This window comes from Arvicola amphibius, chromosome 13 (genome assembly GCF_903992535.2).
Source record: "Arvicola amphibius chromosome 13, mArvAmp1.2, whole genome shotgun sequence".
NCBI classification, from domain to species: domain Eukaryota; kingdom Metazoa; phylum Chordata; class Mammalia; order Rodentia; family Cricetidae; genus Arvicola; species Arvicola amphibius.
In genome coordinates, this window is record NC_052059.1 from 52,892,736 (window position 1) to 52,964,824 (window position 72,089).

A 72,089-nucleotide genomic window follows, 5' to 3' on the forward strand; every position below is an offset into this window, starting at 1 on the left:
GAATCTGTTCTCTGTGCGTGGATTTTACACAGAAGCCAGCAGGTGACTTTGGGGAAGCAGAGAGTCTGTGCTAAGTGCAAAAGTCCAAGGGGGTTGGTTGCTTTGGGGTCTTGGAAAGAAACCAGAGCACTGTCATCTCAGGCTCAACATCGTCTCCCAGTCATGTTCTGTTCCTTCTGAAGTTTGATGTTTATGTATTCGCAGGCCCCAATAAGAAGATGCTGATTTTAAAATCCTATTGGATAGACATCCTGGTTACAAACATTAGTGTGATCTCAGTTTATCAGAGAAACAACCACTCCTCAAGTGATATCGCTAGGTAGATTCCATAGTGCACCGGGCCCAGAGTCCTGTCTTGATGTTCCTAAAAGGAGATAAACCTGTGTGTTTCTGACAGACTGAGAGGATGATCCCTGCTGTAATGAAAATCTCAGCAATACTGCGCACTGTTACTCTAAAGAGGCACACTCATGCTGAAGTCGTGAGATGGGAGCGTTTACCAAGATGCGCAGCCAGGCTTGGGAGTTTCCTTTTTACAACAATATACCTACCTCTAAATCAGTGGTTCTCAACCTGTGGGTTTAGACTTCTTTAGGAGGTTGAATGACCTTTTCACAGGGGTCACCTAAGACCATTGGAGAACACAGATTATTTATATTACGATTCATAACAGTAACAGAATTAAACTTATGAAGTAGAAAGGTTAATAATTTAGCTTGGGGCTCATCACAACATAAGAGGTCGCATCATTAGGAAAGTTGGGAATCTCTGCTCTAAATGGTGTGACTGGCTGAGACACACGCCTTCCACAGGTGTGAGATCACTTGTGAACTTTGAAAATCCCACAGCTGATTGCAGGCATTTTGAACTCCCTGAACATGCATTTCCTGTTACTTTTAATGACTGTGCTGCAGAATAAGACATCAGACTCAATGGTTAGCAGATGCCACACACAAATTCTAACCCGTGTGGCACACGCTTACACACACAGAGGGGGTTCTGACAAACTATTGTCATCTATGAGATCAATGCTCTCCTCAGGAAAAAAAAAAAAAGCTCACCATGGTGTTCCACTGGGCAAAGGCCCAGAACTCCACAGCTGACTCCGGGAGAGAGAAGCAAACTCTTGTGTTTACCAAAAGCTTTGCCTCCATAAAACTATCAAAATACCGCTCAGAGAGCAAGAGGGTAGTAAATTCATTCTTTTCAAAGAAACACCTAGATAATTATGGTGAGAAGAACATTTAAAACCACTTAGTTCTCACATGTTTGCAGACTATGCACACAAACACAATTTAAATCAGCAGCATTTTGTTACCTTGGGAATTTCTCTAATTTACCAGAGCACCATTTAAATAGCAACCGTGTCAGGCTGTCCCACAGGGGTTGCTGTCCTGCCCTGTAGTTAAGCGCAACAGATATGGTTTCAAGGAAATGAAAAAGGTAAACACAATTCTGTTGCTTTTTCTGGAATTGTATTGATAGCACGTGACCTGTATAGACAGGGTAATGTTGGCACAGAGATCTCAACAGTCTGCAGTCTGAAGGTGGGAGCAAAGGCTGTGTCCCAGAAATCCCATCTCCCTGTAGCTGAATTGATGGGATGTGAACCCAACAGACGGGTGCTGGCGATGGTACAGAGCATGATTTCTCTTCCAGGATCAGTTTGATGTATTCCCAAATGTTACTTTTCTGGACCTGACAGTGAAATTAGGAAATGAAATTACTGTATTCCAGCTTCTGGTTTTTCAAGTCTTTTTGTACATGAGGGAAATAGTCCACTGAAATAGGAGATGGGGGAGGGGAAGGAATATAAACTCAATGCTTCTTCATTACTTAAGGCTACTTAAAGGAACAGATAGTTCTTCTATCTTCCCCCATTAAATAGCGTGGCCCTAATACTTAATTTGGAAACACCGTACCTGGCTAATCCCTTTTTCTAATTTAATTATTCATTTGCAGTAATCAGTGTCCCGAGAAAAGAGAAAGCAGCAAATATGAAACCACGCCCGTCCCTACGCTGGGGTTTAAATTGGTGTGTCTCAGTCCTCAACAGCCCTGCCGGGAACTGAACCTAAATTAAACATCAGCCTAATTGAAACCGGCTGAAAGCAGCGCAGCGAGCTTCCCCTCCTCCTGCTGGACCAGACTCTCCTGCCCAGCGGCAGGCACACTTAAGTTCCTTCCTCGGGGGTGCCCGTGAGACTTCCTGACTCAGTTTCTTTTAAAGTAGTTATTATGATGCACGTGTGACACGCATGTGGCGAAGGGGAGTGTGCCCGCGCAGGTGCCTGTGTGGAAGTTAGAGACAACTTTCAGCAGGCAGTTCTCGAGTTCACCTTTGCTTCCGGTTTGGGATCAACTTCAGGTAGTCAGGCTTGTACCGCACGCACTTACAGACGGAGCTATCCCACGGGCCCCTTGACTCTCTACTCTTTCTTTACAAACCACCCTCGGTTCAAATGATCCAATCTAAATATTCAATCCGTTTCCAGATGACTTCTCTCGTGTTGGGGGGAAGCTTCGTGCCTTCTCGTCTATGTGCCCCACGCTCCCTAAAAGCAGATGCTATGTAGATCACATTGCCCCAGCTTCTCCGTGAAGCCATTTCATCCTCCTGCGCCTGCACCTGATGGGGAACCTCCTTCAGCCAATGGCCTTTGAGAGGCTGGACTAGGTTGGGCGTGGCTTTGGGTACCAAAAGGCCCGCCCTCTCGCTCCCCCCTCGCCACACCTGGCTGGATATTGCATTCCTTTCCTGTTTCCTCCTTGTGATCTGTGAGTTTTCTTTTTAATAAAGAACCCCTTTACATACCATATTAGGAGCTTAGCTCCAAAACTTAGCTTTGGAGCCCAGCATCATACAAAGGAAGCTGTATCAGAGCCTCTGGGCAGTTTCAGAGCTGGTACCCAAACATCCTTCCTGTTAGGGTACAGCATCCTAGACAACTGCCATTCTTCCTGTGAGTGCAGACCGCCACACATGAGTGCTACTAACCCATCTAATCAAGAGGAAGGAAGGCCTCGCGTTCAGGTGCACAGTAAGGTAGACGGGGTGGCTCTGTGCAGAAAGGGCTTGCAGCCAATTCAATGGCCAGTGTTTGACCCCTGGGATCCCCATAGTAGAGGGAAGGAACTTACTTCTGCAAGTTGTCCTCCCACCCCCACACACCCGCCATGAGAAGAATGTAAACACACACATACACACTCACTGAATAAATAATAAGTATAATGTCAAGAAATGTTAGCATGTCAAGCATAATGAGTAGAAACCAATAACCTAAGATCCCTCTGAGCAGAGCTGGGCATGATGGCACAATTCTGCGATCCTAGCACTGGGGAGGTGGAGAAAGGACTATTTGGAGTGCATTGACCAGCTCATCTTTCCAAATCAGTGAGCCTCGGGTTAGTGAGAGACCCTGCCTCAAAAATCAGGTTGAGAGTGATTGGGGTAAATATCTGAGGTTGACCTCTGGTTTCCAGACACACATGTGCACATGTGCATACACACCCAAACACAAGTATGCAGACATATTACATAAAATGCATATGCCACACACACAAATTTTAAATACAGTACATGTAATTTATAAAAATTAAAATCAACACAAAGAGAGAGATGCTATTCTTTTTTGGAAATAGAATATTTTTAAAGAATCATCTGTGTGAATTTTTATGTACTATGCTGTATTAGATCATCCTTCAATTTTATAATCAAAAATTGCACTATAACTCAAAAAGAAGGAAGTTATAGATGTGCATAATTTCACATGTGTATTTCAAATGTGTCATTCATATTGTTCTATCAGTAACCATAGTCATTTGCACAGATATTATAATTTTATCGCTGCTTCACTAGTTAAACGAAGTGGGCAGAGAGGTCCTTAAGAAGAATAAACAGAATTATGTACATGAGCTAGAAGTAAGGTGAAAATATGAAAATAGTTCATAAATTGTGCTTCTCGTGATTGGTGAAAGATTTTTCAATTTCTCTAAACTCAATTTTCTTAGTTTCAAAGTAAGATGGGTTGAATGCTTTCCTCTGCTGCCTAAATTTAAAACTCTTAACTGCATATCTAAGGAGTAATGTTATATTTTTCTACCTATTAAATAGTCTGTATTTTTCAAACTCTGGATTCTGGTTATTTGCAGCCCCGCCCCCATTTAAGTAGAATAAGCATCCCAGACTAAGGAGAACCTCTGCACATAAAATCATTAAGACTATTTCCGGGGCTGGAGAGATGGCTCAGCGGTTAAGAGCACTGCCTGCTCTTCCAAAGGTCCTGAGTTCAATTCCCAGCAACCACATGGTGGCTCACAACCATCTGTAATGAGATCTGGTGCCCTCTTCTGGCGTGAAGGCATACGTGCAGACAGAAAACTGAGAATACTGTACACATAATAAATAAATAAATCTTAAATCTTAAAAAAAAGACTATTTCCATGGAGAAAAATGCTTTCCAGTAGTTAACTACTTTTGTCTTTGCTTTTGCATTTTAGATAGGGTCTCATCATGAAGTCCAGGCTGGCTCTCAAATTTATAGCAGTCTTCCTGCCTCTGCCCCCCCCCCCCACGTACAGGTATGGACCATCTAAATGTTTGTATAAGATGTAGAAAGTGAGCCTGAGGTGGAGGTGACATCCTGTTGCTTACTGGATGGAGGTAGGAAATGTTTACTGTGTGCATTATGAAGAGCCAGACTCAGTGTCTGGTCAGAATCTAAAGTTTGATAGATAAGGTGTTTCACCAACCTTGAGTTAAAGAAGTAATATTAAACTGTAAAGGCTGAGCACAATAAAAACAATTTCCTTGCTATAATTATTTGACACAATTTCTACTGTGTTTCTGAGATACACCTCACGTTTGCTAATTCCAGCATCTATCAAACAAACAGAAAAGCCCCCATTTCACTATCATTATATGAATTGCATATCCATGTTCTTAAGGCTTCTGGCCATAACATCAAGCTGCCCGCTCCCATCTCCACCCAACAGTTCAGCCAAATCTACACCCTGTCTGTCCACAAGGGACAGTGCCATCATTTCTTCCTCATCTTCCCTGCTCTGGGTGAAAAATGCTGCTGTTCCTTCCATCGTTGCTCACTCAGACACAGGGATAATATCGTGTCTATAAACATCAGTCCTGGGCTACAGTCTGGACCTTGACTGTTCCTCAAAGACCCGAGTGTTCAGGGTTTGATCGTAGAGGCAATGGGAGGTGGGAACCGGTAGGAGGTGGTTCTAGCGGGAGGAAGTTAGGCTGTTGAGGACACACCCTTAGAGGATACTGAGACCCCAGAGCACATTATCTGTATGAATTAGTTCAGGGCTAGGTGTATAGATGAGAACCTCATAAAAGAAAGACATACTGGGAGCAATGGTCTCTAGACAAGTGAGTATCTTATTGAAGATGGAAAACAGAAAGATTGAATATCCCTTATCTGCAGGGATTGGGACCAGGATTGTTTCTGGTTCTTCTTAGGAGGTACAATCCGAATATTGCGTACACACAGAGATGTCTTGAGGATGAGACCCAAGCCTAGATGTGAGAATCATTTCCATTTCATTCACATAGCCACAGCCTGCAGGTAACTTCATAAAATACTTTAAATTACTTTGTGCATGAAACCGTGTGTGTGTGTGTGTGTGTGTGTGTGTGTGTGTGCTGTGTTACTCAACTGTGCATCACTACTGTAACAAAATATTTGAGATAGCTTATGTAAGGTGCAGCAGGCTTTCTTGGGTTGCCAGCCCCCAAATCATGACAGGGAGACTTATTAATTATGAAGATGCTTGGCTAGCTTGTTTCCAGTTAGCTTTTTCTCCATTTAACTTAAATTAACCCATTTCTAGTAATCTATGTGCTGCCCAAGACTTATTTACCTCCTCTGAGTACTGTCCATCCTTCTTTCCTGCTTCCTCTCCACCTGATTGGCTGCCTCCCGAAGGCTAGCTGGCTCCCCTTTTCTCTCTGCCTCCTATTCCTTCCTATTCTTCCTCTGCCTAGCTATTGGCCATTTAGATTTTTATTAGACCAAACAAGTGCCTTAGACAGGCAAGTTAAGAACAGCAACGCACATTTACACAGTTAAACAAATGCAGCATCAACAAATGCAACACATCTTTACATACTTAAACACATACTCTATTCCACAACAATAAAGAAAGGTTTATTTGGCTCACAATTTCAAAGCATGTTCTAGCAAGGAGTATGTGACAGGAAGTTGCTCAGTTTGTGGTGGCTCAGAAGCAAAAGGGGAGGAAGTGGTTGGGGTTCCAATATTTCTATCATGGGTATGCTAAGAATGACCTAACTACCCCCATTAGCTTCTGTCCCCTAGAAGATCTGCCATTTCTGCACAGCATCAAGCTAAGAACCAAGCTTGTAAATTGTGGGTCCCAGGGGACACTCAAGATGCAGACTATAGCATGCTTGAGATCCAGGAAGCACCAGACTTGTGGCGTTATATTGACTCTAAAACGTTTTGGATTTTGGAGCATTACAGATTTCAGATGGTTGGATTATGGATGCTCAACCTTCATCAACTCAACAAAGGACAACTTATGTTAGTTTGTTTGGGACCATTTTGATGTATATGCATTTAAAATAATAGTCAACGTATTTTCAGATAATATTGAAACATTTCTGCAAGAACACTTTAAGCCAAGTTTTGAAAATGAAAGGGCATAAACAAAGTAATATCACGCCATTTTCCACAAACCAGTTAGTGAGCAAATAGCAAGTGCCTGTAGTTTCTGAAAAATGCCAAGATGGAGAACAGCATCAAACTGGGATTGTTGATAAATGTTGAGTTTTTAAAGCAAAAAAGACTTTTCTAAAGCATACCTTTCAATAACAGGGAGAATTTTAATTATGACATACTTGGAATTTTATTCTTCCTAGTGTATAGTTTGGATCCCAATAACTGACTGTGTTCTAAAAGTTTGTTGGGGAGTCTGAAAACATTTCCTCCAAAATCAGCCACAGTTTGTTATGTTCTCAGGATGTTTTGAAACAGTTTAACCATAATGTAGCTGAGTAACCATTTATGCTCTGGTGTTCCAAAGAACACACATTGTCCACAATATCATTCCTTTCCTTAATGTCAAGAATATGTAAAACATGTCATGCTCATATTGGCATTGAAGCCAAGGCATGTATTCCCCAAATGCATGTGTTGAAACCCCACACCTTCTATCATGTAATAGTACAGCTGGGTGGCTGGACCTTTAGCTGGTACTTAGGCCATAAGGACAGACGCCTCTCCAATATGGGTGCCCTGATTACAGGGACCAGATGGAGTCCCTTTGACCTTTTGCTCTGTCTCAAGAAGCAACGAGAACCTTTCTAACCCAGACCTGTCCATGTTGACTTCTTTTTCTCAGGACCACAAGAAAGGTTGTTGATAGATTACCCGGCCTCAGGCTTTTAACTACGTGGGAAAACAAAAAAAAAAAAAAAAAAAAAAAAAAAAAACAAAAAACAAAACCAAAAACAAATGGAATCCCGCCAGTAAGAAGGATCCAGAAAAGAACACAAAAGATAACTGTAACAAACAAATACGTGGTGACCCCGAATATCCCTGTGACAAAACATGGGAGGGCAGATTTCAAGCAAGGACCCATGGTGTGAAATTATTTACACACTGACTTCCCATTCAAATCAATAGGAGAAACAAATGCAAAATGGACACATACTGTCCAAGGAGAGTCGAAGGTCCCGCTGCAGGTTGCAAAGATGGCAACTGACGCCCTTCACAGGGAAAGGGCACGTCCTGCCCAGTGTGGAGTCTGAGTAGCTTCTTGTGACACAGAACTGAGCGTGAGACTTAAGAGCCGACAGCTACAGGCCAAGGAGGTGGCAGATGAGGAACCACACTGAGAATCCATCTGTCTGAAGGGCACTCTGGCTGCAGCAGGTAAACACCCGCCAAAGACGAAGGGAAACAGCCCACAGAGAAGTGAAGGTTGTGGCAAATGCAAAAAGTCAGTCATGAAGAAAATGCCGGTCGACTCATAGCATATTCTCCCCTGGCATAAAATGAAAACTAGTTCATGGCAGGGAGCCACTGGCGAGGAAAGCGAGCCCAGGGAGAGATGAACGGTTTTCCCTGACAGAGGTAGTCCCTTTGCTTTGTTACCTCAGGCGCCTCTGGGACAAAGCCTGCTCTTTCTCATGGACAGCAATGTCTCACGGCAGTGGCTGATGACCCTGGCTGACCCTTAGAACAAATAGAAGACTTTAAAGAACAAGGATTGCATCGATAGGACACAGCAGAAGGTCTGGTGTAAATACAGGCCACTCTGTTGCTTCCTCTCTGCTTCCCATTGCCATCCACTGCTGCTCTCCTTGCCCCATGTCAGAGCATCCTTAGATGGCCATCCTATTTGAGGCACCACACTTCTATGGCCACGATACCTCTAGTACCCAAGTTTAGTAGTAAAAGATCTTTTGAGCAAAAAAAAAATCTGAAGACTGTTAAGGGGATGGCATGAGGGGCACTTAGGAGGTGACGTAAGTGGGGCACTCTTATTCACAATGGGCTGCCCGGGAATCCTAGCACCTCTTAGAAGGAGACAATGGCTGTTGGGTTGAAACGACCATGAACTAATGGACAGATCATGTCTACAGTTAGGACTGACACACAGCAACAAATGGTCTTTTAAAGGTGGGGGCTGGAGAGAAGACAGCTAAGGGTTAAGAGCACTGACCGCTCTTGCAGAGGACCCATGTTCCATGTATCCAAATGGTGGCTCACCCTCTGTGACTCCGATTCCAGGGGATCTGACACCCTCTTCTGGCCTCCATGGGCACTGTGGGCATGTGGTACACACATATTCACACAGACAAAATACTCATGTGCATAAAGAAACAAATGAAGTTTTCTTTAAGGGTCTTTTAAAGGTTAGAGTTAAGCAGTAACGGGAGAGCTAAGTCAGCTCAGAGAGGGGAGAGGAAGTGGGCAGGCAGAGGAGAAAAAGGAAGTGGGCAGGCAGAGAAGGAAGAGGAAGTGGGCAGGCAGAGGAGAAAGAGAAAGTGGGCAGGCAGAGGAGGAAGAGGAAGTGGGCAGGCAGAGGAGGAAGAGGAAGTGGGCAGGCAGAGGAGGAAGAGGAAGTGGGCCAGCAGAAGAGGAGGCACCAAGCATTTTAGATGCCTGATTTTTTAGGAACCACTCTGATCAATTTTTTCCTTAACCTGTTATGTGCATTTGTCTTGATGGTTATGCTCCATGCTGTCCCTGAGATCCTGACTGCCAACCAGACATAAGAACTGCTACCCACCAAGTCACTTAATAGAGCGCTAACATCTGTTCCCTATGAATGATGCCAAGGCACGCGTTCACAGCCTAATTCAGAATATCTTAACTCTTTCAAGGTCAGGGAGGAAGCTTTGACATTTCAGGAGGCATCCTATTTTCTCTTCTGAAATCAAAGTCTGCTTTTTCTTTTAGTCTTTCTTATACCTCTTATATCATCAGCATCCTGAAGATTCCTCATTTTATTCCAAGTGTGTTTATGCTCTGTCTTCCCTGACAGTACTAAATTAGGCTTTTACCCTAAACCTTATTCCCCAACTTACTCTGGCATGATAAATATAAAATATATACATTTAGTAATCTAATAATCAATCTAATTTTTATTGATATGTCAGTTCTGACTGGAATATGAATTCTGAGCTGGGGAGGTAGCTCACGTGGCAGAGATGTTGCTTAGCATGGACAAAAATCCTTGAGTTCGATCCTTAACCCTCCATAAGCTAGGCATGGTTGTTTAGAATAGTGATTCCAGCACTCAAAGTGGAGGAAGAGGCTCAGAAGCTCAAAGTCATCCTGGGGATCATGACACTCTGTCCCCCCCCCCCCAAAAAAAAACAAGTTAGAAAGACTGAAAAAGAATCAGCCAGGATCTTGCTGTGTAACCTAGGTAATCTTCAAACTTGTAGCCATCTTGACACAAAGGTCTCTGGCCATTTTCTACTCTTACATATTGATAATGTTTTCTTCCATAATGGTCTCTGGGATGGTTGGCTTCAGTTGTCTATTTGACTTAACCAAGAATGGCTTAGGAAGAGAGTCTCAATAAGGAGTTGTCCATAGTGTGTTGACCTGGGAGACTGTAATAATTAATTGACTGTGAAGACCCATCCCACTATGGTGGGACTATTCTCTAGGCAGGGAGTCTTGAACCTGATTAGAGTAGAGAAATTTAGCTGAGCCCAAGAAAGTGAGTATGTATTTAGTTCCCTTTGCCCTTGACTGTAGCTATACTGTGACTACCTGCTTCAGGCCCCTGTTGCTTTAACTGCTCCACAATAATGGACAGAAAACAGAAATTGTGAGCTAAAATAAACCCTTTTTCACTTAAGTTTCTTTTTGTCAGGATGTCTTATCAGAGCAATAGAAACGAAACACAAACACCCCCTTGGGTCATTGTCCATTCTCACCCTGGACACTGCCCCAGGTCATGGCTCCACTTGTCTTCCACATTGCGCTCTAAGAATCATGTGATTGGATTTAACAGAGATCACATGGTTTAGTGAACTGGGAACATGTCAGCATGGGATCCAGGTAACATCAGGGAATGCGTGTGTCTCAGAAAACTGGTCCCACATCTTAAAGACTCTCTGAGAGCTGAAATAAGTGATGTGGGATGGCTTGCTGGTTCCGTGAGAAACCCTGTCACAGCTCCAGTGGCAGTGGGATCTGGGAGATGGAGCTGATAAATGAGGTGGACTAAAGTCTCATGCAGTAGTCAGCTTTAGTCAGAGCATCAGTTTATACTCTGAGGCTGAAGAAGAATCATGCCAGTAAAGGCCACAACCACAAGAACAAACCATGTAGCAAAACCAACCTTTTCCACAGAGGCATAGACATTTAATTGAGTTATACCAGTAAGCAATAATTAATAATCTGAAGTAAACTCACTCCTATCCAGTACATCTGGGAGGAACACAAAAACACATTCCAAGAACAATTCTGTGTTTGAAGAAACTGAAGCAAAAAGACTCTTAAGTTTTTCTCACCAGCATTCAGAATTCTCCCCACGTGGTTTTGTTCCTAGATGATTTCTGACAAATCCCTATCTGAGAGATAGAGAGATAGACAGAGACAGAGACAGACACACACATACACACACACACACACACACACACACACACACAGAGAGAGAGAGAGAGAGAGAGAGAGAGAGAGAGAGAGAGAGAGAGAGAGAGAGAGAGATAACTACTAAGAAAGACTCCTAAGGTCAACCTCTGGCTTCCACATGCATCTGCATATATGTGCATGCACATCAATCAGCACACATGTATATACACAGGATTATGTACTTACTGTATACACACAACACACAAAAATACATTGCAGGGTGTGATACTTTCAGAATATGTCAGGTGGCCCATCCACAATGGGGTAGATTCGCATCTCCACTTCAGTCTACTGCAAAATTAGGCTGCAGGGCCAGAGTTGAGCTGTAGACTTGTGTTGGGCTGTTGAGGAGAAAGGGCAGGACTGGATCCAGGTGAACTAATGAATGGGTGGGTGGGTGAACAACAGGTTAGACAGGCAACCAGGTAGACAGAGAACAATTTAAGTATGCTAACATCATTGGTGGGAACGAAACCCAGATGACCTAGAACACTTGGGGGTTCTCTGTGTGTTGGTCATTAGTGCGCACACTTAGTGTGCAATGACAGGTCGTTGGGCTGTCACAAAGGTGATGCCAGATATTGTCTTCTTTATGGAGCCAGAATGAAAGTGTTGGACCCTTTCCTCATCCTGGTGTGTCTAATAAGTCCTCAGACCTGGCTTTTTCTGATATGATTTTAATATGCCATCTGTGCCTATAGTCTCAATTCTCCCTGGTAACTCAATGGGTGGTATCCTCTTTACTTCCAGAATGAGTCATTCATCAGTCTATGCTTTATGGGTGTGCCAGAAAGATGGTGTTGTTCAAGTGTCCATCCAGCTGGGCACCATCCTCTATCCTCAAAACAGACCCAAAGCTTCTCCTGGGGCCTGAACCTTGCAGGACAAGTCACGGTCTAAAAACAACCCATCATTTTATACAACATGGAATAACTTAGGGCCGGGCACAGCCTTCTCTCAATACCACCTCCAATTCCATTTGTCCAAACTGTAAGACAGACAGATGGACAGACAGAAGACAGATTAAAGATAGATGTCATTTTCCTAAAAGTCAAAAGATAGTACCTTTTGTTTAGCAATGCAGATTGGAGCTGTGTATGTCATGCCCTGTATACATAGCAAGACAAACTGGGATTGAGTGTGTACTTGGGCATAACAAAATCAAATCAGGAAACCAGGCCCAAGAACGTGTTGAACACAATAGACTGAGAAAAGATTACAATGCCTTTTCCTGGGCCCCACAAGAGGAGGGTCCCTAACGCTGTGATGGTGATGGACCCAGTGACCTGTCACCTGACCGCATGGTGTGTGCATCAAGTGACCAACTGGCAGAGAACTTCCCACTGTCCCAAGGACTCCAGCTCAGCTGAGTGCCTGCTGTTGAGCTGTTGACACAGCCTACTTGATGGTCATTTGTCTGTCACTCCATCTGTTCATCTGGTCCTAGACCTGTCCACGGCCTCTTCGGCACACACACACACACACACACACACACACACACACACACACACACACCTTACTTCTGCTTGCTGTGACCAACTCTCGAGTCTGGGTTCAATTCTCACCAGTTGCCTCAGTGTCTCTAGCAGACCTCGGGTAGAGCGAGTTACCTGACCGCTGGGGTGCCTTCTTCCCCACCTCTATTGGCTCCCCTGATGTCTCCCAGTCCTCTTGGGAGATCCTTGAACTCTGCTGTGGCCTTTTAAACAATTTGTAGCCATTCTGTAGTGTGTGTGTGTGTGTGTGTGTGTGTGTGTGTGTGTGAGAGAGAGAGAGAGAGAGAGAGAGAGAGAGAGAGAGAGAGAGAGAGAGAGAGAGAATAGGGGTGTTTTTGCTGTGTGGTGTGCTGTGGTTTGAGAATTAACATAACATTACTAGTTAAGACAGGAAAAAAGAAACTGTGTTTGCCTCAGCTGGGTGTCAAGGAAATTGAGATTATATGGTAAATTGATGCCAATGAAATGGCCTTATATAATTTATTGCTAGTCAATAAATTCTGATATTGTGGAAGGACACAGACATGTCATGACATACGTCCATTTTCATGGGTCAATTTGTGCCTTGGTGAGTGTTTGGATCAAACTCCTCACAGTGACATCACTACTAAAATTTCCAATTTCACTAGGGTTGTCCACACGGAGAAAACTAGAAAGAAAGGTACCAGGATGGAGGCTGTAGTCCTCTACGCACCACAGCATAGGGCAAGAATGGGGAAAATGAGAGGACAGCAGGTTGGATCCCAGAAGGGTAATGACCGTGCACGGAAGACATGGTGTACTGTATAGGTATGGAAGCCCAGAACTCTTTCTAGTCCTTTCTACTCATGTCTCATCAGCCGTGGAACTTTGAACACATTAATTGGCCTTAGACTAGAGTTACTTTAAGGTCTCCTCTATATTTAAAATGTTATAATTCCATTGAAAACATATCACATGTGAGTTTCAGACTTAAGGTAGACCGACATTAGAAACATAACATTCTTGTTACAATAATTTCAATTACTCTGTAACAGACCCACCTCTGAGTCATTCTCACCTGGAGTCCTGGATGTAGACATTGATAACGTGAAATTATGGTAAGTGTGAGTGGAAAACACACAAGATACTGGACATGAAAGTCATTCCCAATGTCAAGGGCATGATTACAAACCCAACTTGCTGACCGATGAAAGGGACGATGGTGACCTTCAACTGTCACGGTCAATCAGAATGCAGAGTTAGGGCTTCAGACTTGAGTTTTCCCATACGTGTCTGTCTGAAAGGTGAAGGTGGCATCCTTGGCAAATAGGTTAAATATTTTGACTAAGAATTGATTGCTGTGCTCTGGTTTTCAGTCTGAATTGTCATAGCAGACAATTGTGTGTGGAGGATCCATGAAAGAGCTCCGAGTGCCCTAGAAATAGAAGATTAGTTGATACTCTCCTGGTTTAATTTAAGGCCTGCAGCTGTTCCTGTAGGGAAGCATCGAGTTTCAAACAGTTCTGAAGACACAACGAAAATAAATAGAAAGGGAGTCTCTGGAGGACAAAGTAGAAATTACCCACGTGTCCGTGTGGCCCTGCCCTTCTATGCCATGTTTGCTGCTAAGACATCGATCTCAAAGCATGTAATTTAGTCTGCCTTAATTCATGCTGCTCGGCAGCATACCAATAACTCAAAATAAAGGATTAGGATGATTCAAAAGTTGATATATGTGTACCTGATAAAAATTAAATGAACTAATTATTTTTTAAATGAAGACAATTTAGCACCAGATGGTTACATCCACATAATTTGTTAAACGGTTGCATTATCTTCCTTGAAAAGCATCATTTTAATATGTAAAGTTTGTTTAAAATCTGTTTCTTATGGTAAGCATGATGTAAATTTCTTCTCAAATAATAAAGTTTTCACTGACAATGGGACTTAAGGAAAGTGTTTCTCAAAGACAGACTGTTTGTTATTGGATAGATTCCCATCTCTGGGTAAGAAAAGGGAACGCATAAAGCAGGGAAGCCCAAGTTCTGAGCGCTGCCAGCTTCTCCGCAGTGGCTGAGGTGAGGGTCGGCATCAGAGCTCACCAAAGAAGCCCACTTACTCTTCTTCCTCAAGACAAAGATGCTTTTCAGAAAGTGGGGCAGGGTTTACCTGTCGGGGTGCTGGCTTTGCAGGAATGGTTGGAATTCTGTGTGGCTCTGGCTTGGGTTCGGCACACGCGAGGGTGCAGGCTGGAACTGGTTCCCCGTTTTAAGAGTCCGAGCGATTGAGGTCACAGGGTAAAATTAGATTCGCCTGTTGCTACAGGAGGGGCAGAAACCTGAGCCAAGAGAATCCTTTCTCTGGGCAGAGCCAGAAGTCCCCTCACCCTACACAAATGGGAGTTTAATTCTTTCCGTTCCCGCAGAGCTCGGGCCCTCATCTGGAACCAGTTCATCGGTGTGGTTTTGAGTCACTAAGGTAAGTAGTTTCCGCTTGGATTTTATATGATTAATGTGTAACTTTTAAATCAAATAGGTACAAGGTTTCTAACTTTTTTCTCCCCCAGTGGCATAATGGTTAACAATCTAAAATAAAGCTGAATAAATTCTCTCAATTTTATTTTCATTATTAACAAAATCCAGTACCCCTCTCACTTCGCCTGTGTTAGTCCCAGCAACTTCAGGGACGACCTATGCTATGCCCTTAGGGTGGCCGCGTTGCTGACATTTGCAGACTTGTCAAACAATATGGCTGTGTCACGGGATGTTGACTCTGACAGCTAAACAGAGAAGTATGCTCTTTAAAGTCACCTTTAACCTCACCCAAGCCTTTCTGGTAAACTGAGTCTGATGCTTCAGACCTTCTGGGTGCTTTTCTTAGAGACACTAATAGGTGAAAATGGGAAAAAAAGTCAAGGTGTTTTATAAACAGAATCAACAGCACAAGAGCCTAGTGTCAAGCCAGCTCTGGAATTGTTCTTGGACTGTTTCCTCCACAAGATTTGGTGGGGGGGTGAAGAAAGTGATATGCAGAGACAAAAGCCATCATGTGGGGTGACTCTAAAGGGGACCAGTGCTTTCGGCTGCTCAGATTAGGGTTGTTTCTATGTTACTAAGTTACTATGTGGAGGTTGGAAACTATGAGTTACTTTTAAATGAACGAAGAAGATCAAGGAAAGAACAACAGGACTGGGAGAAAGATCAGCCCCGTGAAGGGGTGAGTCTGGGTTCACAGGAACTACAAAAGCCTGGCCTGTTTGCGTTTTGCTCTTTTCTTGGAACTATCTAGATACAAGGAGATCCACTTTGGGAATTTCAAAACTGGTGGTTCAAGAAGAGTTAATTTTGTGGGTTCTAAAATGGGTTGAGATTTTCTTTCAAAGCCAAAGGGACAGCAATATCTCAGGCTGGCCAGGTCTGTGATTCTGAAGATGGTCACGTCCAAGTTCCCAAGTGACCTTGACAACGATGGTAGTTAAATACTGAAAATAACACCCTTACATTTTGTCCTATTAAAAATATATTTCCTGGGGCTTGAGATACAGAGCTTTCCTGACATGTGAAGTCCTGGGTTCACAACCAGGTAGATGATGATGATAGATTGATCGATAGATAGACAGATAGATGATAGATAGATAGATAGATAGATAGATAGATAGATAGATAGATAGATATAGGGAGACACCTGGTCTTCCAGCCATTAAGCCAAACTGTTATTTTTTTTTAAAAAGGACAGAACCCTGAGGCTAATTCTGCCTCTTCCCCATTCCTTCAGGTCATGCTTTCTTTCTTTCTACCTTCTTCCTCTTCTCCCTGTCAGTATCTGTGTAGCTCGATGACAAAGCCCTACAGTTCAGTTCTTAGGTATGGGTTCCACTCTATCAGTCCCATCAGCATCTCCAGCAGAGGAGCTGGTCACCTGACCACTGAGGAGCTTCTTTCCCACCGTATCAGCTCCCATGCTGCCTCCCAGTCCTCTTGGGAGATCCGTGAGCTCTGCAGTGGCTTTTTTTTTTTAACACGTTGTAGACAATCTGTGTATGTGTGTGTGTGTGTGTATGTGTGTGTGTGTTTACTGTGTGATGCAATAGGTATGGCTTGAGATTTATCATAAGTAATTAAGACTGCAGAAAAAGAAACCATGTTTCTGGCTGTGAAGGAAACAGACTATTGGCAAAAATGAAGCCAATGAAACTGCCTTACCTTTCGCTCTGTGGCCTTGTGACAGCTGTAAAACCTTTGCCACACTTTGTCATTTCTTCCCCTTCAGAGGCCTTTTAATTTTTGTCATGGTGTCATGTAGGGAATTTTCTGGAGAAGATCATATAAGAGTCTTTTATATGTTGTTCGGAATAAGTAAAGTCCCGAGTGGATATGTATTGCTTGATAATACCCAGCCATATCAAGGAGCCTAATGCCTTAGACCCACAGTAAAAGGCAAGGCCTTTCTGGGCAAGGCTCAGAGGAATGGCAAAGCCTTGCCCCAGTGGTCTCTGCGTGGGCATTGATGCTGTATGAAGAAAATGTCCACCATAGCTTTCTCTGCCTGCCTTTGGCTATCCCTACTCAGGGACTCCTTTTTCACTGTGTATAACAGCTCCTTGTTTATCTGTGTGTAAAACCCTGCCCCGCCTCACTGTCCAGCTGCATGCAATAACCTCACCTCTGTCCAACTGCATATCACAAACACACTCTCTCGTGTGAGAGATGCCTTCATGAAGAGGAGGGTGACCATAAGCCAGGGACAGTTCAAGCCCAGGTGCCTCTTTCTAGGGAGACATGCCTGTGAAGGTGGTGACCCTATGGAGCCGCCACGTCACCTATATACATACAAATGAGACAACTCAGACCCCTCACGTTTTATTGTTCTGTATCCAGTTACAATTTAAATAAAACGTTCTAGGGGTTTGTGTATCTAATATATTCGGCTTATTCGGTAAGTATTTACTGAGTTCATACAATAATAGCACATGCTGTTCAGGTGCTGGGGCACAACAGAGTGGCCAAACAGTTCGGAACCCTACCTTCTTGGGACTCATATGTGGTGACAGAATCAAGTACAGAAAAATACCCAGATAAAATACACAGCATCGCCTGTAGAACTGAGTGGTGTAGGGCAAACTTCAGCAGGAAGGAGCATAGTGCTATGTCAGCTGGGGCTGCAGGGAGGTGCTGTTACCTGGGAGACCTTCTGAGCCGAGGACAGCAGCTGCCAAGGCAGAAGTCACACTTAGGGTACACATTCACTAAAACCTGTGGGGCTGGAACAATAGGGGTCAGGGAGAAGGCAGGGGGAATCCTGTTGGCGGCAGTGAAGGCATGGTGGTGTACTCCCAGACAGAGTACTATAAGAGACAGCAAAGAGACAGAAAGTTGTGAAAGGCCATCTAAGGGCTGGGGCAATGGCCATGTATGCACGTTGACTGGAGTTCAGATCTTGAGAATCACAAATGCTTTGGTGAATGTTGTTTTTTTTTTTAACGTTTATATTTAGTGTGGGCCAGAGTTTATGTCTGTGTATGTGCATCAGGTCCCCTGGAACTAGCATTACAGGGAACTGTGAGTCACACAATGTAGGTTTGGGGGATCAAGCCCAGGTCCTCAGCAAGGGCTCTAAACTGCTGAGTCCCTCTCAGTTTTATACCCTGAGCTTTGTCGTACTTTATGATAGACAGATTAATAACCTCCAAAGATGTCTATACCTAACATTCCAAACCTGGGAATTGCAGGCAGAGACTGTTCATTCATTTCCCAGCTGATAAAACCTGAATAATCACACAGAAACTATATTAATTATAACACTGTTTGGCCAATGACTCAGGCATATTTCTAGCTAGCTCTTCTTTCTTGAATTAACCCATTTCTATTAATCTGTGTATTACCAAGGGGCTGTGGCTTACCAAGTAAGGTTCTGGCTGGTGTCTTTCTTCTTTGGCAGCTACATGGCATCTCTTTGACTCTGCCTACTCTCTCTATATATTTCTGTTTGGATATCCTGCCTAGCTTTGCTCTGCTAAGCCTTTGGCCGAAACAGCTTTATTTATTAACCAGTGGTAATAAAACATATTCATAGCATTCAGAAGGGAATCCCACATCATTTCTCCTTTTCTGTCTAATTAAAAAGGAAGGTTATAACTTTAACATAGTAAAATTACATATGACAAAATAGCTATCAAGCAAGAATTACTAAGTTTCAATATTTAGTCATTTATCCTATCTTTGTGAATCTAAAGTTTTATAACTAATTTATTTATTATCATAACTAAGGAAAACTGTAATTAAAACTATCTAGTCTTCAACTCCATCAAAGACCCAAGAGGGATATAATATTACCTAAGTTAACAGGAAGTGCGTTGTAAGCAACTTCCAAAACTCTGGAATTGGCAGAGACATCTCACTGCCTTGGACAGTCACCCAAAGTTCTTCTGTAATGTTGGACATCCATCTTCAGCCTACAGGCCCATAGTATCTGGAAGACCTGTCCATGAAGCAGGAAATTTGAAAGACTGTTTCAGCTATACTGGCAGTTTGTCAGTCACTTTCTTCTGTGTCCTGCAGAATGTCTGGCAGACTCTGTCATGAAGCAGGAACCCTGAAGGATTGTCGCACCTTCTTTAGGCAATTCAACAGTCATTTTTCTGTGGGTCCCGCATGTCCATTTTAAACAGCATGCCATCAAGCAACCCAGGCAAAGGCAATTTCTTGCCTAGCTGGCTAGCAAACTCCATAAGGAGACTCTCAATGCCCATCTTCCTCTTGAAGTAATTGATGCTGCCAGGAGCAGAAATGTCTCACTGTTGAGAAGACTCTAAGTTCTTAAAACATTTTAAATGCCATTTTCTGTAGGTCTTTGAAGTGATGAAAATTACCTGACTGAAATACATCTCTGTATATCTAGAAAACCTAACTAATATGACTATAAGTTTGACTATTATAAATGACTACCTATTAATCTGTAATTTTTAATTATATATTACAATTTAAATGAGCTGTGTAAACATAATACTTTAAACAAGAGTAGAAATATATATACACAGTGTAACCAAATTGACCTGAAATTTGTATCAATAAACCAAGGTCCATACTAATGCTAAGTATTTATCTCTATGTAATATCCCCCATTAAATAAAAATAAACATTTGCAAACAATCATTTTGGGAATTTGTGCATTGTTTTCTCCAAACTGCTCCCTGCTGTTTGTTGAGTGAAGTATTTTTAGGATTCACACAGATCTTTTGGGGGGCTCTTGTTCCATCAAACCACATTAGCCTGGATGGAATCCACAGTTTCTCATCTTCTGTGAAGACAAAAGCAGAGCCTCTTTTCCAAAGCATCATGTCCTTAGTCTCAAATTTTGAAGTCAAGATACCTTTAAAAACATATGTGTTGGGCTGGAGAGATGGCTCAAAGGTTAAGAGCACTGACTGCTCTCCCAAAGGTCCTGAGTTCAATTCCCAGCAACCACATGGTGGCTCACAACCATCTATAATGAGATCTGGTGCCCTCTTCTGGCATGCAAGCATACAGGGAAGGAATGTTGTATACATAATAAATAAATAAATCTTTAAAAAAAAAACATATGTGTTGTTTTAGTTTAGCAGCCCCCAGAATCAAATGTCTCTCTTTGGTCAAAAAATTCAAAGAAAACATAATAAGATGTATAACCCAGACTCTGTGGATTTTCCATCTTTATGTGGCATATTTTTCTTTACTTCTTTAATCTATTACTTTTACTGTCTCTTTAAAGACTTCTATTTATTTTTAAAACTATTTACTTCTTTTTATAACTGTCTATACTCTTTTTCCTCTCTCTCCCAAGCCTGCATACATTTATTCAACATTGTGACCCATTCAGAGGTCTTATTGCATACCTGTAATTATTTTCTGACCAAGAGCACTTCTAAAAATGCTAAGTACACATGGCTAGAACCGACTCCATGGCCTGTCTATTTGTTTCACCCAATCCAAAATAGTGAAGGCATGTTCACCACCTCTATTAGCCATGCTCACTGCCCCAGCTCCAGGGACGCAACGGGTCTAAGTTGCCATTAAGCAATTAGTAGCAAGCTGCTCACAAACCCCATTTACGTGCAGGACTTCCTGAAAGAGCCAGAGCTGTTCATGCAAGTAATATGAACCAGGAAGCCTCCTTTTAAAAGAACCACACCTCTGCTGGCCACCAGTAAACAGAGCCTACCTGAGAAAATGCTGCTACTATGTAGTCATGCTTAACTTAGCTCTTTGGTGTCTAGAATTCCTTCTGAAACTCTCAGGTTTTATGTGGATGTAATTGTTCCATGTTGGCACTCCACTCTGTAGGCAGAGACTGCTCATTTGTTTCCCGGCCTCTCAGACCCAAATAATCACATAAAACTATATTAATTATAACACTGTTTGGACAATGACTCAGGCATTTTTCTAGTTAGCTCTTAAATCATAAATTAACCCATTTCTATTAATCTGAGTATCCACATGAGGTTGTGGCTTACCAGGTAAGGTTCTGGCTGGTGTCTTTCTCCTTCTTTAGCTACTTGGCATCTCTTTGAAGCCACCTACTCTTTCTATATACCTCTGTTCAGATATCGTATCTAGCTTTGCTCTGCTAAGCCATTGGCTGAAACAACTTTATTTATTAACCAGTGGCAATAAAACATATTCACAGAATACAGAGGGGAATCCCACATCAGGGAATCTCTCAACCTTTCATGGAAAGAGGAATTTGGTATATGTGATAGTGCGGGCTCTTGAGGTGGAAAAGCAATCCTGAGTTCTCCAGGGAGTCCAAAACCAACACAGGGTGGGATTTAGGGGTTGGGCAGGGATGGCCAAGTCAGAGAAGATGTGCGGATGGAAACAGCACGGAGGTCAGAGATTGGGACATATTCTCAGCGAGATCCTCCAGAAAAATGCAGCCAGGTCACATTGAGTTTTGGTCCTGCAGATGCATTTTCTGAACTTCTGACTGCAAGAAACAGCATGTATATAAGCCACTCAGCTTGGGATAATTTGTTGCATCAGGGTTGGGGATGGATGGCAGGGTATATAAGGAAGACTGAAGGAGATCAGAGAACTGAGCAAATAGGACCTGGTAAAGCTGCCAACACTAGGTGTCCAGAGGATGCAGGGTCAGTCCTGAAGACTTGGAAATTCTTTGTGACAGAAACACACTTCCACATTGTCACAACATAGGGGAAGTGCCCACCACTAAGTTAAACACAGACAAAGAATTATCTGGACATCGTTCATTTACAGTATGGCTGCTTCCAAATCACCCCTAAAAATGAACATACACCCCATGCACGAGGTGTCAGAGAGGAGACCCGCTCTAGTGCTATGCCATGCGCTGTTTCCAGTCAGGGTCATCATCATTCATGACTTTCATGGACCTCTTCCCTGACATTTTCTTTTATGCTTGGTGTAAAGGTAAAATAAAGGATTTATTTTTGACCAGAACTCTTTTGTTCACAAAACGATATTTGTAAACATTTGCTTTCACACATATTATAATCTATCTTTACATATGTCAGTTATTGGCAAAGACAGGTATCGTAGGCATCTTGTTTAAAACATCATTCATAATTCTGAATCATTTAGGTGAAGGAAACTTAATTTAACTACTCAGAGTCAAATTGAGTAATTACGTTAAAAAATATGGATACCAGCTTGATTTTTCTTCCTTTTTGATAACTCGGCTTTAAGGTTGATGCTTCAATGTCAAGTTCAGCTCTGCAGCATTTTGAAAGCCATAGGAGTGTGTGTGTGTGTGTGCATGTGTGTGTGAATGTGTGTGAGTGTATGTGTGAGTGTGTGTGAGTGGGTGCTTGTGCATGTGTGTGTGTGTGTGAAAAACTTATTAAAACATGAAAATATGACCATTGGGTTTTAAGTGAATTGGTCACATCCAGCTTACTTTAAATGACAAGTTAAATATCTTCCTGTGGTTGAAACAGTATGACATGTTTCAAAATAATAGTACCCCCCTCTCTCATTTGTTTTTCCTTTGAGACAGAGCTTCTGGTTTCTTTTTAAAAATTATCACTTGTAGAAATTTAAGTCTGGGCTAAATTTGTTTTCTAGACTCATAACAAATCAGTACTGGCAACTAAGTTCTCTCTCCTTCCTCCTTCCCCTTCCCCTGTCCCCTGCTTCCTTTACTCCCCTAGAAGATGGTAAGAGAACAGTACACCACAGTCACGGAGGGCACCCACATAGAGAGACCCGAGAACCAGCACGTCTACAAGATTGGGATTTATGGCTGGAGGAAGCGCTGCCTCTACCTATTTGTTCTTCTCTTGCTCGCCATCCTTGTTGTGAATCTCGCTCTCACCATCTGGATTCTGAAAGTGATGTGGTTTTCTCCGGTGAGTACTGCCTTTTCCTGAGCATGCTCCAGATATGCTGGACCATTGCCTTACTAGTGTGTGGATAGACACTTTCCTGTCTTTCTCAGGATTTTCGTTGCTTACTGACACTGTTCTCTGACACACTGTAAACTACAGTGTGCTGATTTTTTTGGGGCCCTTATTGCATTGTATTTTTCATTAGTTATTTTCTCTATAGGGTAGGAAAATTCTACTCTTGAATTTGTGGTTGATTGAGTCAAGATATCTTAAAGGTCCTTTGTAGATTATAGTCATAGAACTATATAAATGACACATTTTCCTGATGTCATCAATCCTCCAGGCTTAGTGTTTGCACACCTGCCCTCATCTACTGAATTACCAGGATGAGATACCTGATGCAGGAATATGTTTGCTTTAAGGAAGATAATTTTTGTTTTTCATTCAGTTTTTAATTTTTTCTTTATTCTTGATAATTTTATGGATGTATACATTAGAATATGATCATATTTTTCCCATCTCCCCCCTCCAGTTCTCCCCATATGTCTCTTAACAGACCCAACTCCCAATTTCATGTCATTATTTTTATACCTCACTAACTCCGGTTAGTGCTGTGCACACATACAGGGGTGTGGGGAGCATGGGAAATCCACCTACCAATATCCACATACAAAGGAAGAGTGATTCTCTCTCCCTCTGCAGCTAGCCACTGCCATAGTTCCTCAGGAAGGGTTGTGGTCCCCAGGTCATCTACCCATCTATGCCAGACTTTTGGCTGGCTTGGTCTCGTACAGATAACTACAGTGGTTGTGAATTTCTCAGGGCTCAGCACTCCTCCCCATCCTCCAGCTCTTCCCTTCTTCCGGCCACCCCTTCCCTGATGATGCTCCCCAAGCCATTTGGGGGATGGGGTTTTACAGAGATGTCCCATTTAGAGCTGAGTCTAAAGAAAAGTGGCTTATTCCGCTCACACTTTTGGAGGTTTAAGGGCTTAGGTTCCGCTCTGATGGGGACCTGAAGATGCCTAGTGGGAATACAAGAATGTATGTGACAGACAGCGTCAAATCAGCAGGAAAAAGCCAGCCAGACTGGGTGGGGACCAGCTGGGTTTTTATCACAACTCTCCTGTGGAGCTAACCAAGGCCTCCAGACAAATATCTCAGGTACAAGTTGCCATTGACCCCAGAACCTTCCATGTGGACCCCACCTCTTAAAAGTCCAAAAAGCTGCCACCCCAATTGCCAAGCTGCCCACAAAGGAAGCCTTGGAGGAGTGGTTCTCAACCTTCCTAATCCCGTGATCCTTTAATACAGTTCTTATGTTGTGATGATCCCATCCATAAAATTATTTTCATTGTTATAAGTAACTTTGCTACTGTTATGAATCTTAATGTAAATATCTGATATTTCTGATGGTCTTAGGTGACTCCTGTGAAAGGGTCATTCAACCCGCAGTGGGGTTGTGACCCACAGGTTGAGGACGACTGCCTTGGAGGCACACACTTACACCATGCCCAAGCCAGAGCAATGCAACACTTGCATGTTTTAAACACTCTGATCTGATGCGCATGGTTACTGGACAAACACGTCAATAGTCACAGCAGATTTAGTAAATAAAATACTAGCAGTCTGAAAGAATTTATTTTATTCTAAGCATTCTCATTTGTTAAAAATAATTGCATAATTTTATCTGCCTTGATATTTCAGGTGCACTTTGTTTTGTAGAGCTGGGAGTTGAACACAGGGCCGTTTGCATGTTGGGCAAGTGCTCTACCATTAAGCTATGTCCCAAGAAGTCCTTGTTTTGTGAATTTGGGGATGGGATTCTATAAATTAATGTAGAACCCATTAATTTAGAATTAATTAATTAATGTAGAATACATTAACTTGGCAAAACAGATCCAGTGAGATAAAAATACTCTGCCAGGAACTTCACATTTAGTCAGAGTGCTTTTCCCAGGCACTGAGGCTGTGATGATTGCCCAGGCTCTTTGCAAGAAGGGCAGCTGTCATCTGTGGTTCCGTGAGAAATGCATTCAGGGAATCCTGCCTATTCTGTGCCCTTATCTCGGTCCGGCTGTGGTTCCAGCCAATACCATTGCTCTTCTCGCATAATAAACATTTGCGTTTCTATATTGTGGTAAAATACTCATAAAATTAAAATCATAGCTTGAAGCCGGGCAGTGGTGGCGCACGCCTTTAATCCCAGCACTCGGGAGGCAGAGGCAGGCGGATCTCTGTGAGTTCGAGGCCAGCCTGGTCTACAAGAGCTAGTTCCAGGACAGGCTCTAAAAAAGCTGCAGAGAAACCCTGTCTCGAAAAACCAAAAAAAGAAAAAAAAGAAAAAAAGAAAAAAAAATCATAGCTTGAAAAAACATTTTTGAATAACATTTAGCATAGAGTACTGTAAGTGTATTTACTATAAATATATTATAAATTATTATAAATTATATGTAAGTTGACATTACAAATATGAGTGTATTTAACATTAGACAGTATAGGATATGATTTTTGGGTCAGAATTTGTAAAGATATCTGTGTAGCAGCATGATGGTACTGGGCACCAATGCCCAGCCATGACAGTACTGAGAACCAATGTCCAGCCATGATGGTACTGGGCACCAGTGCCCAGCCATGACGGTACTGGGCACCAGTGCCCAGCCATGACAGTACTAAGAACCAATGTCCAGCCATGACGGTACTGGGCACCAATGCCCAGCCATGACGGTACTGGGCACCAGTGCCCAGCCATGACGGTACTGGGCACCAGTGCCCAGCCATGACGGTACTGGGCACCAGTGCCCAGCCATGACGGTACTGGGCACCAGTGCCCAGCCATGACGGTACTGGGCAGCAGTGCCCAGCCATGACGGTACTGGGCAGCAGTGCCCAGCCATGACGGTACTGGGCAGCAGTGCCCAGCCATGACGGTACTGGGCACCAATGCCCAGCCATGACGGTACTGGGTACCAATGTCCAGCATCCCTTTATGCAGGCAGGGCATCTGGACATGTACTAGCTACTTTTCTGTTGCTATGGTAAACACCATGTCTGAGGCTGTAGTTGTATGCTTTTACCCTTTAACTCGTTTGCTCTTTACTTTTTGGGAGTCCGCCACCCAGCTCCCAAGTAAATACACACGGAGACATAATTCTCTCTTACGAATGCTCAGCCTTAGCTTGGCTTGTTTCTAGCCAGCTTTTCTTATCTTAAATTACCCCATCTATCTTTTGCCTCTGGACTCTGTCTCTATTTCTGTATACCTTATCTTTCCTTCTTATTCTGTGTCAGCTCTGTTGCTGGGTGACTGGCCCCTGACATCCTCCTCTCCTTGCTCTCTTGCGTCTCCCTCTTTTCCAGATTTCTTCTTCTATTTATTCTCACTGTCTGCCAGCCCCACCTATTCTTTCTCTTGCCCGTTCATGTCTTTATTAGGACCATCAGGTGTTTTAGACAGGCAGAGAATCACAGCGTCACAGAGTTAAACAAATGCAGCATAAACAAAAGCAACACATCTTTACATGATTAAACAAATGTTCCACAGCATAAACAAAAGTAACAAATATTAAAATAATAGTCTACAACACAGGGAAACTTATGGAAGAGTCTGGAGTAGCCAGAGTCTAACTTCAGCTAGCCATGAAGCACTGAATGTTGCTTTAAATGCTATAGCACACAACAAAGCACACTCCAGATGCCCACTATCGCTTCACAGCTGTGCAGTTTATAGAACTAATTTGTACAGATTTCTACGACAACGCACATCTTGGACAAAGAAGACTGTAGTGACTTCAGATCCACCTCATGCTGGGCACAGGCTGCGCTCTCACGTTCGATGTATGAGGTGGCTTTCCTCCCACAGGAATGCGTTACTGGCGGTGTGTGAGCAGGGTTTTTAGTGCTGACCTTAACAGAGTGAGACAAGCTACCATTCACATTTGTGGGCTCAGAATATAAAAGACACAAAGTCCTAATCCACAAAAGATGCTGGGCCCTAATCCAGAAATGTTGAGCATCATCTGACCTTTATACCTGCAATGGAGTGGCATTCACCTTACGGGTTGCATGGGTGTAAGCTTGAGTCTTTGCTTTGAAATATCATAGCACTGAGACTACAAATTGTTTATTAATTCATGCTTTAATTTTTTCTGCCTTGAAAACTTTTAACATGCTATTTCTGCTTTTAAATTTCATTTGATTGTGGTAGGAAAGTATTATCAGTTCTACTCATGAAACTTGTAGGTGTAAAATAGAATCTCATTAACAATAGGTATGTTTGAGTCAGCACATCTGTGGGCTTGATTCATGTTGCTCACTGACCTGAAAACTTATAGGTTTTTATCAATCATCCCATTTCCAAGTCCCCAGCCCCTGTAAGGACCAGTCTAGTGCTCTGTCTCTTGAGGGTGACTGTTCAGAGATCTCACACATACGTGACGGTCATACCCCATGTGTCCTTCTGTGTCTGCTAGATGTATAGTTAAAAACACTTAATACACTTGGGGCTTGGAATGTTGGCAAGCACCTGTAATCCCATCACCAGAGTGGAGGCAAAGCAGGGAAACCCACGTATTTCTATTCACAGCGATGAAATTCATGCTTCACACCACACACACAGAAATCAGCACACAGTCCAAGCAGCTGAAACATAAACAAGCTCTATCTCTCATTTCCTTCGAGACTTAGCTCATCTTCCTGAGCTTGAGACCCAGAATAGCAAAACTGCCCCCCATCCAAACCCCACAATATATTTTTCACCCTGGATATTTCAACTGAGACCCATTCTCTTCAGTGAGCCCGATGGTTGGAAACTGAGCACGGATGGACCTCATCTTGGGCTGGAGCCCAGTGTAGTGCCTGAATCACGGTCTCCATGACAGTTGGCAGTAGGGGGCGGCCATTTCTCCAGCACACGTCAAGCCTGAGCCTCTTCTTTGCTGATAGTGAAGACCCTCAAAGGCTCTCTGGGACCCTTCACAATAACTTCGTGTCCCTTCAGAGTAACGATAGCATGTTCTAGAATGTGACAGTCAGCAGGAGAAGCAGCGAAATTCAAAATGCTCTCTAAAAGAAAAAATTGTAAAACTCAGTGCAAAGCTTGAAGTGTTCATCTCAATGCCCTTTGCTTCTGCCTTAGTTACTTTTCTATTGCTGTGATAAAATACTGTAACCAAGGCAATTTATAGAAGGAAGAGCTTATTTGGCTTTACAGTGCCAAGTGGCCAAGACTCTCCCGTGATGGGGAAGCGCGGCAGCAGGCAGGCATGGTAGGCAGAGAAGGAAGCCTGCAGCTTGCATCTTCAATGGCAAATGCAAGACAGACAGAGTGAACTGGAAGGAAATGAGGCTGGCTATAGACTCTCAAAGCCCACCTGCCGTGACATACTCTCTCCAGCAAAGCGACACCTCCTAGACCCCCCCAAACAGTGCCATCTTCTGGGGACCAAGTATCAACTTCCTGAACCTGTTGGAGTATCTCATTCAAACCACCACAACTTCCTTCTTTTCTAGTGCCCTTGAAGTACAAATGATTCTGGGGTCCCTCCTGGTATAAAATTGATGATTTTTATGCCCAATGTACTTTGCTTGTGAATTTAAAGTAAGTGCTAGCCTTATTTTTGTGGACCCAGATTCATAGTCACATAAAATATTCGTTGCTTACAAATGCAGTGCTGAATCCTAACTGTTTTCTAAAATCAACTAGATGATTAGCATAATAACCACAAACACCTTTATAATGTTACAAATCTTTACTTTTAAATGCCTTTGTTTCCTTCTTAATAACCCACTTGGCAGAATTCTAAGATGTCTCCATGATGTCCACCCGCTGAGTGGCATGTCCTGTAGCCCCGCCTTTGAGTATGGGCGGGCCTATGGTTTGTGCCATCCAATAGGAGATGGTGAAAGTGATGGAGCAGCATTCTTCCAGTTACCTTATAGGATGGAGGAGTCCGCAGGTGTAATTAGGGCTTCACATCTGTTGATTCTGAATTTGTGGAAAGGACTATACGAGGTGGGTCTACCCCTTGTTGGAAGGACTTTTACCTCTGTTGTAGGGACTATTATAAGGCAGTAGTTCTCAACCTGTGGGTCACAACCCATTTGGGGATCAAGCAACCCTTTTACAGGGGTCGCATATCAGATATCCTGCATATCAGATATTTACATTATTATTTGTAACAGTAGCAAAACTACAGTTATGAAATAGCAATGAAATAACTTTATGGTTTGGGGTCACCACAACTGTATTAAAGGGTCACAGCAACATGAAGGTTGAGAACCCCTGTTGTAAGGGGTTCTCCATTGACCTTGTGTTGCTATGCTTGGGGGTTCCTGGAGCAACTTGACAGCTTCCTCTGGTCCCCCACAGAGGGATGCTCAGTTTGCAAAGGGACTTTGCAAAAAAACTGTGTTGGATTCCTGGGAACCCCACTGTCAAGGGAGAGAACCAATTCCTGAAAGTTGTCCTCTGATAGCTACACAGACACTGTGGCACCTACGTGCCCACATGCAATCCATCCATCCATCCATCCATCCATCCATCAATCCATCCATCCATGTCTTTAAAATAAAAGAAAGGCGGTAATAAAAGATTTTATTTTCTTTGATTTGGGTATGGAGTCTTAGATGTTTATCATAACATGATTGTTAAATCGTATATGTGTCTACCGAATAGACCTTTGTGCTTGCAAAAGTTTTTTTAAAAATGAATATTGACTATAAACAACTAAAGTTTCAAGTAGACATTTAGGAGAAATACAGAAAAAATGAAAGGAATATATAGAAAGGCAGGCGTAGTTTTAGTTAGTCCAAGAGAAACGAAAAACAAAACAATAGAAAATTTCATGTCTCTTTTTCTTTAACAGATAGGAATGGGTCACTTGCATGTTAAACAAGATGGACTTCGCCTAGAAGGGGAATCGGAGTTTTTATTTCCACTGTATGTCAAAGAAATACGCTCCAGAGTGGTAAGAAGACTGTGCTTTACTTTTGAAAAATAAGTAATGGTTTAACACAGCAATTCATGGTATGTCCTATTTAACACATTCGTGGTATGTCTATCTAACACATTCATGCTATGTCCTATCTAACACATTCATGCTATGTCCTATCTAACACATTCGTGGTATGTCCTATCTAACACATTCATGGTATACCATAACTAACAACTGGACCGTGAACCTTACTTTACAGAATATGTGCTATAAAGATTTTATTCTTAAGTGCTTCAGCTCTGAGTTTAGTAGCCTCAGCACATTGGGCTGTTCGAACACACACACACACACCCCACACACACATTGGGTAATATTTAAATAAGGTCAGATATATTTCCTCCAAAGTTTAGCATTTCTTTATTGTGGAAACATTCAAAGTGATGTCTTCTAGCCTTTGAAATTTGCAGTGCACCTTAGTCAACTATGGTCCCTGCTGCCCCACAGCATTCCCCAGTGTCCTCTTGCTCCTGTTGGGCTGTAACTCATATCCACTAATGACCCACCTCTCCCTCCCACGCCACCCCACCCCCAACCTCCTTCTCCTCCCACTCCATCCCCAGCTTCCTCTCCCCTCCCCACCCTACCCCCAGCCTCCTCCCTCCTCCCAACCCACCCCCAGCCTCTCCCCCCCCTTGACTCCTAGCCTCCTTTCCACTCCCACCCTACTCCCAGCTTCCTCCTCACTTCCACCCCCCCCCCCAGCTTCCTCTCCCCTTCACTCCACCCCAGCCTTTTCCCCCACCCCTAGCCTCCTTTCCCCTCCCACCCCACCCCCAGCCTCCTTTCCCCTCCCAAGCCACTCCCAGCCTCCTCCACCCTTCCCACCTTCTAAATGACCAGTTTTTTCAGATCACAAGGCTGAGGAGTCCTTCAGGACTTGTCTTTTTTCTGTGTTAGACTTTTTATTTTTATTGCGGGAAATCTTTGCATTTTGAAAATAAACAAGTGGTATTTCTTGTAGACTATCTAACCATTCTCGGGTTTATCCCCGACAAATGCCTTGAACATAAATAACAATGACAGCAAAGACCGTGGACGCCTTGGCAAAGATAAAACACTAATTAGAACCTATTTTCCTCGAGAATCAATTAAAATATTAAGAGCAGGATTTTCAAACATAATAAATTCAAAGGATGATTATAATCTATTCTTAAAAGTCAATGCATTTATACCCTGAAAATAATATAATTCTGGTTATTTAAAGTTTTGGCTGCAAGTGTAGAGGATCCCAGGATCTGACGTAGAGAGTGTACATATCAACTATATACAAACATAAAGGTAGATCGTGCTAATTTGGGAAATCCTTTCCAGGACTCATCTCTGCTTCTGCAGTCTACTCAGAATGTGACAGTCAGCGCTCGCAACGCAGAAGGGGAGGTCACGGGCCGGGTGAAAGTGGGTGAGAACAACATCCTTATAGCCCCTCACTTGTTTCAAGCCCATGGAGGCTGTAAGCAGATGGACGTTTCTTCTAAAGAGTTGTGAGCTTATTTATAAGTAATAAAGCATGAGCTTTCCAACCTTCATGCTGTGCACAGAGGACCGTTAGCACTAAGAGGCAGAGAGACGGCGTAAAGGTTTGTGTGTGTGGAGGGGGGGTAGCATTAAACTTGAAAATAGTGAGGAGAATGATCATCCATGATTGTTTAATTAAAGCAAGCTTTATTAAATATTGGCCAGGACAACGGTTACTGGCCAGGTCCATACCCAGGATTCCCAGAGAATGGCATGGAATTAGGTTAGTCAGGTGCTCACAATGCAAAGCCCACAAGGTTATGTATTCCCACCTTCATCCAGTAGGGGGCAATCATCCATCCTGATGTATTTCCTGTCTCCATACCCGCCACCTGTGTGTGATCAAGCACATTCTGTGCAGTTGGACAACCAACCTTGTTTACAAAAGTGAAAGCCCCGTGGCTTGTTATCTTACCTGAACAACAGGTCCCAGAATTCCCGACGTTATCTGTCCTTGGGCAAGTGGAGCTTGCAGGTTAGAGGCGTTCTTGCTTTAGAGATCCCTTAAACACAGTCATTTAAACTTAAAACAGAACTTCAGCTCTCCCCCCTCCCCCCTTGAGTTGTATCCCGAATCAAATCCTTGACGCTGTGGTGGGTGCCTGCACATACTGAGATCCAACAACCATCAGTTTAATAGCACCCAAATAAAAATTTATATGTGCAGGTAAGGCACTGATGATGCAAGGGCCATTGGGAATTAGCAGAAACCAAAGGGCCAAAGGCTCTGTGATGATTGGCATCATGGTTACCATGAAAATGGGAACTAGTCATTTTTCATCCGGGTTTTTCTCCTGCAAGTTTTTGGGGTTTGTTTTGTTTTGTTGTTTGTTTCTTTGTTTTGAGTACAGCCTGATTATCCCTAACGAGTCCTGAGTGATTTGCATAGAAACAACATTTTTTTCTCTTAAAGTCACATGATATCTCCTTGCTCTACACAGAGCAGGTCGAGTGCCCTATCATATGGTAGAATTATTCCAGAAACTGCCTTATAAAGAGGGGACAAACTCAGTCCTACTCAGAGAAGCCCCAAACAGAAACGCCCACATTGCAATCAGTACCACAGATGGGCAGGAAATCAGTGACGTACCTTCCTTCCCTCAAGGATTCACCGTTTGACAGGAGGACAAGACTAGCAACGGCAATGTTCAGAGAGAACAGCTAAAGAGGTTCTGTGGAGCAGAAAATAAAAATGCGTCCATTTTCCCTCTCACAAATAGCGAAGAATATTCCTGCCCTGCATTGTTTCCAGAATGCACGTGCAAGGAATGCATTATTTTTTATCCAGAGGAAAGCCTCTGGCACATGATGCAAGCTTTTAGGAAAAAAAACAAAAGGAAAAACAGCTAATAATGACCCGGTTAACAGATGAGGGTTGTGTTTTTCCCCAGGACCATGCTACGCAATAATCTTTCATGTTTAAAAGTTGAAAGAGCTGGAGAAATTGCTCAGTGCTTAAGAGTACTTGCTGCTCTTGCAGAGGACGTAAGTTTGGTTGCCAGCACCCTTAACAAGTGACTCACAACGGCTTGTAGCTCCAGCTTCAAGGGCTCCTACACCTTTGTTTGGCCTCTTTGGGAACTCACATACATGTGCGTATGAGCAGGCATACACACACACACACACACACACACCACCACCACCACCACCAACAACAACAACAACAATAAGCAAACATTTTTTTTAAGCTGAAAGGCAACATATTTTGGAAAATAGTAAGTGACACACAGGAATTTAAATGATGGATAACTTAATGTTTCAATGGATGTATGTAGGTATAGGGTATGCGCCATGTTTCTGTGGCTTGCAGAGACACCTCAGAACAAACATGGTTCTGGGCATATGATGACTAATTATGTTGATGGCTAACTTCATGTTTCAAACTCTAAAATTACTGTACTTAAGAGAACTATAAAGCAAAATTGGAGTCCCAAATGTTAAGGGCTGTTAAGGGTGCCTGGTCTTGTCCAATTTTAACAAAATTATTGTTTATACAAGGTAATAGGTCATAAGGTCAACCACTCTTTCTGCTTCTGTTAAGGAAGACGACCTTCTGCTCGGCAGAACATAACTCAACGTTCTTTGCCTTTATAATTTCTGAATAATGTGATTGATTCTACATTTGGGGATCCTGAGTCCTGGTTGCAGACCTGGCACCAGTATACAAATGAAAGCCTCTTCTTATAAAAATTTATTCATGGCTAGCCTGGTGGGTGTCTGGATGACCCAGGCTCATAACAGTAACTGTAGCTTCCTACTCTGCTCAGTTCTTCCTTTCCACTGCCTGTGGGGAGCCAGGAACCCCTTTACCTTCAGTCTCACCCAATGAGTGGATCCACGTGCAGTGCGTCCCGTCGTTCTTGCATGACTGGGCAGTGAGCCTGCATAAGTTGCCCTATTTTCCCATATTTTTATCAGAAAATTTTATGTATCATTCAATAAGAGTCAATATTAATATAACATATGTAAGAGATGCTAGTGACCCTGGATCTCAGGGTAGAAATATATATACCCAGAAGTAAAACCACATTTTCTTAAGAAAAAGAAAACTGAGCAAACTGGGAGCTTTAATTCCTAGCTATATCTGTCACCAAAACATTTTTTTCATTATATTACATAACATTATATTACAAAACATTGTGGTAGAAATGGGGAGGTGCCAGTCATATTCCATGGTTTGGTAGTGCCAGGGCAGTTGTGAAAACAGGGAACGTATGCTGCTTACAAACAAACACTTCTAATACCCTGTCCCAATTGGCCCTTCAGGTGCACAAATGGTAGACGTTCAGAGCCAGGGCTTTCAGATCCTTTCTGAAGATGGCAAGCCACTGTTCACCGCCGAGGAGCAGGATGTCACGGTCGGCACGGGCAGACTGCGGGTAACGGGTACGTGGAGACAGCCGGCTGCACTCTGTAAGGGAAAGCATCTGGCTGTTGATGTTCTTCCTGGCGTTTCCTTTGACGTTCTGTTTGTATTTGAAGGACGATGCCTTCCTCATAGAGCTTTGCCCACCTTCTTCTTTCTCCTTTGTCTCTTTTCTGGTCACCGTAGCCAACAGCTTACACATCTTTCTGTACAGTTCACATGTCTGCTTGAGCCCCATTATCCCAGAGACTTGAATACCCCGTGTACCTACAAAACAACCTTTCTTCCGGTTGATTCAAAGGTGGAAGCGAGCTCTCACTGCGTTCACCTTCAGTATAAAAAAATTCAGTGACAAACATTTCCAGAACCTCATTGTAAGCTTGCTTGCCATGCTTCTAGAAGACTAGAGGTGCAAACAGACAGGCATGTTTAAGTCACTTCCAGAACTTTTCTGTACTAATCAGATCAGCAATAGCATCTTCTCTCACACAGTGTTACCAGGATGTAGCCTCAAGCCCTGATACATGATTTTATGTGACATATGCATCATTCCCAAGCACACTCCAAAGTGATGACCTAATGTTGCAGACTTTGCTGAGGAAGCAGCAGCTTCCTTTCTTTCCAAACGATACTGGCAAAACCAGAGATGAGCAAGTGAAGCCAGTGGCGGGGGGAGGGGGAGAAGGGAGGCATGTGCCTGTAGTCTAAACACTCAGAAAGCAGAGGCAGAGGATCGCCAATTCAAGACCCGGGCTACATGGTGAGACCTGTTCTCTCCCTCTTCTTCTCCCCGCTCCCCACACTTACTTCTTAATAAGTAAAAGAGCAAGTCGCTAAGTATCTGACATAGAATCCACTAGTATATATGGTTTGACTCATCTGCCTTGGAATGACGGAGACATGACACACGGTTAGTAGGAACCGACTGGAATATTTAATGTGCATGTTTTCCTAAACTAGCATTACGTCATCCCATCCTCATGGCTGGACAGCTACTGTGGCCAGTTCTCCACCTCCTACTCAGTCCCTGGATCACACACAACTGAGCCTCCTCACTCCGCAGTGGGCTGTGCTGCTGAGATGGCACGGTTGATGGGCAGGTAGACGTTATCTTCCACTTGGGATAGTATCAGTGTATGACATGGTTATTGGAACACAGAACCTTTATGAGTGGAGGGCTAGCTGTATAGGAAACATTGGCTTTCTTGACCTCAAGGCTATTTCTGTACTGGCTGCACACAAGTTGTCAGTAGGTCTGTCTCCTGATGTGTACGAGTTTGGTGGCACGAAACTCTTGTTGATAGACTAAGATTATTGTGTGCAAAGTCAACATAACTTTTGGGAAAGTATCACTGCATTGCGGGGTGTAGAGAAAAAGAATAAACAGAAACTTGGATTCCATCAAGCCTAAGCCCCATCACAGAGGATGAACCACTCCCTAGCCTGGGGTTCCTTTCAGATTGTGGCATTGTAAGGAAAGCAGGCGGGAAACCTGATGGGCAGTTGCAGTGTACGTTACCTGCCTGCGTGAGAGCCGCCCCAGGGGCTTGTTATGTCTGATTTATTGGATTCAACCCTAGAACACCTGGTTTAGTAGTGCATCGGTTCGTTTTCTCATCTCTGTGAAAAAGCATCCGCCAGAAGCCACCTGATGGAGGAAAGGCTTGCTTAGGCTTGCAGTTAAGAAGATACAGTCCAGCCGGGCGGTGGTGGCACACGCCTTTAATCCCAGCACTCGGGAGGCAGAGGCTGGCAGATCTCTGAGTTCGAGGCCAGCCTGGTCTACAAGAGCTAGTTCCAGGACAGGCTCTAGAAACTACAGGGAAACTCTGTCTCGGAAAAACAAAAAAAAAAAAAAAAAAAAAAAAAAAAAAAAAAAAAAAAAAAAAAAACAAAACCAAAAAAAAAAAAAAAAAAGAAGATACAGTCCACTGTGGGAGAGAAGGCACGGAGGCTGGACCTGCTTGCTCCATGGCTGAGGGAGCTGATGGTCCAGCACAGCTTACGCATCTCAGAGGTTCAGCAAACAGAGACAGCTCAGATCAGAAACAAGACGAGCAATGAGCCTCAAGGTCTGCCCCTAGTAGCCTGCTTCCTCTGGCTAGCACAACCTCCTAAAGGTTTCACAGCCTCTGCAAACCATGCTGACAGCTAGCGAGCTACTCCTGAAACACATGGGCCTGGGAGGGCACCTGCTAGATTATTGTAAGAACATTTTCTAGAAGGCAAGAAGCAGTTTGAAGTGTTTACGTTGGGAACGAAGTGGGAGGTAGTATGGGTGCCATTCAGCGTGGCAGTGACGGGAACAATAGGATTATTACATCATCTGAGAAGCCTGGGACCCTCCGCAAATGCTCAATGAATCTATGGAATCGACCTTAAACACTCAGCAGCAAAGATGCAATAGTCTAGCATGCACATCCCCTACACAAATAGGAGCGTTAATACTGAATTCCATGTATTGGAGGGATCTATAGGAGTCTATCAGGAAGAATGGAGCCACTGAAACCCACCAGTACTGGGTTCTGTCTATGAACTCCATGACTGTTGGACTCTACCCCATGAACCCTCTCCCATCTTTCCCATTGCAACCAGTCTAGTGCTCACGACTTAATGCAGAGCTTCCTGTGAGCATCATTCATTCAAAAATAGGAGGACATGTAGGTATGTCTATAGGCAGATTTTTCTGTCCCTCCTGCCAGCTCCAAATTGCATCTTGGAGACTTATTAATTATGAAAGCTTGGCTGATAGCTTAGGCTTGTTTCTAAGTCGCTCTTATAACTTAAATTAACCCATTTCTATTAATTTACTTTCTGCCTCTTGGCTTTATTACCTTTATGCTGTACTGCCCCATGTTGTTTTCTCTCTGTCTGTCTGGCAACTCCTTGTGACTCCACCCTTTTTGCCAGTGTCTTCTCTGCCCCCAAAATCCTGCCTAGCTATTGGCCGTTCAGGTTTTTATTAAACCAATCTGAATAACAAATCTTCACAATGTACAAGAAGAGTATTCCACAAGATATGTGGATTTACTTGATAGATGTGGGAGGACCCTGCCCACTGTGGCAGTGCCTCTCCTGGACCCCTGAGTAAGTCATGGAGAGCAAGCCAGTAAACAGTTTTCTTCCATGGTCTCTCCTTCAGTTCCTGCCTCCAGGTTCCTGCCACAGTTCCCTCTGTGATGGGCCTGGAACTGTAAGCTATAGTGAACCCTTTCCTCCCATGTTGCCTTTGGTTATGGTGTTCATCAAAATGATAGAAAACAAACTAGAACAGAAATTGGTATCAAGTTATGCCCTAGGCAGGGGTGTGTCCTAGGTATGGGGTATGCCAAATTGAGTGTGGGCCCTGGTTACAGGATAGGTCCAGGCAGGCTGTGTCCTAAACCTGGGATGGGGACCACTCAAGGGTGGAGTCTAAGCATGAGTGGGACCTAGGTAGGAGCTAAGCTTTGGTCTGGCAGAATATAGACCAAGCAAATCCTATTTATTTGGATAAATAAGCCCTGGATAAATCTTAGTGGGTGTACAAAGATGAAGCATTGTTGCTTAAATCTGTGCATATGCCCATAAAACTCAAGGCAAGAAATACTTTATAACTCAGACGATGGATTTGTGTTGCCCTGTGGAACCTCTGTACCCAGTCTCAAGGTAAGAAATACTTTATAACCTGAACAATGGATTTGTGTTGCCCTGTGGAACCTCTGTACCCAGTACAATGGATTACCCATTTATTAGCGCCTTTGGCCCTGCTGCTCTGCTTGAATCCTTACCTGCAAACTTCCAATGTCACCAATAACTGTTTATCACAAGGTTTGCACTAACCACCCTGCACCACCCTGATGCCTTAAGCGTTGATAAGTAGCTGTGTTTTAACCACAGCATGGCTTTCCAGCCGACATTGCTCATTTAGTTAGGTAATGAAGTCCTACAAGTAAACTCTGGATATGACGGTGCGTCACCTGCTCCACGCATCTCAGCACCCTAGGCACATCCTTGCCTGTGATCAAGTTCTCTGATAAATGGACTGTGGGGGAGGGTATGCTAATTCCAGAAACACAAGGGGGATGTTTCAGATGCTTGGAATTCTTTAAAACTATTCTATTGGGCCTTAGAAACAGATGACATAAGACACAGCTGTTACGTCACACACACACACACACACACACACACACACACACACACACCACACACACACCCCTACTTAGTATGACTGAAAAATACTGAGATAGGGGCAATGTCAATGTGAGTTATTTCTTTTTTTATTTCAATGACTGATATCATTGTCTAGTTTTAAAATAAGCCTGTTGAGCTGGGCGGTGGTGGCGCACGCCTTTAATCCCAGCACTCGGGAGGCAGAGGCAGGTGGATCTCTGAGTTCGAGGCCAGCCTGGTCTACAAGAGCTAGCTCCAGGACAGGCTCTAGAAACTACAGGGAAACCCTGTCTCGAAAAACCAAAAAAAAAATAAAAAATAAAAAATAAAATAAGCCTGTTGGTTTGTAATAACTTTGGTGAAAAAAAATCACAGTCTGTTGATAAGCTATCGTGGTGTCCTCAAAATATACACAAACTCGTGTGCCCTTTTCCCCTGAGTTTTGAACCCATGAACAAAGTCAGCAAAAAGGACCACAGACTACAAGATGAGCATCCCTTGACAAATGTTTGGGACACAAAGTGTTTGAGGTCCCAGACACTTTGATTTGGAATATCTGCCTGTGAATAGACACAAGAGCGATGAGAATTCACCTGTTCTGTAGCTTGGATCATCCCTATTATAGAGGTTTCCAGAACTTGCATTTTGACTAAAGCGCACCACATGAGGCCAGTGCTGGAACTTTCCACTCTTGAAGGGTAAGCCCATCCTCAAAAACTCTGGATTCTGGCATTAGGGATGCTCGACCTCTGGGCTGGACTGACTATTTAATTTGGCTGATTCCATTTCTTGTATTTTGTTCTGATAACATCTCTGGGCTTTGTTTAGGGCCAGAAGGAGCTCTTTTTGAACACTCGGTGGAGACACCCCTTGTCAGAGCTGACCCGTTTGAAGACATTTGGTAAGGATTTTGCTTCCAATATAAACAAGCTTTCTGATAGCAAACAAAGAGGTGTGCCTGCAGACAGAGGCTCACAATGTCCCCACATCACTTCTTCCTGCCTTAGCCACCTTTACCGTCCGGGCTTTTAGCATATAACTAACTTGTTATTGCTTATTAGAGCCTGAGGCAAGTCCAAAGCCCTGGCAGGCCTAAACATTGTTGTGGTTGGTTGCAAGGCTCTTTCTCTCTTGTCCCAACTGCCTCTGGTCAGGCTCCATAGGACCATAGGGGTCTGCTGGTCACAGTTCTGTCAAAGGGGTATTGCTCAATGGACACTGTTTAATACATTCTGTTGCTTCCGCATCAGGGATGGGATGACGGGTGGGTGCTCTGGGCCCTACATGGGCAGGACTGGGCCTGGCACTTCTTGCCCTCGTGTGCCTCCCAGACTTGAGCATCCACTACCCCTTGCCACCCCAGGCGTTCGAACAAACTTTCCTCTGAGGGGGTCCCTTCTGTCACATCACCTATCCCTACCCCACTCCCAAAACAAGCCAAAGCCTCATGGAAGAGGACAGTACCCCAAACAGACTTTGAAATTTGAAATAAGCATTCTTGAAAGTGTCAATTTAACCCAAATTGTAGGTGCCCTCCGCCCTGTGTGCATGCACGTGTGCACGTGTGTGTGTGTGTGTGTCTGTGTGTGTATTATATCTCACATACATACTATTCATTAAGGAAAGAATGGTATAAATGCAAGTACAGGATAAATTCATATTTGCAAACCATGTTAGAAAGCTTAGGTGTCTGTGGTAAAAATTCACATCATGTATAATTTTCCCTATCAGCAATTTTTAGTGCGCAGTTCAGTTGCATAAAGTACATCCCAAGCATTTTTGAACGATTGCCACAGTCCATGCCCAAAGCTTTTCTTCTCTTTGAACTGAAAGAACTTTAGTAGTCCTTCCTCTTCTCCTCCCCACCTCAGCCAGGATCCACCACACCACTTTCCACCTCGGTGGACTTGACTATTCTAAGCACCTGTGTTTCTCTTGTTGTGACTGCGTCCCTTGGCCTAAAGTCCTCAACTCTTGATGTATTTGTACACGGTGACTCTTACAGAGTTCATCCATAATTCTAGACTGTTAGCCATCATGTATCCACTGTTAATTCCACTAATACATTATTTATGTCAAAGGCTGAATGGTATTTTTTTTTTAATAAATGGCCTATTATAGTCAGGAGGTAAATGTCCCCCAAAGGTCCATGTATTTGGGCAGTTGGTCCCGAGTTGGTGGCACTATTTGGGGGAGGAATACAAACTTCAGGAGGTGGGACCTAGCTGTCGGGGATAGTTGGAGAGCATGCGGGTTATAACCAGGTTCTGGCCCAAGTACCCTTTACTTCCTGGCCTATTAAGAAGTGAGCAAACCATCTCAAACTCCCAGTGTCACAGAGTCCTTGCTGCCCTGCCGTTCCCACCATGATGGACTCTACCTCCTCAAACCATGAGCCAACAGAAATTCTTTCTCTCAAGTTACTTCTTACGAGTGTTTTATCACAGAGAGGAAAAGATGTAACCCAGAACATCCGTGTCAGTGCTTACAAATGAGGTCATTGCTGGGGTCACTTTACCATTGGGTTAGCACCATTGGAACCAGTCGGTAAATATGGAAATAAATGTTCCTACAAGCCAATGAAACCCTAAAGTGCTACACACAGAGTTGAGTTCTGGTGAAGATTCAAACACTACAGAAATGCAGACAGAAAACATGGATTACGAAGTTTCAGACAGGCACAGGGATTCCATCAAAATTGAGCTATGGCCATTTGTGTTATATTCTGGTAAGGACTCTGACGGCATTCTTTATGGATAATCCTAGCTCCTTGGCCAAACTAACTTTTCAATATTATTCCAACATTTTATCCATCTAGAGACATTTGTAACCAAAAAAATCAATAGTGATGATAATTGAATTATAATAATGTTCATTAATTCTATAAAGGGTCATAAGATCAATATTAAAGAATTATCATTGAGGATGAGGAATATTTTCTTAAGGCATAAAATTATTTATTATTTTCTAAAAAATTTACCAAGACCATCTCGAAATAAGAAATTTTAGAGATTCACTTTAAAGAAAATGCTAACATTTTAGAAACTATGCATCTCAGAGTTAAACATAAACTTGTTGGCTTACTGATTTAATTTCATCTCTGTGGCTGTGATAAAATACCCTCACAAAAGCAACTTTAGGGAGAGAGGGTTTGTTAGCTCACAGTTCTAGGGGGACAGTCTATCATTTTGAGGAAGTCATGGTGGCAGGAACTGAAGCAGCTAATCACATCCACAGTCAAGAGCAGAGAATGGGCAGACACAGACTTTCACTCGGCTCACCTTCTCCACTCTTAGAGTTCAGGATCGCTGCCTAGGGGATGGCGCCACTCATAGCGGGCGGTCTTCCCATCTCAGTTAACACAGTCAAGATCGTGCCCTACTGCATGGTCAACCTAGTTTAGGCAACTCCTCACTGAGACTCTTTCCCCCGAGCTATTTTTTTTTTTTATCATGTCAACTTAACAATTAAAATTAAGCAGCACACTTACTCAGTGGGCTCTTGCTTAAAAACAAACAAATATTAAAAGAATATTCTCCTACTTTCTTCAGTTTCTTCTCTATGAGTTGAATAGATTTTTTCTTTCAAAAATGATTTATTTTTTTAGTTGGAAAACAAAATAATACGCTATTGATAACCACTTGCAAATGAAAAAATCAGTTCTCTCTACTGAAGTCTCTACAAACAACTCTTAAAGGCAGGCCCCATGCTCAGCAGTAGATGGCCAACACAAAACGAACTCAGTGGCATCTTTAGAGGTTCTTTGTCTAATAAGGGTTTTGTCTTAGTTAGGGTTTCTATTGCTGTGAAGAGACACCATGAGTGTGGCAACTTCTGTGAAGGACAACATTTAACTGGGTAGCTTACAATTTCAGAGGCTAGTACATTAGCATCATGATGCAATGCGGTAGCATGGAGGCAGACATGTGCTAGAGAAAAAGCTGAGATTCCTCCATTTTGACCTGTAGGCAACAGGAAGCAGTCTGAGACACAGGACATGACTTGAGCATATATGAAACCTTAATGTCAACCTCCACAGTGACACACTTGCTCCAACAAAGCCACCCCTCCCACGAGTGCCACTCACTTTGGGGGCCATTTTCTACCAAACGACCATATGTTTTGACGGGGATTTTTTTTTCTTTTATTACTATACAGGTCCTTTGAAAATTTATTAAGGGGATTTCTGTGTGTATGAATATATGTGACTGTTTCTACATGTGTATCTCATGCTTACTCTTTGGTTCTATATCTTCTGTTTATTTTGTCCTATTCCAGTTTGTTTCTGTTTTATGTCGTTTTATTAGTATTCTTTATTTGCCTGTTGGTTTTATGATGAGAGAGAGAAAAGGTGTGGATTCTGATGGGAGGGAATCTTGGAGGACTTGGAGGTGAGGAACCATAATCAAAATATATTGTATTTAAAATCTACTTTCAATAAAATAGTTTAGTTAGGACATTTTGATACATGTGCCCCAGTGCCCTTGGCTGCTATTTGCCCTTTACCACCTCCCCCATCTCCCCTTCCCTTCACTCTGTCTCCCTCCTTAGATCGTCCACTTCTGTTTCTGTATCATATAGACAGATGAGTGCACATGATATAAAACATGTCTTTTAATCTCTCTTTCCCTCTCCATTGCTCTCCTTGGCTGTCCCCGTCCTCTCCCAGCATCCCTCTCCTACTGTCATGCCATGAGAGAGAAAACATGGCCACTGTCCTTCTGAGTCCGGCTTTCCCCACTGACATGATGACCTCTAGTTCTGTTTTCCTGCCAGTGTTGTCACTGCATTCGTTACAGCTGAGTAAGGATCCACTGTGGATATGTACAGCACAAACGATAACAGCAATAAGCATGGATACTCAAGCATCCCTGTAGTGTGCTGACAGGATCCTCGGGCATATACTCAGGCACAGAGTAGCTGGGTCATGTGTTTGTTCTGTGTTCAGGATCCTCCGTGCTGATTTCCGGTGCCTGGACTACACTGCATTCCCACAGCACCGTATGCGTGTTCCTCTTTCTCTACATCTGCAACATCTCGTTCTTTTCCCCACCCACCCCCACAAGGTCTGATCATTTATTTGTTGCCTAATAGTCCTAACAGTCTTTAATAAGACTTTCATTTTTGACTGGACTCCCAAGTAGAAGCTCTCAGCAAGGACAGTCCAGGTCTCTTGGCAACCTGTTCCTGGAATATTTCTCTGACTCCCTTCATTTTCTTGGTCAAAAGATGAGCATATTCTAGAGTCCTCTCTTCATTTTTCTTAGTAGATGTTTTCTAGATGTATTGAGCAATATGTGGGCATGTGTGTTGCAGACCGTGTGGAGTAACAAGATGTAAAGCAATACGTCTGCTCTTCACGCTACGGTGTGGTTCATGAGTCTTGGACAAGAGCCTGGAGATTTATACACACAGAGACAAACAGAGACACAGGGACATGGGTCATCTTTGATACAAGAATGCCAACTTTATTGTGCTTCAGGGAAGCTTATATAGGGATCCTTAACTGATAGCCACGCCCCAGCTCTCGGGATCTTTCAGCTGCAGACCTCACCAGAACCCACTCTCCTGCCATCAGGGTCTCGTGCTCAGAGCAGCTGCAGGCACAGGTAAGCAAGTTGTTTTGCTCAGTTCACTGTAGCAGGCAAAGGGTCTGAGGCAGGCAAAGATGTCAGGGGCCAGAGGTCTGCAGCCCCCAACAAGAAGATACTGAGTCTTGGGTGCCTTGGTCCTGAGCTTCTTACCATCTTTATTTAAGGGCTTTAAGACAACATGTTGGCAGTAATCACCATCCTCACAGAGACTGAAGAGTTTTCAGATTCTGCTCTTTTGGGTCCCAACTACTGGTGGCCAGGAAGGAGATATTCAGCTTTTTTTTTTTTTTTTTTTTTTTTTTTTTTTTTTTGACACAGTGGTCTACCTAGGAAGCGCCATGGAGAGAGAACTTTGTTTTCTTTGGTCATTGTTCTGGCTGGAATCCTATGTAGCCATGATGCTGTTTTAATTTGCATTTCTCTTTGAGTGTTGTCTTAGTTTCTTGTCTTGTTTCTGTGATAGACTATCCTGACAACATTCTCAAGGAAGAAAAGGTTTATTTCAGCTCATCGTTAGGGAAATCGGGGCCACAGAAACCTGAAGCAGTTGGTCTGTTTGTACCTACCCACAGTTAGGAAGTGGAGCGGGATGGATGCCTAAGCTCAGCTTCCTTGATCTCTTTTGTATGGCCTAGGACTCCCCCCCGGAATGATGGTATGCTTAGTGAGCAGCTCTCCCCACCTCCATGAACCTAATATAGATAGTCCCACAGGCGTGCTCACAACTGCCTGTAACTCCAATTCCAGGGGACCCAATCCCCTCCTCTGGCCTTCTGAGGAAACCACATACATGGTGAACACAGACAGATGTCTCTCTCTCTCTCTCTCTCTCTCTCTCTCTCTCTCTCTCTCTCTCTCTCTCTCTCTCCATTCAAGGAAGTCTTAGATTAGAAAGTAGGTGGGTGACTGGGATGGAGAGATGGCTCAGCAGTTAAGAGCTCTGCTGTTCTTACAAAGGATCTGAGTTCGATTCCTAGCACTCACATGGCCAGCTCACAACTATCTATAATCCCAGTTCTAGGGGATCTGAAGCCCTCTTCTAGCCTCTGAAGACACTGTACTAATAATATGTGTATGCTCACAATCATGAAGACACACACACTCACAATTTACAATAAAAACGGTATCTTTAAAGATATCATTCATTGTGGAACATTCGATTTTATATAAACAACCTACTTTTCTTTCTGAATCTTTTTAAGACTTCATTCATCTCACTGATCTGTATGTTGTGGGGGTGGGGGTGTTTTAACTTAGGTGGGATGTTGGTGGCCAATTGGGACCAACAGGTCATTCTTGGGTGACAGGACCCTAAAGGGGTTGACTGACCAGGGATGAGAAAATAATACAGAAAAGTTAGGACCAGGAAATACCGCATACGCTGATGGTTTATGCCAAGTGAGTTAATAACAAGTGCGGCCTCTTACATACCGTTAAAACCCGGCGTCTGTACTACTCTCTATACGGTACTACGCCGGTAGCTCCCGACCATCCTGTAGCTCCCGTGTCACTACAGGACCAGTTGCGCCAGCCAGGAACCGGGCTGAGAGATTAAAAACATACACACAGAGAGACAGAGGCATGGATCACTCTTGATACAAGAGTGTCAATCTTTATTGTGCTCAGGGGAAGCTTATAACGGGGCTCTGGCCACACCCCAGCTCTCGGGATCTTTCAGCTGCCCACCCACCAGCCTATCAGGGTCTTGTGCTCAGAGCAGCTGCAGGCTGCCCAGAGCAGAGGAAAGCAAGTTGTTTTGCTCAGAGCAGCTGCAAGCATAGGAAAAACAAGACGCTCACAGGGAATTCAGGGTTCTGGGGTCCACAGCCTCAACAGCTCCCAACAACATACAGTGTGTAGGTGGGTGTGGGCAGGACAGAGACAGCATAAAGCCGGCACGCAATGAGAGGGGGTCAGCAGCAAGCTAACCGAGCAAGGTTGTACAAGGGAGCACAGAATATCTCAAGCATGTCACAGATGGAGCACACAGAAGCTTGGAGCTGAAAACTTGGGTCTCTTCAGGGAAAAAGGCCAAGTCCCCAGAACGGAAACCTTAACTCCTTAGAGGCCTTGCCCCAGTCCAGTGAGGACCTTCCCTAGTCTGCCCCTTGGCAAGGACACAGAATTAGGCCCTTTCATCTGTCGCTGGGGCTCTGAGAACACCTGGGATCTGTCTTGATCTTAGCGGGAGACTTTCTTCAATTTGAGGGGCTCCTGTTCCTTTTGCGATTCTGGAAAACTAAGAGCCCTTAGTTCTCAGTGTGTGTCTTCCTCGTTCTCTAGAGGTGTAGCGTCCTTTGCTTCTGCTCTATGGCTTCCTTGGGAGATCGAGCAATAGGATTCTGTGTGTTAGTGATCATGCCTGGAAAGAGCGTTCTTCATTTTCGTGGATTTGCGGCTGGAGTTCCACATGCCCGTCAGGTGTGATTTCAGCCACCGTCCTTGGTGGCCTCACCAATAGCAGTGACAGGTATTTAAGTTGTGGCGGGTGTCTCAACATGCCGTCAGGCCGCTGCATCAGAATTTTAATTCTCACCAAACTCACTGCTAAATCTTGCCAAATGCGTAGCTCGGGACGCTCTTAAATCACTAGGTCATGACCTTGAATGGCTCATTCCTGCCCTTGAAAGTCTGCAGTGTCCTCTGTGAGTCTGCTTTATTTTATGTGTGGAGAGTATGAAATCCATGGACTTTGTTAGAATGCCAAAGACTCCACACCACACTGGCACCCATTCCAGAGCCTTCTCTGAAGCCCCCAGCCCCCGGCCCCTGCTGGCTTAGATCACACTTTATCTGCATTTAGTAACTGATCTTAGGGAGCAGACCCATCTTCACTTCTTCACTAAGGCTGCCAAGGTGACGTCACGCAGGATTTGCCTGAAATGCAGCAGGCCCATAGGAGTGGCTTCAGAGGTTTCCCATCCAGGCAAGAAAAATACAGGTCACCACAGAGCACCAGTGACCCGGATGCATGAACAAGCAGCAGGAGCAAGCGAGGACTCACCGGTGCTCAGACAAATGAAGCCAACCCTAATTCGACCAGTAAATTCCATAAATGTCCTTTAAGGACATTCTCACGTTCAAAGCAAGATTTCAGCACTGCACTACTCAGGTTTTACATGCTCTGATATATGAACAATAGTGAATTTTTGTTCTGTGTTATACATAGTGATGGAGAGGGCAAGGTGCCAAGAGAGGGCAATGGAAGGTGAATATGACCAGAGCACATTTTATGTGTATAAAATGTCATAATATAACTTTGTACAATTAATACATGCTAATTAAATGTAGGAATTTTTAAAAAGACTGAAATTTCCAATTAAACATGTATTCATCTGATTTAGAAGTCTCTCCAGGACTGGGGGGAAGGTTCAAAGGTTAAGTGCTTGCTCAGCATACATGAGGTCCTGGATTTCACTCCAGCACTGATGATACTTCACCAAATTCATTCCTAGGGCCCTTCTACAAGCATGCCACTCCTTCCTAATCCTCACGTGGTCAGTGCAGAGCAGGCACAGTTCCTGAGCCACACAGCTTTTCCGGTCTGTTATCCCTCTGACTGGTCTAACTTTAGATGTTTCTGTGAAATCTGGCTTTGTAGCTGTGTGGCCGGACTGCTGACCGACAACTGCATCGTGCCCTCTGGTAGAATCCATCCTTTCCCGGGCAGAGGTAAACAAGAGCTCCTCTCTGGCACAGAGACTTACGGGTCTTTCCTTATGTTTGATCCAACCCCAGGAGAGCCCGTTTCACTGTACTGAAGCAAAGCCAGGTGGGGTCCCCAAACATCCTGTCTCCTAGCCTCGTCACTTCAGCCTTTTCAGAAGAAGTCCTCCCAGTTGCCCCTGGAACTGGCTGAACTTAGAGGGACTTTTAAAGGGGAAGCTGGGGGACAGGCATGACGACTTGAGCCCAAGCCCTAAAACCACATAAGGGGTCAGGGACAGGAGCATGGGTATCTGCGGTGAGGAGGAAGTGGCAGGAGCATCTGAGGCATGCTGGCCACTCAGCCTTCCCTAATCAGCGAGCTCCAGACCAGTGAGACACCACGTCTCAGAAGAGGATTGTCCCTAAGGACCAACACCAAGTGTCATCTGCTGGTCTCCACTTGCATGTGTGCACACATGCTCTGTGTGTTGCTGTGTGTTGAGAGTGTGAGATCATGAGCACACACGCATGTGTGCTCACATGCACACACACACACAAGCAAATAAACAACCTCAAAAGATTTTTTAAGAAGTGAAAGCTAAACATTCTCTGCTCTCATGGGAACATGTAGCAAATATCTTGGCCTTAAAGCTGTCTCTTTTGTTCCTTCCCTGTGAGTTTGTATATTAACTAAGTTCTTGTTGGGGAATATTATTTTAAGGTGTGTTGCTTTTGTTTACTGCATTTGTGAACTCTGTGAAGCTGTGATTCTCTGCCTGTCTAAAACACCTGATGGTCCTAATAAAGAGCTGAATGGCCAATAGTGAGGCAGGAGCAAGGATAGGTGGGGCTTGAAGACAGTATAAAGAGAAGGAGAAATGAAGAAAGGACGAGAACAAGGAGAGGAAGACATCAGGAGCCAGCCACCTGGCTACATAGCAAGCCATGGAGAAAGAAGTAAAGAAAGGTACACAGAAATGGAGAAATATGAAAGCCCAGAGGCAAAAAGTAGTCAGGATAATTTAAGTTTTAAAAAAAAAAACTGGCAAGAAACAAGTCAAGCTAAGGCTGGGCATTCAAAACTAAGAATAAGCCTCCGTGTATGATTTATTTGGGAGCTGGATGGTGCCTCCCAAAAGCCAAAAGACTAAAACATCAGACAACAATGCTGTCACCGTTTTCTTCTGCAGTGCCATGATGACAGCTGTCTGTTGGCTGTACCTCTGCACAGAGGACACTGAGCTCACAGGCTGTCACTGGGAGGACACGTGTCTTCCTGCTACTCACTCTGTAGGATAGTTGTTATCAACGAGACACAACCGGAGTCACCTGGGAAGAGACCCTCAGTTGAGGAACTGCCTTCATCAGACAAATCTGTTATCATCTTTGTGGGGTATTTTCTTGATTGACGATTGATTCGGGAAGACCCAGCCCACATGAGCACGCCATCCCTGGGCAGCTGGACTACATAAGAAAGCAGGCTGAGCCGGGCCGTGGTGGCGCACGCCTTTAATCCCAGCACTCGGAAGGCAGAGGCAGGCGGATCTCAGAGTTCGAGGCCAGCCTGGTCTACAAGAGCTAGTTCCAGGACAGACTCTAGAAACTACAGGAAAACCCTGTCTCGAAAAACCAAAAAAAAAAAAAAAAAAGAAAGCAGGCTGAGCACGCCACAGAAAGCGAGCCAGTGAGCAGCATTTCTCCATGGGCTCTGCTGGAGTTCCTGCCTCCAGCTCCTGCCCTGGCTTCCCACAGTGATGGACTGTAAGCTGTATGCTGACACCAACCCTTTCTTCCCCTAGCTGCTTTTGGTCAGTGTTTTTTATCACAGCAATAGAGAGCAAACTAGAACATTCATCATTTCTGAATGTATGTGTATAAAACATGTCAGCATTCATGACTGACATCAAGTTTCTTAGAGAGTCTGCGTCCCTTGTCAGTTACACTTCTATTAAGCCATGTGCTGAAGGTTTGGTGTGGTAGTTTATCTTCCTCCTTCAGTCGGTTGGTCCTCCCTGGCCCAGAGGCCTGGAGTCCTCCTCCCACCTCAGGCTTCTGAGGAGCTTGGGCTCAGAAGCGTCTTAGCTGTTGTCCCCAAGTGGTTCGAGGGTGGCGTCTAACATCTTTTTCCTCATTTCAGGTTAGAATCCCCAACACGGAGTCTAAGCATGGATGCCCCAAGGGGGGTTCACATCAAAGCGCACACTGGGAAAATGGAGGCCCTTTCTCAGATGGACATCATCCTGGGGAGCAGTGACGGAGCGGTGAGTACAATGACCGAGCCCTGAGCGACTGTGTGGCTGAGGCACCTGCGCGCTGCACCCACCAGGGCGTCAGTGTGCTAACCTTCTGCTGGCCTGTAAGGAGACCGGAGGAGAGGCACAGCATAGGCGGTGCAGAGGAAGAACTGAGGACACATCAGTACTGGGAAGGGTCACAGACAGTTGGAGTCATTCCACGGTGGGCTCACTTTCTTACACTTGGCACCTGCTCCACTAAGTTACTGTTTTCAGTTATGAGAAAGCACTGCAGACTTTGAGGAGGTGCAGACATCAGCTTTTGCATTTCCTGGTGACTCGGTGTTTCACAGCATGGCTGTTACTGGGGTTGTGTATAAACGACAACCGTCCCCTCTTGTTGCCCAGAGCACTATGTGTGTGGGTCACTAGCCTAGGTCACTAGCACAATACGGGTGCATGGTTACACGCTCGCTCTTCAGCTCTGCCCCTGGCTTGCACCAGGGACAGTCAGCAGGATCTGTAAAGCACAGCGCAAGCCATGCAGGGTGCAGGGGAGCTGCCAAGTCCAGAAGCCCGGGCCTCTGTGGGTCATCCATCAGTCCTCTTCTTCCATCAGTCCTCTTTCTGGAAAGTCTGCTGGCCCTCTGCGCCTGTCCTCATTAAACAAAGGGGGAAATGCTTGATCGTGTCTTGTGGTCTTGAGGCACTCGTGTAACATTTTGAAATGACATTCATTTAGCATGAATGTAGTCAGGATGCACACGGTGCTGTCCTAAAGAAGGTTGGGTATGTGGACAGAACCCAGTCAATGACTGCCCAGAGAAGATGTGAAAGACATCTACACACTGAAACTTAGGAGCTTATGAGAGCCAGAGCTGCCAAAGTCAGAGATGGAGCCAAGGATTCTAAAATCTTACTATGGAGACACAGTATCACCACACACTGCACACAGCTTCAGTTACTATGGAGACACAGTATCACCACGCACTGCACAAAGCTTTAGTTACCATGGAGACATGGTATCACCACGCACTGCACACAGCTTCAGTTTTTAAATGTTCATCATTCCTACTGTGAGCCAGGCAGCACTCCTTCAGGTAGCAACAATGGGACCTATAATTCCAGCCTGCATTCCCCATGACTAGGAGCTGGGCAGAGGGAGGACAGAAGTCTGGACTCCTGCCTAACATGCTGAACAGTAAAACAGCGTAGGCTGTCAGTGGAGGAAAAGAAGCAAGTGGACAAATTAACCTACCAACCTGCAAGACAGAGAGGGCAGAAATGCTGAGGTAACAGCCTCCCAGGGAAGATCAAGTACTCAAAGACCCCCTGGCATGGCACGGTGCCCACTGGATTGCCTCTGCTCTGCTGCTATGCAAAGCCACACAGTGCAGGCTGTCTGTCCTGCAGCTAGTAGTGCTCTGACGGCTCATTAGGAGATGGGAATTCATGGATGAGAGCTATAGGGATTAAAGAGAGCTCCCAGCGGTTGACAATGAAGACATTATGCCAACCTACAAAGCACTGAAACTTCCTCACTAGAGTGGGTGTTGACAGGAAGGGGCAAGCCACTCAAGGCGACTGTTCTCATGTCCTTAGGAGAATGGTCTCCTGCCTCAGCGATGGCTCTTTGCTTATGCGCCCATTTAACAAACCTGGTGGTTCTCATGGTGCTTGCCCTGCTTTAGTCTTAAGGCCTGCCGCACTCAGCACTCAGGAGAAGACAGGATTCTGAATAATGTGAAGAGTTAAGGGAAATGGTTGGCAGCTGGAAAGGTGAATTCAGTTGTCTCTCCTAAGAAAACAAATCCCAGGTAAAGTCAGGATAAATTCGGACATCCATGGACCCATTTCTGTGGACTGTCATTCCAGGGGGGAGGAGACAGTTCAGCATACACTCACACGCCGTCACAAGTGCGAGTCGGCATAGCAAGCCTGTCAGTTTTGTCGAATAACTTCAAAAGACATTTTTTTGAGGAGTGTGCAGTTGTTTTTACTCTTAGTTCTTTGGGGGGCCGCCACCCAGCTCCCAAATAAATACACGGAGTCTTATTCTTACTTGTGGATGCCCACCTTAGCTTGGCTTGTTTCTAGCTGGCTTTTCTTAAATCATGCCATCTACCTTTTAGCTCTGGGCTTTTATCTTTCTCTATATACCTTTCTTTACTTTTTACTCTGTGGCTGGCTGGATAGCTGGGTACCTGGCCCCTGATGCCCTCCTCCTTCTCCTCCTTCCCCTCTTCTTGCTCCTCGCTTCTCTTCCCAGATTTCTCCTCCTATTTATTTTCTCTGCCTGCCGGCCTGGCCTATCTTTTCTCCTGCCTTGCTATTGGTCGTTCAACTCTTTATTAGACCATCAGGTATTTTAGACAGGCAAAGTACCACAGCTTCACAGAGTTAAACAAATGCAACATAAAAGAATGCAACACATCATTGCATCATTAAACAAATGTTCCACAGCGTAAACAAATGTAACACATCTTAACATAATATTCAACAGAAGTGAAGCAACACAGAATCGAAAAGCAATCTCATTTACTGAACTAATTGTAAAACAATGGGTCAGTTTTCCTAGCTAGGGAGTCAAAGAAAATATGGCCTGTCTCCACATTGAAGGAGCATGTCAGCTCCAAGGTAACTGAGTCCCAGGTCCCAGGTAACTGAGATTAACTCAAAATGTGACCCTAAATTGGTATGGCCATTTTCACCTGGAGAACTCCGATATACTCCACCCAAAACACTATGACAGCCATATGCATAGATGTATAATGTTAACTGACAGATTTAGCAGGACTTTGAAAGGACTTCAGTACAGGCAGGTACCCAGCTTGGTACCCAGCTTGCTTTCAGTGGGAGGAAACTACCTTTCTTGGACTATGCTGGAAATGTCCCTTGGTGCAGTTCATTCCTCCTTCTTCATGTCTCATGTCTTACTCTCTCCCAAACAGCTGGTTCTTGATGCTGAAACTGTGGGTTTGCTCAAGTTGAAGCAGGGGACACCGGGTCCCTCTGGCAGCTCTAGGGGATTCTATGAGATCTGTGTGTGTCCTGATGGGAAGCTGTACCTGTCTACGGCTGGTGAGGTCACCACCTGCGAGGAACACAGCCACATCTGTCTCTGACCGCTCCCTCTTCTGCAGGGCACTGATGATGTCTTGGTGAGCTGAGAGCTGTGGCCTCAACTTTTATGTCCTCCCAGCTGGATGGGAGCTAGAGGAGGCCCTGCTAAAGCCCTTAGAAGCATGCAGGGGGAATGTGGCAATAGAACTGTTGGCCTAAACTGCCTGGTTTCAGAACGACACAGAAATGTCAAGAACTCAGTCACTGGATTTTCCTCTTTCTAGGCCCCTCCACGTCTCTCATGTTGAACTGCTATCTGGAAGCAATGCATCATACTCAACAGCAGACATCTCTCTCCTCGCACACATTCAGCTGGCTGGTGGATTCTAGAATGCCCCACCCCGCAAGCCCTTCCTTTACTTTAAACCTCAGGTGCTCCTTTCAGCTAAGTGCAGTGTGTCAGGTTTTACCAAGAAATCTCCAAAAGTTTGAGGTTGATACATAGTTAAGGGAAGAAACTACACAAAATTAGTCATGCTTTTTTATATACAAACCAATGAGCAATAAAAACATTTTTTTTCAGACCAGCGTTTAAAAAGTGTCTTACTTTCTTTAATGATAATAACTCAACTATGGGAAGTATTAATTATCCTCAAATTATTTGTGACAAAGGCTCAGGTCAGTCATTCATAAGGCACAGGGTCCCAGGTAACTGAGATTAACTCAAAATGTGACCCTAAATTGGTATGGCCATTTTCACCTGGAGAACTCCGATATACTCCACCCAAAACACTATGACAGCCATATGCATAGATGTATAATGTTAACTGACAGATTTAGCAGGTGCCCAAGGGCTTCTGTCTCCAAGGATCAAAGGGAGTGGTGAACCTCTGCCTTCCAGGCCTAGTGCGGACTTCCACAAACAGGAGGCTGGGTGCAGCGGCATGGAAGCAGTCATGCAGTGTGTGAATGTATACAATGCCATTGTTGCATAGGTTGATAATAACGAAACACAGTGCACATCTTGGTCTCTGTGGAGGCCCTTCACTGACAGTGAAAATGTCCATCACGGGTCTTGAGAAGTGGCTCAGTGGTTAAGAGCGCACTTCTCTTGCAGAGAGCCAGGTTTCTTTCCCAGCACCCGAGTAAAGCAGTTCACAACTGCCTGTAACTGCAGGTTCGGGGTACCTGACTCCTCTGGCACCCACTAGCACCTGCGCTCACATGCCCATACCCCAACACAGATACATATAATTTAAAGAAGTATTAAGGTCTTTTTAAAGTGCCCATCATTTTTTTGAAAAGGTGGCAGAAGCTGCTTGTTTGTTTCACAGTTTTAGAAGACTCTCAGTTTAAGACAGAGTGAGACTAGCTCTCCTGAAGCTTCCCGCCCACAGATCTGTAACACTAACACAGGTCAAATGTGCCTTTTCGACTCAGAGCCAGGAGAAAGAAGTAAACTTTTAAAAAAGATTTACTTATTATGTATATAGCGTTCTGCCTGCATGCATATCTGCAGGCCAGAAGAGGGCACCAGATCTCATTACAGGTGGCTGTGAGCCACCATGCGGTTGCTGGGAACTGAACTCAGGACCTCTGGAAGAGCAGCTAATGCTCTTAACCACTAAGCCATCTTTCCAGCCAGAAAAGTGAACTTTTTAAATGCTTTTTAAATAAAGTGTTTATCTAATGCTGTCTTCCAAACCTCACTCTAAGGGTAGCATACAGCACACAGGAAACAGCAAAGTAACACAGTGCTTCCTATGGCCCTGAGAGCAACACCTGAACGCACAGTGCTCCTGGATGCAGGGCTGGGCACTGTTCATTTGGGTTCAACCTTGATTTTTTTTTTTTAAATTTCTGATTTCTGTGACATGTCTCTTGTCAAGGTCAATCAGTCCCATGCTTGTGCCTAAACAATGTCTTCAAGCTCACATGACCTAACACGGGATCGCATTTATAAGTAAACTTTTTCTCATACAAGTTCACAAAGGCTCCAATGGTAAAGTGAGGTCAGAGAGAAAGCATGAGAGTGGAAGAGAGGATCTGGGGGTGGCTCAGAGGACTGGAGTTCAGATTGCAAAACACATTAAATGACAGGTAGATGTGGCCACCCACCTGTGACACCAGCCTTGGAATGCAGAGGTGGAATGCCCAGGGCAAGCTGGCTAGTGAGACTAGCCCTACCAGTGAGCTCTGGGTTTGGCTGAGAGAGACTGTGCCTCAAAAAAATACAGTGGCAGAGCAATCAAGGAAGATTCCTGGCATAAAAACCTCGAGCCTCTACAAGCATATGCACATCTACTTGTGTACACACACACACACACACAGAGAGAGAGAGAGAGAGAGAGAGAGAGAGAGAGAGAGAGAGAGAGAGAGAGAGAGAGAGAGAGAGAGAGGGGAGAGAAAATAAAACATTTTTTTGTGTTCCTTGGCTTTATAGACTCGTATTGGAAGATTCTGTGCATAGAGTACATTCTCCAGAGTGATAAGTACTCTATCCTTTGTTAGGACCAAAAACTTTAGATGGACCCTAATATAAATTATAGGTGCATGTAATTAAAAATTTCTCACATTCAAGAACATCCCTATGCTTATAAAGACTAATCCTTGGTTCTGGGTTTTTTTTTTTTTTTTTTTCACATTGACACAAGAAAGCGTTATCGTAGAAGAAAGAATCAGACCTGAAATAATCATTTCATAAGATTGGCCTGGGGCAGAAAGATGGTAAGGTCAGAAATCAGGGAGTTTGCTATGAGACTAAAATAAAAAATGAGTTTGAGAGAGAGTAAGGAGGGGTATATGTGACATTTCATAGGGAGGGAAGGGAAGGGAGAAATGACGTAATTATAATCTCAAAAGAGAAAAATATTGACTTGTAGGCAGGCCTGAAGGGCATTTTTTAATAAAAGCTGATGTGGGAGGGCCCAGGCCATTGTGGGTGTTGCCAGCCCTTTACTACTGGTACTGGATTGCATAAGATAGAAATCTGAGCAAGTCATGGAAAGCCCATCAATAAGCAATGTTCCTCCATGGCTTCTGCACCAGCTCCTGCCTCCAAGTTCCTGCCTGACTTTCTTCATGATAGATCATGATGGGACATGTAAGCTGAAATAAACCCTTTCCTCCATGAGTTACTTTTGGTCATGGTGTTTCACCACAGCATTAGAAACTGAGACAGAAATTGGTATCAGAAAGTGGACTATTTTTGTGATGAACCAGACCATGTGTTTCAGAAGATAGTGGAAGGACTCTGGAACTTAGAACTAGAAAAGTCACTGAGTGTTCAGGGCTTAACGAGCTGTTGTGGGAACTCAGAAGACCATCCTGAGAGCAGTGCAGATGACGGAGGCCTAGCTTGCCAAGTTTAGGAGGGAGTTTGAAAGTGGATTAAGAACCACTTAAATGAAAACTTTGCTTTGCTGGGACACTGGTCATCTGGAACTGAAGGATCAACTGTGATTAAGACGAGACCAGCATCACTGAGGCAAAGTCTTCAGGAGGAAGAAAGCCTTGGCCCGCTCCAGATCACAGCTGTGTGGGCCGACACTGAGGAAACATTTCCTAGTAGATTCTGTTTTAATTATGCCTCTCTTCTGTCTCAGTCTCTCTCTCAAATAAAGGTCAGCACACAGAAGCTGTGATCCAGAGGGGGCCAGGCTGTACCTGGACTGGCAGCTGAACTTGGCAAGGTGTTGACTCTCTCCAGGTCTCTTCTCCAAGGAATGAATAGGTCATGGAGAACAGCCAAGGTTTGGTACTAGGAGAGGTCACTGATGAAGGTGCAGCCTTGATTGCAGTAGAAGTCGCAGTATTAAAGGGGTCATAAGAGAGAAGTTGAGGTTTGGCACCATGTGTCAGGATCAGGGTCCCTGAGGAAGAGTCCAGCACAGGTTACTGATAAAGGTACAGCCCAATTGCAGCAGAGACCCCAGAATTTTGGAGATGCCAGTACCATGAGACAGTCGCCAAGGACAGCAGCATATGTGGAGTGGAGCCAAGCTGAGCCTAGAAAGCAAGTCACATGTGCTGTGGATGGCAGAGCCAGAGAAGATGGTTGCAAGGGCAGTGGTTCTGTAACCTAACGAACACAACAGAATTCAGGCTCTACCTCCCACAGCATTCTGTGTAATGGACACTATGGTGGTTTGAATAAGAATGGCTCCCACAGGCTCATATATTTGAATGCTTGGTCATCAGAGGGTGGCAGTACCAGAAAAGGATTAAGAAGTGTGGCCTTGCTGGGTAGGTGTGCCCTTGTTGGAGGAAGTATGTCTCTGGAGGTGTGCTTTGGGGTTTCAAATGCCCAAGCCAGGCCCAGTAGCTCTCTCTTCCTGTTGCCTGTGGATGCTGACAGAACTCTCAGCTACTTCTGAAGCAACATGTCTGCCTGCATGCTGCCAACTTCCTGCCATGACAATAATGGCCTAAACCTCTGAAACTGTAATCAGCCCCGATGAAATGTTTTCCTTTATAATAGCGGCTATAGTCATGGTGTCTCTTCACAGCAATAGAACCGAAGACAGAAGTCATTGACTAAAACACACACTATTTTCTGAAGGCTGCCCAGCTCTTGTGATAGGGCAGAGCCATGCTGGCTGAGCCCTCCCTCAATTAATCCATCAGCCAGCTGTCTTGGGGAACAGCAAATGAAGGCAGAATGCCTCACGTATGGTTTTCAGCATATCTGTTTTGTGTGGGTGTTGTCCTTTCCCTGACTCAAAATAACAGTGGGTCTAGACTGGCTTCAGCCACCCACAAATGGTTTAAATTTCACTATCTACATTCTTATAGCTTAGAACACAATGGACTTTGCATCAAGTATAAGCCAACAATTTAGATGGTGTGAGAACTGTGTTGAAAAGCACACTGTTGACAGAGTAGAGCACAAGTTCATTTCTGGCTTCTTAGAGGCTATGGCTCACGGTATACTCTTTTCTCTTGGTCTGTTGGCTAGCAGTCTTCAAGGACAAAGGGGCAGAGGAACAACAGAAAGCTTTGTATGAACTGTGAACACAGGGAGAAATAGCTTCAGTGAGATAGTTCAACTTTTCCAGAGGATGGGGACAGAGACTGGGATATCAACTAATCTGCATTAAACAGCATGTTCTTATCAAGGCTCCCAGTACAAGTCTGATTACCTTATGGGCAGCAGAGGGACTGTGTCAAGGGACACGCTAGTGATAAATCAGGCATCCAGGCCTAGAGACATTCTCCAGATAAGGCCAGGTAGAGTGCTGGAGTCCTCCATGTTGCTAAGCTTGGAGAGAGCTGCCAGGCCATGGAAGACTAACCTCTAACTAGCAGGGCCTCCCAACAATGGTTTTGTATTCAGAGGAGGTAGGAAAGGGCATTTCCTGAATTCTGTCCCACTATTCCCTATTTACACTCATAATCTTTAAATAAAAGTTAATTAATTTGGTTTTAGAAAGTATGCAGATTAGTTTTATCATGTTGCTAGGTAAATCATCCCAGGCTTTGGTCTGATTGAGACAGCCAAGCTGGAATGTCCTCACCATATCCCCAGACCCAACACAGGGGACACCTACAATGTGATCGGAAGGTCTGTGTGATAGTTAATCTAGGTTGTCAATTTGATTTACATTTGGAAGCAACTGAAACCCAAGCAGCTGGGTGCACTCGTGGGGGATTTTTCCTGGATTATTTGAGGTACGAGGCCCACCCTAAATTGCGATCATTTGTGATCATAAAACCCACCCTAAAACTAGGCCACATTTTCTGGTGGTCGCCTATATAAAAGGACACAGAAGGAAGCTTGTACTTTGTCTGCTTACCCATTCATTTCTTTGCTGGTGTTAAAATCGGGATTTCAACATGGACTGAAAACTGGCAGCTCTCTAGGACCCCCCGGGGACTCCAGCATCAGATTGGGACTGCTAAGTTATCCCATCTTGGAGACTGAATAACTACTATATCACTGGCTTTTCCGTCAGGAGAGAGCCATTGGTGGACTACTTAGATCACACCCTGTAAGCCACTCTGATAAATCCCTAATATATAAGTATATATTACTTCATTCTATCAGTTCCCGGAGAACCCTAATAGGGTTTTTTTTTTTAAATAAATGAAGTATAACCTTAAGTCATATTAAGATAAATGGGCAACAAGTTTAGAAATTAAAGTGCTGAGAAATTCTGTCTGTAGAATGTGCCTTAGTTTCTCAGCCTTTCCAGCCTTTAGGTGGACCATTAGAATCTAGACTTCTGCCCAGTTGCCAGGCAATGCCAAGCAGTGAATCTCCTCACATACACACTACTGGTTCTGATACATGATAACTAAAATCTCCCATGACTGCTATTTTCTACCAGAACTACGGATGTATAGTGGGGTTGTATAAGATTTAAAGAGCACAGTTTACAAGCTGCGTTGATGGAATAAATGTTACCCATCACCAAGTCAACTAAACATTTTCCTGGAATACTTCTTGGGCTTACCATCTCTGCTCTCCTCTCTGCTGTACTGACTGCAGTGCGCAGGCAGTGCACAGGCCTGCCTGTTTCAGCCAGGACACCCATCCTTGCTGGGTGCCCTGTGCCATCCCCAGTGAAGGCATGCTCCTGTGCCATCTTAACCAAGAGCTACTCAGGAGCACCTGCTTCAGGCATCCAGTTTCCATTATCATAAAAAAAAGAAAGGAAAAGAAAAAAGGCAAATGGGTTTTTAAAAGCTTAAGACAGAAAAATATACAAATTTATTCAGGGCAAAAATTCTTTATTCTCAATTTCAAACTCTAAAAATATCTGGCAGAGGGGGCGGGGAGAATGCTTTTCAAATTCACTTGCTGCTGCTAAGTTAGTGTTGAAACCTGATCTCGATTCTGCAAGGCTATTTATGAAGATTTCATAGTTAAGCTAGGGTAGATATTCACAGGCTCACTGCAGAAGATGGCAGGGTGTTGTCAAACCCCATGAAGATGCTTCATTAAAAGCAGACATGATCTCAAAGGCCTAGAGAGATGGCTCAGCAGTTAAGGGACATGGCTGCTCTTCTGGAGACCCCAGTTCAATTCCCAGTACCCACATGGTGGCTCCATACCACATTTAACTCCAGTTCCAAGGGATCTGATTCTTCTAGCCTCCATGGGCACTACACATACATACGTGGTGCACAACATATATGCAAGTAAAATACTCATGCACATAAAATAGTAAAATAAAACAAAAATAGATCTAAAAATTAAACAAACAATCTAACATGCTCTCAGATTAAGCCCACTGAAGAAAAACTGAACTGCAACTGGACCCGATACTTCATAAAACGGGTTGTGAATCTGAGCTGTTTGGTTTGTTTTCAACTAGATCAACTATCGCAAAGGCCAGACAGAGTTTTCTGTTAGTTTTAGTGTTGATAATTCTAAGTGCTGAATCTAAGCATCAAACAGCATACATTTGATAAGGAAAGCAACATTGGGTAGCATCACAACAGAATGTTTAGCCCTCCATCACTTACCTTCAGAAGTCTGGTGCCTGAGGGACAAACCATTTCCGTAAGTTAGGGCTCAGATGTGAACCAGCCCCAGTGCTGTCCAGAGATAGGGAATGTCAAGACATGCTAGGTATGGTGCAGATACATTCAAACCCACCTCAACAAATGAATCAACTAATTCTGTTCCCATACAGAGGTGAAGGGAGCTCTTAACTAAATCAGTGAACACCTAATAAGGCTACATATAATATGTACTTCCTGTCAGTAAACCACAAGGAACCCTAACAACTCAGCATGAAACATTCAGGACAATAAACACATGCCAACGTATACTAAAACTCAAAATGTGGGAAACATTAAGCTTGATTTCCAACAAACTATTTCCCAAGAAATAACCTGAAGCTGCAGAGATTCTCAGCACTCCAGAGCACTGAGTGCTCTATCAGAAGAGCCAGGTTCAGTTCCCAGCACCCACATGGTGACTCACCATTATTTTTAACTCCTGTCCCAGAGGATCTGATGCCCTCTTCTGAACTCTGAGGGCACTGCATGCAGGTGGCACACAGACACATACAAAACACCCATACACATAAAATAAAAATAAAATCTCAAAACAAAAATTTAGAAAATAACAAAGCAAAATGATTTACTATATACATTTTTCTTTAATAAAATTATGGCATTTAATATTAACAGCAGAAAATATTCATGATTCACATCCAGAAGCAATTAACATTCCTTATTACAAATGAAGTTAAAAAAAACTAACATGTTCTGTATGTAAGCCCTTAATTGCATAAAATATATTTAGCATCATTTACAGCCAGTGCACTTATATAAGCTATTATTTCCTTTCTTTGACATTATGCAAAAGAATACTAAATATGTATGTTAGGACTTTTGAACATCATGAAAATTAAATGTCAATTCCCAGTCATTCGTGGGGGACAGTACACACTGATAATTTCCTTTGTAAACTACTGTATATCACCTTAATGATTATTTCAGCAATTTTAATGTACTTAAAGTAAAAATTTTTAAATTCCCACTAAGTGCCATATTGAAAAGGGGTTTTCACTGCAGCACCTTTAGACAACAAAAGATTGCATCCTGTTCAGTCACACTATACAAATTATGACATTTTTGGGAAATATGTACACAAAACATAATGTCAATGTTCTTTTGATAAATGTCATGTTGGTAAGCAGTTTTAGAAACAATATCTAATAGCAGGAGCCAGCACTCTGAGATTTCCATAAGTTATCTTCATGAATCAGGAAGCCTGCAAACACAAGGTATAAAAAAATCAAAATAAAGATGTAAAGTGCACCCAGCGCACTCCAGTGACCATCTTCATACTCTTTGTCAAGTAATAGTCAGGATTAAATACTGTACCATTTCTAAATGTACAACTCAAGATGTGAAACAGCAACAAATTCACAATCAGACCCAGCTGATAAGAAATAATGTATCTAGAAGTGTCCACTTAGAAAGTGATAAGCCCCAGAGACCTAACTCCCCTCATATGTCCGAATCAGTATGTCCAGTGTTTCCTTACCTACTTCAAAACGTGTTTAAAGACATAAAATTAACTTTCTCCTAACCGGTGAGTAGACTCTTATCTAACAAACTGCTAAGCTTTGGTTAGATAAAGTGCAGTTCAGTAATGCCCCACCCAACTGCTCAGACACACCTAGGAACTCTGCAGGTCATCATCACCTTCAAAGTCAGCTTTCAACTCTGCTAAGGTTTCTGTGAGGAGTCATACAGCTTCCGAACGTTTCCAGAACACTCTTGTGTGCTTCTCAATTACCAAACACTGACAATGAAGCTGAATGAAGTACAGAAATTCATAGTTGTGCTATAACACATTCAAGATCTGGCTCTGATTTTTTTCTTTAAATACTTTCATACCTTTTGTTGTATAAAATTTTCAAGTTTTATGATGATACATGCTGTACATTCCATCACTCTCATGGCAACCTCAGACGTGAACCTGTCGTTAGGGATCTGTGGGAAAGGAAGCAAATCAGGATATCTAGTTTTTAGGCTGTCTACACCATAAGCTTCCAATGTGTGCACATCGTTTGTCAGTCCTTCCAGCTGTTGGCTGTACTCCTCTATCTTCTGTGCAAGTGCCGTTGGCTTTACATCTTTATCAGATTTCCCCCTGACGGCATAGTCAGCTGCAATCAAAGCTAACTTGGTGGAGAGGTAGCACTTGAAGCACACCCATTCATTGGCATTCTTGTGAAGGTCATTCCTGGCAGCTGAGAAGTTAGCTCTGGCTTGTCTTAGCCATCTCCGGGCTTCCACTGGATTGCCCACAGACTTGAAGGTGGGAGGGACAAAGAACCTTTGAGAGTATGTCTGTCCAGCAGAAGGAGGGCATTTTTCTTTACTTTGCTGTTGCCTTTCAGATTTATGACTTGTGGCTTCTTGATTCCACGAAGTATAAAATCTTTGAAATGAGTACTTATCTGACTGAAAACGGGATGCAGAGGTTGAAAATGTTCTTCTTGAAGCTCTGTCTGCATTTTGATCTAGAAAAGCCTGTTTTTCTAATCTGTTGATTTCATTCTGCAGATGTTTGAAAACTTCATTAGCAATGTCATGATTCTCTGGGTTTTTGTCAGGGTGCCACTTCAAATACAACCGTCTAATGATCTTTTTTCGTTCTGATTCTGGAAGCTTCCAAGCTTGCTCTACCACTGATGTCACTTCTTTTAAGATTTCTGGTAAAGCATTCACCTTGAGCTTTTTAGGGGAGTGGTGTTTGGAGGAGGGAGACTTGTGGCTCTCTCTGCCAGGAAAAAGAGGAGGAATGCTTCTGAGACCAGGAGTCAGAAACTCTGTGGGGCTTGTTGGTGTGGTGGGGGCACTGTCTCTGCTTTGAGAGCTTTCGTCAGGCCTTGAGAACTTGTACAGATCAAGAGAGCTGACTATCTTATACTCACTGTAGCCAATATCAATCTGATAGATCTTTCCTAGGAAGCTAGTATTGTCAGTATCTTCTCTTTCAACTTCTTGCACAATAATTGCATACGTGTATGTTGGCTGGTATGACCCATAGATATCACCACCTTCTGCATCCACAAGGTATCCCACATATTCTCCAGGATAAAAAACATTCATTGGATCCATAAGCAGTGTATAATGGATCTCGGCAGGTATTGGTGTGCCAGGCATAGGAAGTTCCAGTTTTGATGGCTCAGAAGAGTCATATTTTACCCCTAAACTGTCAAGTTTCTCACTGATCCTGTAAATGTCGTTGCATCCCAGCATAGCAATTAAATACGACGTGTCAGAAATCAAGTTGTCAGTTGCTGATTTAAGTGTCATTGCTAAGGCTAGCAGGAAGTTAATGTCTTTACTGTCTGAATGCTGGATGTAGAGCAAGATGACTGCATTGCCAAATCGCTTCAGAAAAGCAAAGGTTTCACTCCTGCTATGGGGAATAGGATTAAAACCTTTAACCCTTAATGTTGTCTGAAGCTTTTCAAAACAGGACACTTTCAGCCCTTCTCTTAGAGCTTTGCAAAGTCTGATGGCTTTTTCTTCATTGGCCAGAAAAGCATTATCATTTTCATGCTTCATGATTCTAATGAGTCCTGTGATGAACTGCTCTGAAGACAATAGAAGTTGCAGTCTTCCCTGAAGAGAACACAATGCTCCAAACTGGCACACTTTGGGAGTCTCTTCATCGAGCTGCTCTTCAAGTATACTGCTCAGCAGACGAGGTCGAAGTTTTTGAGGAAAAAGCATGATCAGCTTAGTGTGGAATCCGTGGTCTTTCCCTAAGTAGCACTGGCTAAGATCAACTAGCATTTGCACACCAATATTGCCTTGGATTCTACTTTTATAGTGTGGTGCATCGTCAAACACCAAGATACTTGACTTCACCAACCTACCATCCTGGCTTGGCAGGTAGAGTGCGAGGTCCCGGGCATTCTCCAGATCACTTCTCACCTTGACTGAATCATTTTGTAGACTCTTGAACAGACCAGAAACCACTCTCTTAACTGTGCGCATTTCATTAGGATCTAACTGCTTTCCTTCCGAGTTTTTGAATATGCGGCTCAATACTTCAACATATTGCTTAGTTGAAATAATATCTTCAGTGCCTAAATGTTTGAACAGCTGATGAAATGTGCCAAGCTCTAAAGGCAGTTTGTACAAATAGGGCTTAAAATCAGCTTCATATTCCAGGTTTATCACTACTTCCTCAGGCTTCAGAAGTTTCCAGCCATCTTCGACCATCACAAAAGCAACACCCCGAAGCTGAAAACGGAACTCCCGTTTTTCTGCACTGAGAAATTCATATATGCTCCTCAAGACCTTTGCTCTAGTTTTTACCATTTCCTCATCCAAAGTTGTTATGTTGCATATGTTTCTGCAATTATTAATGACCTTATCAAGAGGGGGGTCCAAGTTAACATTAAGCATATTTAAAACTTGTTCAAGCTGTTCCTGTGGGCCAAGGTCACTGCCTTCTTGTTCTTTGATGCTCAAGGGTGTGGCTTTCTCTGGAAGAATGGGGCAGGAGGTCCACAGCAGCTGGAGCACATCACACTGCTTGAACTTTGGGTTCACCTGTGCTCCATTGAACTTTATGAGAGGAAGTGTCCCATTTACCTCCTGGTACTGAGGGTGAAACCGAATGTATTCAGCAGGGGCCCGTTCAGGACACAAGAATGGTATTAAGGACAGTTCCTTCAGAAAATTTCCAGATAACAAATCCATTCGTTCTTGGAATATGTGATGGAGAAGGATGTCAACTGTACTCTGCAGTGTTTCTTTAGACCAGTTTTCTGTGTTTGCCCTCACACTGATTTCCTTGGCAAACTGTAACAGCTGCTGCTGGGAAAGCACGTACTTTAGTCCAACATTTCTCAAGAATTCCACCCAGGATGTCATAAACGTAACTTGATTTTTAGGTTTAATTACTTGTTCCAGTTTTTTAAAGAACTCTTTAGGAATAAACAATTTTTCAGGAAGCATAACTTCAAAAACTCTCACAGTTCTATCATAGAAATGTTTTGCTTGTTTGAGTCGATTGTTGGCATCATGGATAATCAATAAACTTTCCAGCTTGTCAAAAAGTTGTTCTTTAATCTCTGACAGCTCCTCGATGCTTGACAATCTATTCTTCAGATAGATCAAGTGCTCTAATTTTGCATCGTAAGAGAGATTTTCAATTTTTGGCAGAAGGTGTTTCAGATACACCTCCAGGTCATCCACGGGCACACAGCCGAGAACCTCGTACAGGTCTTTTAGATGCACCTTTTCCTCAAGGAAGGCAGATGTTGATGACTGTGTCCACTTTTCCACTTCAGCTGAAGGGATGCTTTTGGTAAGCACATAGCATGTTCCAAATTTGGCAATGCTCATATAGCGGCCACTGATTGATTTGTAGCATGGGAGGGACTTTAAAATTTTTATATCGTCTTGTGACATCAAGTGACTCAAATTACAGTTGAAATACATCAAAAGTGCTTCAAAGTCATTTTCCACTAGTTTTTCAGTTTTAAATGTTGAAGTTTGAACCATATAATGTACAGCCTTCAGGATGCTTGTGGGGCTATCGATGTTTGCTGTGTGACATGACAACACAGGAACTAATGCACTGTCTTTAGAGCAGATTTTGTTCAAAGCAAGCTGAATACAGCCAGCTTTCATGAGAGCGTGGAAAACCTTATCGCTCTGAGCATTTGGGAAAACGGCGATGTGCATGAGGCTCAGGGGAATCAGCACATCTCCTTCGGGAACCACAAGCTGATTGGATGACACAGTGAACTTTGTTCCTGGAAGCAATGCCCAGTCTTTGAGGATGTCAACAATGACATCAAATGCTGGCTTTGGTTCTTCCTGATCTTCTGCCACACTTACAGATTCACTGATAAAATGCCAAGCATTCTTAAGCCAAGATTCACTGGCAAAATTGTCTTTCCATTTTGCACAGTTTTTGGTCTTATATTCACGAGGCAATACAGAAGAGAGCAAGTCAGCAAAGCTGGAAATATCAAACACTTTTGCAACTTTGCAGTTCAACAAAACGCTACTGTATTTCAAGTATAAGGTATTCATAAACAAGTCTTTACGTGATGGAATTAATTCATGGTATGTTGTTAGGAACTTGGGTCTTTTACTATCAAAAACCTGCAAAACACTGTCCAATGTGATGAGCAGGGGCAGTCCCTCAACTTCAAACTCATTTTCTTCAGCATCTTTAAAACAGTAATCAACTAACAGTTTTAAACTATGAAAGAGCTTTAGGTTTGTTTGCTGGAGACGACAAGGCAGCTTCCCGATATGGCAATTAGTATCGGGAGAAGAGAAAGTCATTAAGAAGGACCTGACATCAGCAGGAGTCACATAGCTAACAGGAATATCTGCGTCTATGAGGCAGTGGTAAAGATTAGCAGTTTCGTCACAGTTATAAACCAAGTTGAAACCGATTTCTAAAAGCAGGTGCTTTAGTCTGTAGACATTCTCTGCAACTGTTTTTCGAGTTGTGATGTTATAATCTGCATTTTTAAGGTGTTGTAATTCGTCCTGTAGCAAGTTATCAAAAAATGGTCTAGTTTTATTCAAAGTAGACATATTGATCCAAGTAATTATGACTGCAGAGTGCAAATCAGAGCCATCAATATTTGGAGCACGAACAACAGGTAAAAGGCGTTTCATGTCTTCATGGATGCAACTGTAAAGTGCTTTTACTAAGCAATATAAATCTGGCTGCAGATCAAGCCTGTTAACTGGAAAGAAGGACAGAAACTTCTTCAATGTGTCCTTTACAACATGAATGGGTGTGTTCTGTAAAACTGACAATGTTGGGTCAGAACCAGGGAAATACCGTTTTTTTAACTGGATTAGTAATTCAACATATGCAGGAGCTATTAATGCTGTCATTAAACTATTATTCCAGTCACTTCGGACACCAACCCCATTATCATCACGCCACAAGTTTCTTCTGGCTGAATCTAGAGCAAAGTGGCCATTTACATGAAATGGCAGGCCTGTCTCCAAAGACAGAGGCAGAAAGCAGAAAGCCCTGTGGGGCTTTTTATAGTTGTGTGTAACGCAGGCAGCTACTCCACCACGTGGAAAGAGAGTGATATCTTGGTTCTTATGAGCCGATATAACACTCTTAGACACTTTGTCCATACTTGAAAACCCTGATCTATTGCAGATCAGCCATGTGGTCAGATTGCCCTCAGAGTCCTCAGTGTCCACAGTGTAGGTTATCTGTTGAACTGGAATGTCCTTGAGCTGCCTCTTTTTACTAACACTATCAATTACAGATGCATGAAATTGCTTCCTTTTCAATCGGTCTCCATCAGTGATCTTGCCTTTTACTGAATAGAGCACATTCAAACCTCCTGTGGCTTTATCTATTTCACAAATAGATATTTTTTCCATGTGATTGAGAAACATCAGAAGTTCTGCCCCATCAGAGCGCAGTTTGTCTAAAAGATTCTGGACCATTCTGTCTGAGGATGGAACTGAGGATATTTCTGAAACTTGTGCCATTTCTGCATTACGCAGAGGAAATCTAAACATTGTACAATTGTCCAGTTTAAAGTGGTTTCCCAAGTAAAGATCCAGAACATCTGAGAACTGGGTTCTAAAGTCTGCATCCAAATCTCTGAACATGCGTCCAGGACTAACTGATGTGGCTCCTGGTGCATATCTGGCATGGGGATCAAAAATACACAGGATATCATTGCCAGAAATAAAAGAAGGGCAGTCTGTAATGTGATACACAGAATTGAACCCAATTCCATATTGTCCCGTTTTGCAAGGATTTCCTTCTTTGGTGCCTTTCCCAAGATTCTGAATTCCTCTAACATCATCTTCTGTAAATGGCTGGTTGTTGTACACACACAGTGCTGGCCCTTGCAGTGGGGCCCACTTATCATCAAATATTCGGTCAACAGGATGCTGCCTGGGATCAAAGACAAAGCAGATTTCTGTGGCCTTTGCATCATCAGCATTTTGAAGAAGCTCTTTCAGCATTTCCTTTTCTGAAGGATAGGCATTGAGTATGCTCTTAATTCTGCTGGTCAGTTTTTCTTTCTGCCCAAATTCTGTACCCAGAGCTGTGAAACAGATGTTGGAGGCATATCTTTCTAAGGCTTTGTGTCTCTTTGGTATTGCTCCTAGTTTTACAGCCACTTCCCGGGGTATGTCAGCATGGCAGTACTTAACCGTAGAATCCTTTACTTTTATCCAGGGACAGTCATTATAGCATAATGACTTAGCAGGGAGAAGCAGAAGATTAGTATCTGGCAGTAATATTTTTCCATAATTTTTCTCACAGAATTCTTGTCTCTTTTCTCTAATGAGACTCCAGATTCCTTCACTGATGATTCGTCGGCAAAGCTGAAAATTCTCTTCTGTAATTTGTTTTTTTCCTCTTTCTTGATCAATAGTCTCTAAAACTAGGGCAAAATCTTCAACTGTAAATGACTGCCGCACACCCACATTTTCAAAAAGTTCACGGAAATTATTTTTATACTTGTTAGGTAACTGATAGAGATATGGTGCTGCTTCAAAATTCAAATGGAAAGAAACTTTTTCTGACCCCACATATACATTCTCAACCAGAATGAAATGAAATGGTTTTAGCTTTTCAATAATTGTTGCCTTGGCCATTTCATTCTGCGTCATTGCTTCATGGAGGTACTTGTAGCAAGCATTGGTGATGTTCTCCTGATATAATGTAATGCCGTCATCAACTGACTTTGCAACTTGCTTCAACTGATTTATTACCAGATCAACTGTTGGCTTCTTTAGTAAACCCAAAAACTCTTTAACAGCCAATGACACTGAACCACACCCTCTAAAAGAATGGGAATTTTCATTGAGAATTGGTTGCAAAAGACACACTATATCTTGATATTCAGCTGTATAAAGGTCAGTTGCTGCAAACATGGTTTCAGGCTTAAAACTGTTCCCTTTCCATTCTAAAGAAAAACCCGCTGGCTTTGTTAGAAATGGAAGGAAGGGAATTGTTTGGTATCTTGCAGCAAAATCCTTTGCTCTAGGATCTCTTATTTTTAGCTTCTCATCAATAAGGCTTAGTAAAATACTACTCCTTAGACAGGCAGCAGCATGGTCACTTTTATTAATCTCAGCTACTGACTCTGCACGCTCAAGCATGTCATCCCACAAAATATCATCTTTTGCCATGCCTAACTGAACTAGCTTAATCAAAATAATAGGATTGAGGTAATCCTGTGTAGAGCCATAAGGGAACCTCCCATCTTTAGTATCAAATAACTTTGCAACTCGTCCTTCGGGGTGGATCAGTCTTGATGGCAAAACCAAAGGATGGCCCTCCAAGGAGCAAGGAACACATGGGGTAACACGAAGAATTCCTGAGAATTCATCAAGTTTCTCATTTAGGACAAAAATCATTAAAGGATCTCTCAATTCTGCTTCAATTTCCTGAATATTAGGGAAAAAGACTTCTGAAAAAAACTGTTTCTCTGAAAATGTATTTTCAAGCAGTATTTGTTTACAGCCGGCCTCCTCAAATCCTGCCTTTACTGAAGAAGGAAGCTCAACAGCACAGAGGTTTTTGGAGCCTGTTTTCTTGAGGTACTTCAGAAATATCTTGAAGGCTGCTGAACCAACATCTTTCCTTTGAAGTATAGAGTCATCTAGAAATCTCACATTCTTCATGGAAACCCAAGTAGAACCATCAGAAAAGACTCTGGTCAATTCCTTCCCCTTCCCATGAGCTATGTCTTCATAAAATCCTTGACAAATCACAGAAAAGTCATCATGAACTAGATCAGGATCAGGCCACACAGCATAGTAAGTATAATCAATCAACTCACCACCAGTGGCTAGGTCCCGTAAGACACTGAGTGCTTGTAAGTAAGCTTTCACAATGACGTGCCTCATGAATGTGGTATTCCATCGCCCTTTTGTATCTGTCTTCCAGATTTCTTTCCTATTTGAAGTTACAGCAAAGCACCCATTGATGTGAATTGGCAACCCTGTTTTTATTCGTAGAGGTAAATAGCAAAACACCTCTCCTATGTGTGGTTTCACGGACCACTTCTGCTCCTGGGTCTCATGCAAAAGGACGCCTACTGCCCCACAAGGAACCAGCCCCAGTCTTTTTCCACTTTCATTCAGGGAAAACTTCAGAGCCTCCCCTGTATCCATGCAGGTGCATATAAGCCATGTAGTGCAATCTACCGTCTTTTGTGGCAACTCATCTGATGGCTTTTTTGATTGGCCAGACTTAGCCATTTCAAAGAGAGTAGCTGGGTCATCATCTGGACCTCTAAACAGTGGTGACTGTAAGTCAGCAATTCTCCTAAACACATGGTGGAATTCTTCAACTGTGATCTGAAGAATGCAAGATGATTTTGGCACATCGGTGGGAAGTTTTTTGTTGCTGCTGCTACAAGTCTTCATGAGTTTAGCAGCTTCTTTTAAAACACTCAAAGCTGGTGCACTCAATGCTTTGGAGGAGCAGGCTTTTTTCTTAATTATTATTGTGTCTTGTGCTAGGCTAGGGTTTGTTTCTTCTATCTTCAAGTATTTCAGGTACATTGAGTTTACACTCTGGGTGAAAATGATAAGTCTGTGCCCGCAAAGGCTAAATTCATCCACTAGGGAGTAAATATCTGCAGTGTTATAACAGGTACTGCTGACTTCACTCACTTTTGCTTCCTGTTGTGTTCTAAAGGACAGCCGGAAAAGAGTTCCATTGTAGCTGTAAGGGGCCTCTACAGCCAAAGGTAACTGACAGCCAAATACATCTATAAATGGTTTGAACTGATTCGGAAATTTCCTAAGTCTTTTCTGCTGTTTACTCCAATTAATTTTGATTCCAGGATTAGATCTATCTTTTATGTGTTTACTGATATGATTTATGTTTGGATCAAACATAATCATAAATTCTCGGCTCATAATGATGGGGATGTCAGTGATGTGGTACACTGAATTAAATCCAAGACCAAATTTTCCAACTTTGTCAACTTCTCCCCTTTTTAAAGATTCTCCTAATCTGGTTATGTTTATAAAATCCGAATCTGAGAATTCAGAATTGTTGAATGACCACAAAGCAGGTCCATGGCAAGCTGCCATCCCTGGGTCTAGGAGATTCTCTCTGATGTCCATATTTCTTCTCATATCAATCATGAAACTGCATTCTGTAGCATTTGCATCATCGGCATTTTGAAGCAGCTCTTTAAAAATATCTGACACAGAAGGGTATTCTTCCAAAATATTTTTAATCCTTACAGTAAGAGGCTCTCTTTGTCCTGACTGCTCAAACCCCATGTTTTCAGGGTTGATCAGTCTTGTACTAAGGCAGGGAACTTTTAGCCACTCTGCAGTTTTCATGGGTATGTCTTCATGTACCAAAATGATTGGTTCCACTGAATCTTCAAGTAAGTCATTGAGGTCATCAACTTTGATATCACAATAACAGCATTCATGAATTGGCTTCATGACAAGTTTGGAAGGATTTTTGCTATGATAGATGGGAACTGGTGTATTAGGGCTTGCTGGAATCTGGTTGCTATACAGCCATCGCATAATATTCAACATAAGATGAAGGTTTTGTTTACCTTCTTGGTCACTCAACTCTTGGTCACTTGCTAGATAAAC

At 43.4% G+C, this 72,089-nt stretch overlaps 2 protein-coding genes across 2 annotated transcripts in view; one reads left to right on the forward strand and one right to left on the reverse strand.

The window, feature by feature from the left end:
• Positions 1-15,027: 15,027 nt before the first annotated feature.
• On the forward strand, positions 15,028-53,068 carry Sgcg (sarcoglycan gamma). Its single transcript, XM_038310513.1, has 8 exons — positions 15,028-15,079; positions 22,764-22,961; positions 29,806-29,907; positions 31,246-31,333; positions 34,216-34,335; positions 39,296-39,368; positions 49,847-49,970; positions 52,895-53,068. The coding sequence occupies exons 2-8, from the start codon at positions 22,767-22,769 to the stop codon at positions 53,066-53,068; spliced, it is 876 nt and encodes a 291-aa protein (XP_038166441.1). The 5' UTR covers positions 15,028-15,079; positions 22,764-22,766.
• An 8,071-nt stretch (positions 53,069-61,139) lies between these two features.
• Positions 61,140-72,089, reverse strand: part of Sacs (sacsin molecular chaperone) — a 71,583-nt gene continuing 60,633 nt past the window's right edge. Inside the window, exon 9 of the mRNA XM_038310453.1 lies at positions 61,140-72,089. This exon is cut by the window's right edge and continues 1,829 nt beyond it. Within this exon, the coding sequence (XP_038166381.1) occupies positions 62,361-72,089 (9,729 nt within the window). The 3' untranslated portion in view covers positions 61,140-62,360.

What these genes read in the sequence shown, in the direction of transcription:
- Sgcg (XM_038310513.1), top strand. Translation starts at nt 22,767, where the DNA reads ATGGTAAGAGAACAGTACACCACAGTCACGGAGGGCACCCACATAGAG. An exon ending in AAGTGATGTGGTTTTCTCCG is followed by an intron (nt 22,962 to 29,805) that starts GTGAGTACTGCC and finishes TTTCTTTAACAG; the next exon opens with ATAGGAATGGGTCACTTGCA. An exon ending in AAGAAATACGCTCCAGAGTG is followed by an intron (nt 29,908 to 31,245) that starts GTAAGAAGACTG and finishes AATCCTTTCCAG; the next exon opens with GACTCATCTCTGCTTCTGCA.